Source organism: Triticum aestivum, chromosome 6B (genome assembly GCF_018294505.1).
Source record: "Triticum aestivum cultivar Chinese Spring chromosome 6B, IWGSC CS RefSeq v2.1, whole genome shotgun sequence".
NCBI classification, from domain to species: Eukaryota; Viridiplantae; Streptophyta; class Magnoliopsida; order Poales; family Poaceae; genus Triticum; species Triticum aestivum.
Window position 1 is genome coordinate 516,130,988 of NC_057810.1, and position 72,089 is coordinate 516,203,076.

The following is a 72,089-nucleotide window of genomic DNA, read 5'->3' on the forward strand; positions in this document are numbered from 1 at the left end:
AAACATAACCATCTTTGATTAACGAGCTAGTCAAGTAGAGGCATATTAGGGACACTATGTTTTGTCTATGTATTCACACATGTACTAAGTTTCCGGTTAATACAATTCTTGCATGAATAATAAAAATTTATCATGAAATAAGGAAATAAATAATGACTTTATTATTGCCTCTAGGGCATATTTTCTTCAGTCTCCCACTTGCACTAGAGTCAATAATCTAGTTCACATCACCATGTGATTTAACACCAATAGTTCACATCCATATGTGATTAACATCCATAGTTCACATCACCATGTGACCAACACCCAAAGGGTTGTACTAGAGTCAATAATCTAGTTCACATCGCTACGTGATTAACACCCAAAGAGTACTAAGGTGCGATCATGTTTTGCTCGTGAGAGAAGTTTAGTCAACAGGTCTGACACATTCAGAGTCGTAACCGAGAAACATTTCCTTAGTCCTCACTAAGGATAATTTTGACCGCTGTACAGTGATCTACTTCTAGATCACTATTGTACCCCCTTGCCAAACTCATGGCAAGGTACACAATAGGTCTGGTACACAACATAGCATACTTTATAGAACCTATGACTGAAGCATAGGGAATGACTTTCATTCTCTTTCTATCTTCTGCCGTGGACAGGCTTTGAGTCTTACTCAACACCTTGTAATACAAACAAGAACTTCTTCTTTGACTGATCCATTTTGAACTCTTTCAAAAACTTGTCAAGGTATATACCCATTGAAAAATCTTATCAAGCGTCTTGATCTATATCTATAGATCTTGATGCCCAATATGTAAGCAGCTTAACCGAGGTCTTTCTTTGAAAAACTCTTATTCAAGTATCCCTTTATGCTCTCTAAAAATTCTGTATCATTTCCAATCAACAATATGTCATCCACATATAATATTAGAAATGCTACAGAGCTCCCACTCACTTTCTTGTAAATACATGCTTCTCCAAAAGTCTGTATAAAACCATATGCTTAGATCACACTATCAAAGCGTTTATTCCAACTCCGAGAGGCTTGCACCAGTCCATAAATGGATCGCTGGAGTATGTACACTTTGTTAGCACCCTTTCGATTGAAAAAACCTTCTAGTTGCATCGTATACAACTCTTCTTCCAGAAATCCATTCAGGAATGCAGTTTTGACATCCATTTGCCAGATTTCATAAAATATGGCAACTGCTAACATGATTCAGACGGATTTAAGCATCGCTACAGTTGAGAAAATCTCATTGTAGTCAACACCTTGAAACCTTTTGTGATAAGTCGAGCTTTGTAGATAGTAACACTACTATCAGCGTCCGTCTTCCTCTTGAAGATCCATTTATTTTCTATGGCTTGCCGATCATCGGGCAAGTCCACCAAACTCCACACTTTGTTCTCATACATTGATCCCATCTCAGATTTCATGGCCTTAAGCCATTTCGCGGAATCTGGGCTCATCATCGCTTCCTCATAGTTCGTAGGTTCATCATGGTCTAGTAACATGACTTCTAGAACAGGATTACCATACCACTCTGGTGCGGACCGTGCTCTGGAAGACCTATGAGGTTCTGTAGTAACTTGATTTGGAGTTTCATGATCATCATCATTAGCTTCCTCATAAATTGGTGTAGGAATCACTGGAACTGATTTCTGTGGTGAACTACTTTCCAATTCAGGAGAAGGTACAATTACCTCATCAAGCTCTACTTTCTTCCCACTCACTTCTTTTGAGAGAAACTCCTTCTCTAGAAAGGATCCATTCTTAGCAACGAATATATTGCCTTTCGGATCTGTGATAGAAGGTGTACCCAACAATTTCCTTTGGGTATCCTATGAAGACGCACTTCTTCGATTTGGGTTCGAGCTTATCAGGTTGAAGCTTTTTCACATAAGCATCGCGACCCCAAACTTTAAGAAACGACAACTTTGGTTTCTTGCCAAACCACAGTTCATAAGGCGTCATCTCAACGGATTTCGATGGTGCCCTATTTAACGTGAATGCAGCTATCTCTAATGCATAACCCCAAAACGATAGTGGTAAATCGGTAAGAGACATCATAGATCGCACCATATCCAATAAAGTGCGGTTACGACGTTCGGACACACCATTATGCTGTGGTGTTCCAGGTGAAGTGAGCTGTGAAACTATTCCACATTGTTTTAAATGAAGGCCAAACTCGTATCTCAAATATTCTCCTTCATGATCAGATCATATAAACTTTATTTTCTTGTTACGATGATTCTCCACTTCACTCTAAAATTCTTTGAACTTTTCAAATGTTTAAGACTTGTGTTTCATTAAGTAGATATACCCATGTCTGCTCAAATCATCTGTGAAGGTCAGAAAATAACGATACCCTCCACGAGCATCAACACTCATTGGACCGCATACATCGGTATGAATTATTTCTAATAAGTTGCTAGCTCGTTCCATTATTCCGGAGAACGGAGTTTTAGTCATCTTGCCCACAAGGCACGGTTCACAAGCATCAAATGATTCATAATCAAGTGATTCCAAAAGTCCATCTTTATGGAGTTTCTTTATGCGCTTTACATCAATATGACCCAAATGGCAGTGCCACAAATAAGTTGCACTATCATTATCAACTTTGCATATTTTGGCATCAATACTATCAATATGTGTATTACCACGATCGAGATTCAATAAACCATCAACATTGGGTGTATGACCATAGAAGGTTTTATTCATGTAAACAGAATAACAATTATTCTCTGTCTTAAATGAATAACTGTATTGCAATTAACATGATCTAATCATATTCATGCTCAACACAAACACAAAATAACATTTATTTAGGTTCAACACTAATCCTGAAAGTATAGGGAGTGCTCGATGATGATCATATCAATTTTGGAACCACTTCCAACACACATTGTCACTTCATCCTCAACGAGTCTCTATTTATTCTGCAACTCCTGTTTCGAGTAACTAACCTTAGCAACTGAACAAGTATAAAATACCCAGGGATTACTACGAGCACTAGTAAGATACACATCAATAATTTGTATATCAAATATACCTTTGTTCACTTTGCCATCCTTCTTATCTGCCAAATATTTGGGGCAGTTCCACTTCCAGTGACCATTTCTTTTGCAGTAGAAGCACTCAATTTCAGGCTTAGGTCCAGGTTTGGGCTTCTTCACGGGAGTGACAACTTGCTTGCCATTCTTCTTGAAGTTCCCTTTCTTTCCCTTTGCCCTTTTCTTGAAACTAGTAGTCTTGTTTAATCATCAACACTTGGTGCTCTTTCTTGATTTCTACCTTCGTCTATTTCAGCATCACGAAGAGCTCGAGAATCATTTTCGTCATCCCTTGCATATTATAGTTCATCACAAAGTTCCAGTAACTTGGTGATGGTGACTAGAGAACTCTGTCAACCACTATCTTATCTCGAAGATTAACCCCCACTTGATTCAAGTGATTGTAGTACCCAAACATTGTGAGCATATGCTCACTAGTTGAGCAATTCTCTTCCATCTTTTAGGCAAAGTACTTCTCAGAGGTCTCATACCTCTTGACACGGGCATGAGTCTGAAATTCCAATTTCAGCTCTTGGAACATCTCATATCCTCCGTGACATTTCAAAAAACATTTTTGAAGTCCCGGTTCTAAGCCGTAAAGCATGGTGCACTAAACTATCAAGTAGTCATCATATTGAGCTAGCCAAACATTCATAACATCTGCATCTGCTCCTGCAATAGGTCTGTCACCTAGCTGTGCATCAAGGATATAATTCTTCTGTGTAGCAATGAGGATACTGCTACGTCTTGAGCTTGCGCTGGTTTTCCCCGAAGAGGAGAGGGTGATGCAGCAAGTGTAGCATAAGTATTTCCCTCAGTTTTGAGAACCAAGGTATCAATCCAGTAGGAGGCTCCTCAAAAGTCCCACGCACCTACACAAACAAACTGAGAACTCGCAACCAACGCGATAAAGGGGTTGTCAATCCCTTCACGGCCACTTCCGAAAGTGACATCTGATAGAGATAGTATGATAAGATAAATATATTTTTGGTATTTTATAATATAGATGCAAAAAGTAAAGATGCAAATAAAAGTAGATTGGAAGCAAATATGATAGGAGATAGACCCGGGGGCCATAGGTTTCACTAGAGGCTTCTCTCGAGATAGCATAAGTATTACGGTGGGTGAACAAATTACTGTCGAGCAATTGACAGAAAAGTGAATAATTATGAGATTATCTAGGCATGATCATGTATATAGGCATCACGTCCATAACAAGTAGACCGACTCCTGCCTGCATCTACTACTATTACTCCACACATTAACCGACTCCTGCCTGCATCTAGAGTATTAAGTTCATAAGAACAGAGTAACGCCTTAAGTAAGATGACATGATGTAGAGGGATAAACTCATGCAATATGATATAAACCCCATCTTTTTATCCTCGATGGAAACAATACAATATGTGTCTTGCAACCCTTTCTGTCACTGGGAAAGAACACCGCAAGATTGAACCCCAAGCTAAGCACTTCTCCCATGGCAAGAAAGATCAATCTAGTAGGCCAAACCAAACCGTTAATTCAAAGAGACTTACAGAGATAACTCAATCATATAAAAGAATTCAGAGAAGATTCAATTATTATCCATAGATAAACTTGATCATAAACCCACAATTCATCAGATCTCGACAAACACACCACAAAAAGAGATTACATCGAATAGATCTCCACAAGAGAGGGGGAGAACATTGTATTAAGATACAAAAAGAGGGAAAAAGCCATCTAGATAATAACTATGGACTCGTAGGTCTGTGGTAAACTACTCACAACTCATCGGAGGGGCAAGGATGTTGATGTAGAGGCCCTCCATGGTCGATTCCCCCTCCGGCAGAACACCGGCGAAGGCTCCAAGATGGGATCTCGCGGATACAGAAGGTTACGGCGGTGGAAATTGTGTTTCAGGTGCTCCTTGGATGTTTTCGGGGTACGTAGGTATATATAGGAGGAAGAAGTACGTCGGTGGCCGCCCGAGGGGCCCACGAGACAGGGGGGCGCGCCCTACAGGGGGGGGGCCCTCCTATCTCGTGCCGCCTCGGCTGCTTCTTGGCTTGCACTCAAAGTCCTCTGGATCACGTTTGTTCCAAAAATCACGCTCCCGAAGGTTTCATTCCGTTTGGACTCCGTTTGATATTCCTTTTGTTTGAAATACTGAAATAGGCAAAAAAAACAGCAATACGGGCTGGGCCTCCGGTTAGTAGGTTAGTCCCAAAAATGATATAAATGTGTAAAATAAAGCCCATAGACATCCAAAATGGGTAATATAATAGCATGGAACAATCAAAAATTATAGATACGTTGGAGACGTATCAAGCATCCCCAAGCTTAATTCCTGCTCGTCCTCGAGTAGGTAAATGATTAAAAAGAAATTTTTGATGTGGAATGCTACCTAGCATAATTCTCAATATGATTTTATTTATTGTGGCATGAATGTTCAGATCCAAATGATTCAAAATAAAAGCTTATAAAACATAAAAATAATAATGCTTCAAAGCATACTAACAAATAATCATGTCCTGTCAAAATAGCATAGCCAAAGAAAGCTTATCCCTATAAAATCATATAGTTAGGTCATCATTACACAAAATACTCCCATCATGCACAACCCCGATGATGAGTCGAGCAATTGTTTCATACTTTTTAACGCGCTTCAGCTTTTTCAACTCTTACGCAATACAGGAGCGCAAGCCATGGACATAGCACTATGGTGGTATATGGTGGTTGTGAGGACAAAAAAGGAGAAGATAGTCTCACATCAACTAGGCGTATTAACGGGCTATATGGAGATGCCCATTAATAGATATCAATGTGATTGAGTAGGGATTGCTATGCAACGGATGCACTAGAGCTATAAATATATGAAATCTCAACAAAAAGAAACTAAGTGGGTGTGCATCCAACTTGCTTGCTCACGAAGACCTAGGGCATTTTGAGGAAGCCCATCATTGGAATATACAAGCCAAGTTCTATAATGAAAAATTCCCACTTAGTATATGAAAGTGAAAACATATGAGACTCTCTATCATGAAGATCATGGTGCTATTTTGAAGCACAAGTATGGAAAAAGAGATAGTAGCATTGTCCCTTCTCTCTTTTTCTCTCATTTTTTTCTTTTCTTTTTTCCTTTTTTTTCTTTGGCCTCTTTTTTTTCTTTTTGGCCTTTCTCTTTTTCTTTCTTTTCTCATTTTTTTCTTTTTGTAAAGTCCGAAGTCTCATCCCGACTTGTGGGGGAATCATAGCCTTCATCATCCTTTCCTCACTAGGACAATGCTCTAATACTGAAGATCATCACACTTATATGGATTTACAACTCAAGAATTACAACACAAAGCTAGAACAAGATATGACTATATGAATGCCTCCGGCGGTGTACCGGGATATGCAATGAATCAAGAGCGACATGTATGAAAATTATGAAGGTGGCCTTGCCACAAATATGATGTCAACTACATGATCATGCAAAAGAGCAATATGACAATGATGGAATGTGTCATAATAAATGGAACGGTGGAAAGTTGCATGGCAATATATCTCGGAATGGCTATGGAAATGCCATAATAGGTAGGTATGATGGCTTTTTTGAGGAAGGTAAATAAAGGGTTTATGCTACCAGCGAAAGTTGCGCGGTAATAATAAAGGCTAACAAAGTAAAAGGATGAGTGTGCATATGTCCATGGACTCACATTAATTAAAAAAGAACTCATATACTTATTGCAAAAGTCTACTTCGACCTCGAAGCAAAGTACTACTACGCATGCCCCAAGAGGGATAGATTGGTAGGAAAAGACCATCGCTCGTCCCCGACTGCCACTCATAAGGAAGACAATCAAAAGAGCACCTCATGCAACAAATTTGTCACACAACTTTTACCATACGTGCATGCTACGGGACTTGCCAACTTCAACAAAAGTATTTCTCAATTTCATAATTACCCACTAGCATGACCCTAACATTACTACCTTTATATCTCAAAACAATTATCAAGCATCAAGTTGATCATAGCATCCAATTCTTTTTCTATGATAGTTTTTATTATACCCAATCTTGGATGCTCATCATTCTAGGACCAAATTATAACCATAGAAAATACCATGCTGTTCTAAAAGACTCTCAAAATAATATAAGTGAAGCAAGAGAGTCTAGAGATTTCTTCAAAATTAAGACACCACCGTGCTCTAAAAGATATAAGTGAAGTACTAGAGCGAAAACTATCAAGCTCAAAAGATATAAGTGAAGCACATAGAGTATTCTAGCAAATTCTAATCGAGTAGGCTTCTCCCAAAAGGTGTGTACAGCAAGGATGACTGTGGTAAACTAAAAAGAAAAGACTAATATAATACACGACGCTCCAAGCAAAACACATATCATGTGGCGAATAAAAATATAGCTCCAAGTAAAGTTACCAATGAACGAAGACGAAAGAGGAGATGCCTTCCCGGGGCATCCCCAAGCTTAGGCTTTTGGCTATCCTTGAATATCTTGGGGTGCCATGGGCATCCCCAAGCTTAGGCTCTTGCCACTCCTTATTTCATAGTCCATAAAAGCTTTACCCAAAACTTGAAAACTTCACAACACAAAACTCAACAGGAAATCTTATAAGCTCCGTTAGTGAAAGAAAACAAAACCACCACATAAGGTACTGCAATGAACTCATTCTTTATTTATTTTGGTGTTAAACCTACTGTATTCCAACTTCTCTATGGTTTATAAACTATTTTACTAGCCATAGATGCATCAAAATAAGCAACCAACACACGAAAAACAGAATTTGTCAAAAACAGAATAGTCTGTAGCAATCTGTAACTAATGCAAACTTCTGGAACTCTAAAAATCCTAGAAAAATAGGACGTACTGGAAAATTTGGCGATTGATCAGCAACAAAAAGAATCAATGCAAAATCACGTTTCTGTGATTTATTGATTTTTTTCTCGTGAGCATAAAGTTTCTGTTTTTCAGCAGAATCAAATCAACTATCATCATAGTTTATCCTATAGGTTCTACTTGGCACAAACACTAATTAAAAGATAAAAACACATCTAAACAGAGAGTAGATGCAAGATTTATTACTAAACAGGAGCAAAAACAAAAAACATAAAGAAAAATTGGGTTGCCTCCCAACTAGCGCTATCGTTTAACGCCCCTAGCTAGGCATAAAAGTAAAGATAGATCTAACGAGTGCCTTCTTTGGCACTAAATTCATAATTAGCCCGCATGATAGATTCATAAGGTAATTTGACTTTATTTTTTGGAAAGTGCTCCATGCCTTTCTTTAATGGAAATTGGAATCTAATATTCCCTTCCTTCATATCAATAATTGCACTAATCATTCTAAGGAAAGGTCTACCAAGAATAATAGGGCAAGAAAGATTGCAATCTATATCAAGAACGATAAAATCTACTGGCACCAAATTTCTATTTGCAACAATAAGAACATCATTGATCCTTCCCATAGGCTTTATAATGGTGGAATCCGCAAGTTACAAATTTAACGAGCAATCATCAAGATCATGGAAATCTAGAATATCACATAAAGTTTTCGGAATCGTGGAAACACTAGCACCAAAATCACACAAAGCAAAACACTCATAATCTTTAATTCTAATCTTTATAATAGGTTCCCACTCATCATTAAGTTTTCTAGGTATAGACACTTCCAAATTGAGTTTTTCATCATAAGATTGCAACAAAGCATCAATGATATGTTTGCTAAAAGCTTTATTTTGACTATAAGCATGAGGAGAATTAACAACGGATTGCAACAAGGAAATACAACCTTTTAAAGAACAATTATCATAATTCAATTCCTTGAAATCCGAGATAGTAGGTTCAATGTTATTTGAGTTGTGACCTCTCTAATCTCACTTTTACCAAATTTAGCATCAAGATCTAAAGATTCCGAATTTTTGGGACGCCTTCTAGGCAAAGTTGATTCATCATCAGTCCCATAATAATAAAAATTCATATTGCAAAACATAGATCTAAGAGGATACGCATCAATATCTTTAAGATCTTCATCATTATTTTCATGGAAACTAGAAGAACACGCTTTTATAAAGTTATCTTTCTTAGCACGCAATCTAGCGGTTCTTTCCTTACACTCATCAATGGAAATTCTCATTACTTTGAGAGACTCATTGATATCATGCTTAGGAGAAGAAGATATAAGTTTAAGAGAATCAACATCAAGCGAAACTTTATCAATGTTCCTAGCCAAATCATCAACTTTGAGCAATTTTTCTTCAAGCAAAGCATTAAAATTCTTTTGAGAAATCATAAATTCTTTCACACTATTCTCAAAATCAGAGGGCATATTATTAAAATTTCCATAAGAATTATTTTAGGAATTTCCATAATTATTAGAGGAATTACTAGGGAACAGTCTAGCATTAAAATTTCCTCTATATGCATTGTTTCCATAATTATTCCTACCAACAAAATTCACATCCATAGATTCATTATTATTCTCAATCAAAGAAGACAAAGGCATATCATTGGGATCAAGAGGAGTATTTTTAGTAGCAAACGATTTCATAAGTTCATCCATCTTTCCACTCAAAACATTGATTTCTTCTATAGCATGCACTTTTTTACTAGAAGATCTTTCGGTGTGCCATTGAGAATAATTAGCCATAATATTATCAAGAAGTTTTGTAGCATCTCCTAATGTGATTTCCATAAACATGCCTCCCGTGACCGAATCTAGGAGATTTCTAGAAGCAAAGTTCAAACCACCATAATTTTTTTGTATGATCATCCATAAATTCAAACCATGAGTAGGGCAATTACGAAGCATCAATTTCATTCTTTCCCAAGATTGGGCAACATGCTCATGATCAAGTTGTTTAAAATTCATAATATCATTCCTAAGAGTGATAATCTTAGCGGGAGGAAAATACTTAGAGATAAAAGCATCTTTGCACTTGTTCCAAGAATCAATACTATTTTGAGGCAAAGATGAAAACCAAACTTTAGCATGGTCTCTAAGAGAAAACAGAAATAACTTCAATTTGACAATATTGTTATCCGTATCTTTCTTGTTTTGCATATCACACAAATCAACAAAGTTGTTTAGATGAGTAGCGGCATCTTCACTAGGAAGGCCGGCGAATTGATCTTTCATAACAAGATTCAGCAAAGCAGCAATGATTTCACAAGACTCAACATCATTAAGAGGAGCAATCGGAGTACTAAGGAAATCATTATTATTGGTATTCGAGAAATCACACAATTTGGTATTATCTTGCGCCATGGAAACAAGTAATCCACACATAAGCAAACGGAAAAAGGCAAGCGAAAAGAGAGGAGGAGATTGGGAAAGAGAGGGCGAATAAAATGGCAAAGGTGAAGTGGGGGATAGGAAAACGAGTGGCAAATGGCAAATAATGTAAATGCGAGGAAGATGGGTTTCTGATGGGTACTTGGTATGTCTTGACTTGAGCGAAGACCTCCCCAGCAACGGCGCCAGAAATCCTTCTTGCTACGTCTTGAGCTTGCGTTGGTTTTCCCTGAAGAGGAGAGGGTGATGCAGCAAGTGTAGCGTAAGTATTTCCCTCATTTTTGAGAACCAAGGTATCAATCCAGTAGGAGGCTCCTCAAAAGTCCCACGCACCTACACAAACAAACTGAGAACTCGCAACCAACGCGATAAAGGGATTGTCAATCCCTTCACGGCCACTTGCGAAAGTGACATCTGATAGAGATAGTATGATAAGATAAATATATTTTTGGTATTTTATATTATAGATGCAAAAAGTAAAGATGCAAATAAAAGTAGATTGGAAGCAAATATGATAGGAGATAGACCCGGGGGACATAGGTTTCACTAGAGGCTTCTCTCGAGATAGCATAAGTATTACGGTGGGTGAACAAATTACTGTCGAGCAATTAATAGAAAAGCGAATAATTATGAGATTATCTAGGCATGATCATGTATATAGGCATCACGTCCATAACAAGTAAACCGACTCCTGCCTGCATCTACTACTATTACTCCACACACTGACCGACTCCTGCCTGCATCTAGAGTATTAAGTTCATAAGAACAGAGTAACGCCTTAAGCAAGATGACATGATGTAAAGGGATAAACTCATGCAATATGATATAAACCCCATCTTTTTATCCTCGATGGCAACAATACAATACGTTTCTTGCAACCCTTTCTGTCACTGGGTAAGAACACTGCAAGATTGAACCCAAAGATAAGCACTTCTCCCATGGCAAGAAAGATCAATCTAGTAGGCCAAACCAAACCGATAATTCGAAGAGATTTGCAAAGACAACTCAATCATATAAAAGAATTCAGAGAAGATTCAATTATTATCCATAGATAAACTTGATCATAAACCCACAATTCATCGGATCTCGACAAACACACCGCAAAAAGAGATTACATCGAATAGATCTCCACAAGAGAGGGGGAGAACAGTGTATTAAGATCCAAAAAGAGAGAAGAAGCCATCTAGCTAATAACTATGGACCCGTAGGTCTGTGGCAAACTACTCACAACTCATCGGAGGGGCAAGGATGTTGATGTAGAGGCCCTCCATGGTCGATTCCCCCTCCGACAGAACGCCGACGAAGGCTCCAAGATGGGATCTCACGGATACAGAAGGTTACGGCGGTGGAAATTGTGTTTCGGGTGCTCCCTGGATGTTTTCGGGGTACGTAGGTATATATAGGAGGAAGAAGTACGTCGGTGGCCGCCCGAGGGGCCCACGAGACAGGGGGGCGCGCCGTACAGGGGGGGGGGCACCCTCCTATCTCGTGGCCGCCTCTGCTGCTTCTTGGCTTGCACTCCAAGTCCTCTGGATCACGTTCGTTCCAAAAATCATGCTCCCGAAGGTTTCATTCCGTTTGGACCCTGTTTGATATTCCTTTTCTTCGAAATACTGAAATAGGCAAAAAAAAAACAGCAATATGGGCTGGGTCTCTGGTTAGTAGGTTAGTCCCAAAATGATATAAATGTGTAAAATAAAGCCCATAGACATCCAAAAGGGGTAATATAATAGCATGGAACAATAAAAAACTATAGATATGTTGGAGACGTATCAGATACACCTCAGATCATGGACCCAGTCCGCATCATTGCTACTATCATCTTTCAACTTAGTTTTCTCTAGGAACATATAAAAAACATAAAGAAGCTATAACACGAGCTATTGATCTACAATATAATTTGCAAAATACTATTAGGACTAAGTTCATGATAAATTAAAGTTCAATTAATCATATTACTTAAGAACTCCCACTTAGATAGACATCTCTCTAGTCATCTAGATGATCATGTGATCCAAATCAACTAAACCATGTCTGATCATCACGTGAGATGGAGTAGTTTTCGATGGTGAACATCACTATGTTGATCATATCTACTATATGATTCACGCTCGACCTCTTGGTCTTAGTGTTTCGAGACCATATCTGCATATGCTAGGCTCGCCAAGTTTAACCCGAGTATTCTGCTTGTGCAAAACTGGCTTGCACCCATTATATGTGAACGTAGAGCTTATCACACCCGATCATCACGTGGTGTCTCAACACGAAGAACTATCGCAATGGTGCATACTCAGGGAGAACACTTATACCTTGAAATTTTAGTAAGGGATCATCTTATAATGCTACCGACGTACTAACAAAAAATAAGATGCATAAAAGATAAACATCACATGCAATCAAAATATGTGACATGATATGGCCATCATCATCTTGTGCTCATGATCTCCATCACCGAAGCATCGTCATGATCTCCATCATCACTGGCGCGACACCTTGATCTCCATCGTAGCATCGTTGTCGTCTCGCCAACTATTGTTACTACGACTATCGCTACCGCTTAGTGATAAAGTAAAACAATTACATGGCGATTGTATTGCATACAATAAAGCGACAACCATATGGCTCCTGCCAGTTGCCGATAACTTTGTTACAAAACATGATCATCTCATACAACAATTTATATCACATCATGCCTTGACCATATCACATCACAACAAGCCCTGCAAAAACAAGGTAGACGTCCTCTACTTTGTTGTTGCAAGTTTTACGTGGCTTCTACGGGCTTCTAGCAAGAACTGTTCTTACCTACGCATCAAAACCACAACGATTTTTCATCAATTGTGCTGTTTTAACCTTCAACAAGGACCGGTCGTAGTCAAACTTGATTCAACTAAAGTTGGAGAAACAGACACCCGCCAGCCACCTTTATGCAAAAGCACGTTTGTAGAACCAGTCTCATGAACGCGGTCATGTAATGTCGGTCCGGGCCGCTTCATCCAACAATGCCGCCGAATCAAAGTAAGATGCTGGTGGTAAGCAGTATGACTATTATCACCCACAACTCCTTGTGTTGTACTCGTGCATATAGAATCTACGCATAGACCTGGCTCGGATGCCACTGTTGGAGAATGCGGTAATTTCAAAAATTTCCTATGATCACGCAAGATCTATATGGGTGATGCATAGCAACGAGAGGGGAGAGTGTGTCCACGCACCCTCGCAGACCGAAAGCGGAAGCGTTAGTTAAGGTGGTTGATGTAGTCGAATGTCTTCGCGATCCAACCGATCCAAGTACTGAACGTACGACACCTCCGCATTCAGCACACGTTCAGCTCGATGACGTCCCTCGTACTCTTCATCCAGTTGAGTCTGAGGGAGAGTTTCTTCAGCATGACAGCGTGGTGACGGTGATGATGAAGTTACCGGCGCAGGGCTTCGCCTAAGCACTATGACGATATGACCGAGCTGTGTAACTGTGGAGGGGGCACCGCACACGGCTAAAAGATCAACTTGTGTGTCCTTGGGGTGCTCCCCTCCCCTGTATATAAAGGAGGGAGGGAGGAGGCGGCCGGCCTAGGGGGCGCGCCAAGCATAGGGAGTCCTACTAGGACTCCCAAGTCCTAGTAGGATTCAAATTCCTATTCGGAGTAGGAGAGAAGGAAAGAGAGGGAGAGGGAGAAGGGAAGGGGGCTGTGCCCCCACCCCCTGTCTAATTTGTTTTGGGCAGGGGGAGGTGAGGGAGTCTCGGATTAAGGGGTCCTTGGACATCCGGACTATATATGTCGTGGAATTAACACGTCAGATGTCCTTAGTGTGAGGACTTAGTCGCAAGGCCAACGCATCTATGTGATAGCTTGAGAGGGGTTGAGCGGAATCAAGAGACGCAACACAAGACAAGGGTTTAGACAGCTTCGGGCCCCGGGAAATATCATCCGGTAAAAACCCTACATGCTGTTTGAGGCTAGATCTCATTATCATCACGAGGGAGTCGCCGTAAACCGGCTCTCCTCTAGTTGTGTTTAGCCCTAGAGATTGTTTCTTGCTTGTCCCTCTTTGGGGAGCCCAGCCCCTCCTTATATATGTTGAAGGGGCGGGTTACATGTGGAGTCCAACTCGGACTTTAACTTAAACTATTTTGACTTCCTTTCCTGGGCTGTTCAACGTCTGCCGGTTTAACAATGTCTGCCGGTTTAACAATGTCTGCCGGTTTAACAATGTCTGCCATCTGTCTTAACTCTGTCGGTTTAACACTTGCCGGTTTACCGTCTGTCTTAGCCATCTGCCGGTTTAACACCCGTCGGTTTACTGTCTGACTCAGTCATCTGTCTTAACGGTCTGCCGGTTTACCATCCGTCGGTTTACCAAGTCCCAACCGGTTTACGACTCCGGTCGGGTCATACCGTGGGGTATATCCCCGACATTAGCCCCCAGTTTAATTTGGATTTATCCATGTTAAACTGATCCTGATCACCCTTAAGTCCTTGTCACTTCCTTTATAGAAAATCCGGTTTAATAGGCCAGCTTCATAATCAATTTGCTGACATTGGTTTGTCACAGAGAAATATTGTGAAGAATAACTTCTTTGACTCAGCTCCTAATGACTTAACAAAAATAATGGTCCTTGAAATCCTCATCTGATCTTTAGCCGGTTTAAGAATGTAGAACTTGCCGGTTTATAAATATTGATAACACCGGGTCATACTTGTAGTTAACATCCAGCTTGAAAATATACCTCTTTATATGACTTATCACTTGTAGCCCCCAAGTCTTAAGAAGGTAGCATAACAATAGCTTAAGACTTGCTTCAATATAAATATCACAATCTTGAAGAAATCTAGGTTGTTCATCTCAATCACTAGTCAGAATTGAGTATTACACATATGTAGCCCCCAAGTGCCGGGTCATTATGCAATAATGAGCAGGGACTTTGTAGATATAATCATGTAAACTTTGAACAGCAACGTGTATCCCCCAAGGGCCGGCTCAGTAAGATAATATTGAGCCGGGACTTTGATATATACTTCAATGAAAATTACATCATATGATAACCCCCATCATGGGACTTGAATCCACGTCCACAAGGTTAAGAGCCTTGTGCTTTACCAACTGAGCAGTGGACCCTTCAATATAATGAATAAAAAGCTTTGTACCTTGAATTGTTGACAGGAGCAATTGGTAGCCCCCAAGGGTCGCCTCATTATAATGTGATGAGTCGGGTCTTCAATAAGATGAGCAAAAAATGACTTTGCATTAGCCCCCAAGTGTCATGGTGCATGCTTGCAGCGACATGAGACTTGCATATTTGATGTAATCTCAACTTAAATAATGTAGCCCCCAAGTGCCGGGTTGTAAGCCTGCAGCAACTCGGGACTATTCCTTCAATTGTAGAATAAATCATATCCATTGATAATATGATAGGCATTGCGCTAAAGCGACTTTGAAAACCTTGATCATAATACTGGTTATTGATAACCATAATAGAAATCCAGCCATGTTGGCTATTTGAATAATATACCCAATGATTTATAAGCGCATAATTCCAATGGCGCAATCCAAATATATGCTGGCGACTTATAGTCCAAAGCCAGGCCGGGTCAATAAACACCAGATTATAAGTGATTATGTACTGACAACTTGTAGTTGAAAGTCAAGCCGGGTTAATGAACACCGGGTTAATTTGATGACTGATAGTCATGCCAAGTCAATAGACACCGGTTCAACATAAAATTTATCAAAAGAGAAAAATCTTGACAAAGGCAAATAAAACCGTGTAGTCGAGGCTTTTTGAGGGCTGCCAGGCCCAAATTCGAGGATTTTTGTGGGCTACCAGACCGCTGAGTTGAACCATTTAACAAAGCCTTTTAAGATGGACCTCCAACTAACCAATCACCGTTTTAACTTTGACAAGTGCAGGGTCTAAATGAGAGTAACTGTCAAACGTTCGGAGGGCCGTGCCAGGATGACCTGGATAGGAGTGTCTTACTTGATGAAGGCAGGTTAACCCAGGGTTTTAGGTAAATATACCAGGCTTCCAAGCCGTGGGTCGATACCCAGCTATAAGGGTCCGTTCAAACTCCTTGGTATTTGACACAAGGAGCCCCCAAGTAACGTGATGAGGTGTGCTCATTGGGTGCCTATGTTTGAGCTGTGCGTAGCAACAAGACTCTCTTTGGCCCCTTGGGTGTGAAGCTCCCAAGCTGTATTGTGGCGTGATAGCCGGATTAATGGACAGAACTCCGCTTTGTCAGCTGAAGCCCCCTTGTAACCAATAATATGATAAGCCAATAAGGCGGGATGCCCATGTTTGAACCGTGCATCATGGCAACATGTCCTCTTCGGCAACCTTTAACTTTTTGCAAGAGATAAATTCTTCTCGAATCTGGATTTTGAACCGGATATTGAGAGCTTCAAAGCTTTGTGGGAGATAACTTTCCCTTAAACCAGATATTTAACCGGAATCCTCTTTTTTAAGCCGGAAATTTTCTGACGGCCTTTAAATTTGCACCAATATGGCGGTTTAGGGTCCTGCATTAGACAACTTTGCAGCCGGAGTAATTGCTCTTTTAAAGAAGGCAATATGTATAAAATATATTGAATAGATTTCACCTGATATATTAGGCCCAAAATGATCCACCGCGTAGTTGGTGATCACCCCGGTAAAGGCGGGCGAGTCGGCGGTTGGCGCGGACAATGAGTTAATCACATATGTTGATGTAGCGGGGGCGGCGACTTGCTCACATATCCGTCCAACAGTACGGCACGGACAAGTACTAGTGCAAAAGCAATATTGGCTTACGCCCCTTTGCCACATCTTTGTAATAATTAATGGTCCTGCGAAATAAAAATACCACAGACCAGAATAATTGTTTTTCAAACAATGTAATATATACTGATAAGATTTATAGAAAAGATAGCACCTGGAGTTTGTAAACCACAGATGATCTGGACGTAGACACCCGTAGATAACCTTTCTATGCGGTTAGTGAATTCTGTTTGATGCTTATGTATGCATCCAAAGGATTTTCAACAACACCTGATCACTTTGACTTTTCGTCCAACAAGCGCCCTTTTTTGTTTTAATCAAGAGGCCTGATGCATATCTCTTCCCCTCAATTTTTTTCATCAATCTGCAAGGGAGCGTACGGGCGCAACCCGTGTGATAGGATGACCAGAGTGGGGACACAGCGGGGCGGCAAGCCAGCAGGGGCGATGCAAGAATCAGCCCTGGCGCGGTGCGGGAACAGCGTAGTGGCATGAGGAGGAGCAAGGCGGGAGGCTGCTCGCGGAGGCCGGCTGGAGTGGAGGCGCAGACCGGCGATGGCGGGGATGAGGCGGTTTATCCGTGGCGGGTCCAGCTTGGCGCGGACGCCGGGACGCGTGGCGGCGGATTCGGTTTGAAGCCTTGACAGAAACGGCCACGAGACCGGACGGCTTGAGGCGCCGTGGTATGGGTCAGGGCGGAGGTCCAACGGGTTGAATCCTGCGGCGGCGATTTACAGCCGACTGATGTCACAGTCTGGATCCGGCGTGGGTGGCCCGAGGCAGCAGAGGGGTACCGGCGAGCGTGCTCGCAGGCAGCAAACGAGACCGTGAGGGCGACTTGGCGGCGCAGGGCGGCTCACCGGCGGAGATGAGGTAGTAACTCGGTGGTGCAGGGCGACGACTTACAGATGCAAAGACGGCCGGAGAGGCCGTCGCCTTGCGAGGCGGACTGGTGCTGGCGAATGGGGAGCACCTGGCCACAGGGAGGGTCGCGACCCGGCGTGGCGCGCTTGGCGGCCCAGGTGTGCAGTCGCTCGAGGCGGCGCGACTTTGAAGTGGCACGGTGATTCAAGGTGGAGCATCTACAGTAAGAGCGGCGGGTCATGGCAGTTTGAGGTGGGAGGGTCCCGATGGCGACTCAGCGGAGGTCATGAAGTTGACTCGGCGCGGTGGCGGTTTAATACATCGGGCGGTTCGAGGTGCGGACGCGGCTGTAGCTGGATGCGAGCACTGAGCAGGGCCATGAGCGAGGCAGACCCGGCGGCGCGAGGCGGTTCGAGGGGAGCTGGAGGCCGCCTTGAGCGCGGGAGCTGATGCAGCCGAGCGCGGGGGCGGCCGGGCGCGGGAGCCGGCGCGGCTGGAGGCCGGGTCGACGGAACATGGCCGAGCGGTCATGGAGGAGCAGTCGGACGGTGCGGTGGTCCGCCGCGCTGTGGACACGCGGCCGTGGGAACGGCAGGAGGTGGCGGCCGAGGAGAGGTCCGGTCGCCGGAACACCGCGCAGAAGCGAGCGCTTGACCCGGCACCAGGAGCACCATGGAGATGACCCGGGAGCACATCGTAAGGGAAGCAGATGCCGTTGCCATCGGTCCCGTCCATCTGGTCGGCGGCCGGGCGGGCGCTGTTCGACTCGCAGAGGGCGCTGATCGATGGAGAACGACGAAGGCGCCGGTGGATCGATGGAGACGGGCAGCTCACGGCGGTTTGAAGCACAGGGCGGCTCAGGCGCGGTGAGAACGTGCTGGCGAAACATAGCAGCAGCCGAAGCGCTCGAGGTAGAAGAAACGAGCGAGGACCCAGAGGCGCTCGTGCGACCCATTGGAACGGCGATTTGGCAAAGGCGGCGACCCAAAGCCACGTCGGTGAAGGCGACCACAGCGGAGGGCGCGTCGGCGAAGGCTGGTAGCTCAGCGAGGCCGGATCGGGGCCGCAGGCGACTTACGACTCGCAGCGGCGCGGCACATCCCAGCGGGTTTGGAGAGGCGCGGCTGCGGCCGGTTCCGCGGGTACGAGCGCCGGCAGGCACGACGGATTAGAGCAGCGGCTGCGGGTCAATGATGACAACCCATAGGAGGCGAGGTGCGGCTGGACCGGCGACGGGTTGGAGAGGCACCGGCGGCTCAAGGCGGATGAAGAGGTGCAGTGACTGCCACAGCGAGGGCGACGATGTCTTGTAGCCATGGTGAACCAGCGGAGAAACAAATGCATCAGGCAAAGGTGAAACGGGGCGGTTTAAGGAAACTCCCCGGGGCGGCGATTCAACAATGGTACAAGCCGGCTTCTGAGGCTTCGAATCATGACAAAGCGGATTAGTGGCGACTTGGTAATGCGGCAATAGCAGCCTAACATAGAGATAGAACGCCAGAAGGTTGAACGCGCCTGTAGCCGAGCTCCGGCCAATGGCTTGTAAAGAGACGGCTTTTAGTAGCAATGGCCACGACGCCGTGGCGACTTTGCGGAGATCGGTGGTTTAGCCGGCCAGACGGTCTGGTGAAAACCGTAGGGAGGCGAGGCAAAGCGCGTTGAGACCACGGCGACGGCGACTCGTGGTAGAAACAGCGACTTGAAACCAAGGTAAACCGATCCGGCGCGGTCAAAGCGATTTTGGTTGACTTTGATCTCTGAAACACACACCGGCTGGGACCTCCATCGGGCTTGACTTTTGCGTGCAATAATCTTCACTTTTATGGAAAGTGCTGGCCTTGCAGCAGAACGGGTCACGGCTGTCCGAAAACCCCCTGATTGTCTCGAACAGTTTGGAAACATATGACTTGATGGCGGCGCACCAGAAAATTAATCTCAGACCATGAATTTACCGGTTCTGCTCAAGGATTACCACCGAGGCTACGAGGTGTACCCACGGCACTCCATGGTGGTTTAAGGAAACTCCCTGGGGTGGGCCAAACCGCAGTCACACGGATTGACGGCAGAAACGGCTCGGAGGCGCGTCGGCGGTTCACTAGCGAAGGACGGTCAGCGCCAACGACTCAACAAAGGACCGCAACGGATGAGTACTCCCGACTCATGATTTTTTTCCACTGCAATTGCCTGGGAACTTGAGTTGTAACTTGTGACGGGTGCTTCTTGATCCGACCACCAGATATGTATTAAAAAATCCTGCCAGCTCCGGTACAGACCGCTCCTTCTAGGATTGACACGGATTTGTCTGACGTAGCATACAATAGCTACCGCAAAACTCCTCTCGGCCTTGTCAACATGCCACTGTAGGCGGAAAGAAAAACTGATCTCATATTCGGACTCGACGGATTATGTTACCTCGGCGACGCATAAAACGCCAAACCCTCATGCTGCTAGTTTCAAAACCAACAATTCTGATCACAGACATTGAATATTCCGGCTCCACCAAAGACTATCTCATGTCGGCGGTTTATCACGGCGCGTGTATCTGATGCCGAACATGTAACCCTATAATCTTTGTCTCAATTTGCAAGCTGATGACGTAAATCTCCTTCGCCGGCTCTCTTCCATCCGGCACCTTGCAAACTTCTTGATCCCTGAAGAGCTCCCTCCAAGAACTCAACACCACTGTGCGCAAGCCCCACGGTGGGCGCCAACTGTCGTGGAATTAACACGTCAGATGTCCTTAGTGTGAGGACTTAGTCGTGAGGCCAACGCATCTATGTGGTAGCTTGAGAGGGGTTGAGAGGAATCGAGAGACGCAAAACAAGACAAGGGTTTAGACAGCTTCGGGCCCCGGGAAACATCATCCGGTAAAAACCCTACATGCTGTTTGAGGCTAGATCTCATTATCATCACGAGGGAGTCTCCGTAAACCAGCTCTCCTCTAGTTGTGTCTAGCCCTAGAGATTGTTTCTTGCTTGTCCCTCTTTGGGGAGCCCTGCCCCTCCTTATATATGTTGAAGGGGCGGGTTACATGTGGAGTCCAACTCAGACTTTAACTTAAACTATTTTGACTTCCTTTCCTAGGCTGTTCAACGTCTGCCGGTTTAACGATGTCTGCCGGTTTAACAATGTCTGCCGGTTTAACAATGTCTGCCATCTGTCTTAACTCTGCCGGTTTAACACTTGCCGGTTTACCGTCTGTCTTAGCCATCTGCCGGTTTACCGTCTGACTCAGTCATCTGTCTTAATGGTCTGCCGGTTTACCATCCACCAGTTTACCAGGTCCCGGCCGGTTTACGACTCCGACCGGGTCATACCGTGGGGTATATCCCCGACAATATACATGGGCTAGACTGATGGGCTATGAAGATACAAGATAGAAGACTTCTTCCCGTGTCCGGATGGGACTCTCCTTTGCGTGGAAGGCAAGCTTGGCGATTCAGATATGTAGATTCCTTTCTTTGTAACCAACTTTGTGTAACCCTAGCCCCCTCTGGTGTCTATATAAACCGGAGGGTTTAGTCCGTAGAGAGGACAAAAATCATAATCATAGGCTAGACTTCTAGGGTTTAGCTATTACAATCTCGTGGTAGATCTACTCTTGTAATACTCATATTCATCAAGATCAATCAAGCAGAAAGTAGGGTATTACCTCCATATAGAGGGCCCGAACCTGGGTAAACATTGTGTCCCCCGCCTCCTGTTACGATTAGCCTTAGACGCACAGTTCGGGACCCCCTACCTGTTGGGGATATAACTATTAGGTATGACCCGCCCAGGAGGGGCCGGGTTATACCTATGGCGACTCAAAGATATGAAACCCAAGACAACACTTGAAGATGGCGGTTCAGTTAAGGGCCCAAAGCCCAAAGGCAACTTCAGGCCCATTGAGATAAACCGCCATATGTATGTAACTTGTATTGTAAGGCAGGAATAGAGGGAGACCGAGCCGGACACTGTTTATGAGCCAGCCGGGACTCTGAGAGTCGCGGGGCGTCGACCTCTGTATATAAAGGGACGACCTGGCGGTGGTTCAAGGCGAGGAAGATTAGATCGAGAACTAGGTCAAGCGGATTTGCTTCCTGGTAATCGAGACATAAGCAATCCCACTCAAAACTGGATCGTAGGCTTTTACCTTCACTGTAAGGGGCCGAACCAGTATAAACCCCATGTCCTTTGTCCCGATTAACCGCTTTGAGCTTCCTAGTTGCGATGGCTCCACGACTAAGTCCTTTCACTAGGACATCTGACGTGACAATTCGATGACAGTTGGCGCCCACCATGGGGCCAGCGCACGGTGGATTTGAGTTCTTGAAGGGCAACTTCGAAGGGCTCAAAGGATACGCTGTGGGCCGGATGACCAAGAGTCATCGCGGAAAGCTCTACATCGACGATGTAGGCTGGCGCCCCGATGCCGGCTCAGTTGAGTACGGGTACCGGGTCCCCTTCGGCGGAATCCACGTCTTCATCGGCAAGATCGGTGAGCCGGGCCCTGAGCCAGACATTTGCACCGACATGTCGAGACGACTCAGCGTGCGAGACCCGCCCAGGCTCAGCCTGCCGTGAAGCGTGCCATCGTGGTATGCATCCATGGAGGGGAACTCTCCGAAGGATCTGTGTCTGGCGGTGAGACGACCATCTACTCTAATGGTGAGTCATCCATGGGTGAGGCAGATTTGTTGTATTGACTGCAAGACAGCGGGCTTGGGGGCTGTTCCGATGGCAGCAGTATTCCGTACCTCTTTGAGCCGCCGAGCAGAGTTGGGATCTTCATGGCTGGCATGCAACCCGTTCAAAACTCTACGGCTGCGGCAACAATAACCTCCGGGTCAGCGGCAGCCGGGGCAGGAGGCCCTGCGCGCCCGCCGGCTCAGGTGCTGATGGATCTCATGGATAAGATGACAGCTCTATTAACCGCCGTGGTCAACTCGGCAGATCAAGCACATCATGATGCGGAAGTGGCACAGTTAAAACATGATATAGTGCAGGCTAAGGAAGGCCTGGCGGCGGAAGACGTCAGGATGACCGCAGAGCGGGCGGCTCTGGACGCTGAAGCTCAGCGGATTCAGTCGCATGCTTTCCAGCTCACGATGGATCAGAACGGGTCTAATGAGGTCATGAGGAGAAGGCACCAGAAGACTCAATCCCGTCTGCCTCCGGTTTATGATCCGCGAAACCTCTTCCATACACCCGGTGCAGGGCCCAATAACCCGCCGGAGGTAAACCAGGTCGCAACGCCCGGGGCTGGGATGCCGGTTCAGCCGTGGGTAATGGAACCTCCTCGTCTGAATACTACTCCACCTCACTATGTACCGACACCACCGGGTCATTATTCTAACCCGTTGGAGAACATGATTTCCGCGATGGCACTATTGGCGGCTCTCCCGGTGGATGGCGACTCTCCGATGGCGGTTGAAACACGAAGGGTTTGAGAGGTTCTTCAGATGGCTTTGGCGCAGCAGGAGGCATACTCTTACAACCGAGACATGATTCATTCGACCCCTCGCCCAAGCCGGAGCCCGAGTAATAGTAGACACATGGACTCAGCGGCCGTTTCAAGCAACGCGCGGCGCTGCGACCAGCCGGGCGGGCATGACCCGGCGCGCGATGGAGCTCCTAACTTGGTTGGTCAAGACAGGATATGCCAAGAGGCTGAGCGGGCGGCTTAGCAGGCAGCTGAGCAGGCAGCTCAGCGGGCGGCTTACCAGGCTTTTCTGGTTTATCCGACGACTTCTATTGAGGAAGGTGTAGCCACTAGGACTGGAGGTGTCCCTTGTCTGGTGTCGGCTCTGCGTAATGAGCGTTTTCCCAAGGATTTCAAGGAGCCTCGGAAGGTGCCTAATTACACTGCCAACTTACAGCCAGGGGCATGGATTGAAAGATATGAGATGGCCACGGAACTACTAGAAGTCAGTGATGCTGTAATGGCCAAGTACTTCACCATGATGTTGGATGGAACAACCCGCACTTGGTTGAAGGGGCTGACACCTAATTCCATCGGTTCATGGGCGGAGTTAAAAGTCTGGTTCATTAAGAACTTCAAAGATACATGCAAGCAGCCCATGTCAATTGTGGATTTGACTAATTGCAAGCAAGAGGAGGGCGAGTCCACGACCCATTGGGTACGCCGGGTCAAGGCCATAATACATTCGTTTGATAAGATGGATGCCGGCTGTGCAGTCTTCATGTTGGAGTAAAATTGCCATTTTATGCCTCTGAAGATGAAGCTAGGGTGGCTCAAGCGCGATTATAATGACATGGGCCAGCTGATGGCGGCTCTAGTCAAGTATGCCGACTCTGATAGTACCAAGGATCCTGAGTCTAGCGATGAGAAGGCAGGGAAGGGAAAAAAGAACGGCAACGGCAAGGGTCCTCAGCATAACCCGGCGAATCAAGGAGGCAATAATACGTAAGGCTGACGGTAGCTCAGAGTTTGTGGCTAATACCAATGCGCAAGGCAACAATCAACAACGTAAGGGAAGACCACCTCCTTGGTCCAGCGGGTCAAGTCCCACTCTTGAGCAGTTGCTAAATGAGCCATGTCCAAGGCACTTTACTCAGCAGAAGTCGGCCACTCACTTATGGAAGGACTGTACGATCATGAAGGCTTTCAAGAACTCCAACATGTTTGATGGCAATCATGGGCCAGGTGGCGGCTCAGGTGGTGGCGGTTTTCATGGCCCAGGCAGAGGTTCAAATTCCAATTTTCAAGGCTCTCAAGGTAATGAAGGTGGTTATAATCAGAAATCTGGCCAGGGAGGTCAGCAATAGCAGCAATCTGGATATCAAAGTAATCCAAAGCAGCTGACTAGTAGACAGTATCATGTGTTTACCACCAGTTTGTGCAAACGGGACCATAAGCTTCATAGGAGGGTTGTGAACGATGTTGAGCCAGCAGTTCCTCGTTATTTGAGATGGTCTGAGCAGCCTATCCTATGGAGTAGGGAAGATCACCCTCCCCGGGTTGACAATCCGGGTCACTTGGCCTTGTTGGTGGCACCTCAGGTTGGTGGATATAAATTCACTAAGGTACTTATGGATGGAGGAAGCAGCATCAATATCCTCTATTATGAGACTTTCCGTCACATGGGGTTGACTGATAAAAATCTTAAGACGTCCAACACTGTTTTCCATGGAGTGGTGCCTGGTAAGTCGGAGTACCCAGTGGGCATGATTGAGATGGAAGTGGCCTTTGGTGATGAGCATGATTCTAGGGCCGAGAAGTTAACTTTTGAGGTGGTTAAAATTAAGAGCCCGTATCACGCCATGTTTGGGCGGCCGGCTTATGCCAAGTTCATGGCACGACCGTGTTATGTTTATCTGTAGCTCAAGATGTTGGGTCATAAGGGCACCATCACTGTGCATGGGAGTCGGAAGATAGCCTTGGAATGTGAGGAAGGCGATGCTGCTTACGCGGAATCTGTTTGTGCAACAGAGGAGTTAAAGTTTACAAGGACAACATTGACCCAGCGGACATGACGTCTTTGAAGAAGCCAACCACAGAACATAAGCTGGTGGTGAAGTTTAAGTCGGCCGATGATACCAAGCTTGTTGATTTTGTTCCAGGCGACTCATCTAAGCAGTTCAGTATCAGTGCTAATCTCGATCCCAAATAGGAAAGCGCACTCATCGAGTTCATCCGTGAGAATCGGGACATCTTTGCATGGAAGCCTTCTGACATGCCGGGTGTACCAAGAGAACTCGCTGAGCACACTCTCAATATTGATCCAATTTTTAAGCCGGTCAAGCAGTTTCTTCGGCGGTTCAATGAAGAAAGGCGTAAGGCCATTGGTGAGGAAGTGGCCCGGCTCTTGGCGGCCGGGTTCATTGTTGAAGTTTTTCATCCAGAGTGGTTGGCTAACCCGCTGCTTGTGCTTAAGAAGAACAGGACCTGGCGTATGTGTGTAGATTACACGGATTTAAACAAGGCTTGTCCGATTGATCCCTTTGCTCTCCCTCGTATTGATCAAATCATTGGTTCTATGGCGGGTTGTGAGGGTTTGAGTTTTTTGGATGCTTATTCTGGTTATCATCGGATCAAGATGGCAGTTAAGGACCAGGAGAAGATGGCTTTTATTACTCCATTTGGAGCCTTCTGCTATGTGTCTATGCCTTTTGGGCTTAAGAGTGCCCAGGCGACTTATCAGCAATGTGTGCAGAATTGTCTTCACAATCAGATTGGGCGCAATGTTCATGCTTATGTGGACGACATTGTGGTAAAGTCCAGAGAGAAGGAGACCTTGATAGATGATTTGAAGGAAACCTTTGATAATCTCCGGGTCTACAAGATGATGCTTAACCCGGCCAAGTGCGTTTTTGGTGTGCCAGCACGCAAGCTTTTGGGTTTTCTGGTTTCTAACAGAGGCATTGAGGCTAACTCGGAGAAGATCAAGGCAATCACTTCTTTGGCTAAGCCGACATGTATCAATGATGTTCAGCGTTTGGCGGGTTGTATTGCCGCTTTAAGCCGGTTCATTAGCCGGTTAGGTGAGAAGTCCATACCGCTGTATCAGATGATGAAGAAGACAGACAACTTTGTCTGGAGTGATGCTGCTAATGCTTCCTTTGAAGATTTGAAGAGACAGCTGGCTGAGCCGCCAGTCCTTGCTGCTCCCATTGATTAGGAGCCATTATTGTTATATGTGGCTGCTAACACACGTGTCGCCAGTGTGGCCATTATGGTGGAGCGCAAGGAGGCTGGCAAGGAACATCCGATTCAACGGCCAGTTTACTACATCAGTGATGTACTTATTGAGTCCAAGCAAAGGTATCCACATTGGCAGAAGCTCGTTTATGGGGTGTTCATGGCAAGCCGGAAGCTTAAGCAATATTTCCTGGGTCATCCCATCACTGTGGTCAGTTCTGCTCCTTTTGGAGATATCATTCAAAATAGAGAAGCCACAGGACGAGTCACCAAGTGGGCCATTGAACTTGGGCCTCACGGTATAAAGTATGTGCCACGCACTGCTATGAAGTATCAAGCACTGATGGACTTTATCAATGATTGGACAGAGCTGCAGATGCTTGAAGAGAAGCCGTACAGCACATATTGGACTATTCATTTTGATGGGTCCAGGCAGTTGGAGGGCTCGGGGGCTGGAGTTGTGTTAGCTTCCCCTCGAGGTGACAAATTTTGTTATGTGCTATGGTTGATGTTTCCCTGTACTAACAATGCAGCTGAGTATGAGGCCTTGCTCCATGGTCTTCGGATGGCTAAGGAGATGAGCTTAAGCCGGGTAAGGTGCTTTGGAGACTCAGATTTGGTGGCTCAACAAGTATCAGGCAAGTGGGATTCCAAAGATCCTCTCATGGCGGCTTATCGCCGTGAAGGTGATGCCATTGCTGGACACTTCAAGGGTTACCAAGTGGAGCACATGTTGATCGCAGAAAGAATGAGGCGAATGATGCTTTAAGCCGGCTGGGGTCTCAGTGTAAGCCGGTGCCACCTAATACCTTCTTGGATATTCTGCATAACCTTTCTGTCAAGTTGCCTATAGAGGAAGACTTGGTCGTTCCTGACCCAGAAGCGCAATTGGTAGCGGCTCTTCACGTCATCCCAGATTGGACAGTGCCATATTTGGCTTACATGACCCGAGGCAAGTTACCTAAGGATGAAACATTGGCCAGGCAGATAAACCGGCGGTCTAAGTCAATGACAATTGCCAATGGCGAGTTGCATCATCAGAGTGTCACTAGAGCGTTTCAGCATTGTGTATCTCCTGAGGAAGGTCAAGAAATTCTTCGTGAGATTCATGAAGGAGATTGTGGCCATCATGCCGGTTCAAAGTCGCTTGTGTCCAAGGTTTTCGTCATGGGTTTTATTGGCTGACGACTCACGCTTATGCGGAGGATCTGGTCAGTAAATGTGACGGTTGTCAGAAGTTCTCAAGACGTGCTCATGTGCCGGCCCAAGAGTTGAGGATGATTCCAATTACTTGGTCATTTGCAGTCTGGGGGCTCGACATGGTCGGGCCTTTCAAATGGTCCAAATATAAAAAGACCCACCTCTTGGTGGCGGTTAACAAATTCACAAAGTGGGTTGAGGCAGAGCCAGTTAGTAAGTGTGATGCAACCACGGTGGTTCAATTCATGAAAAAGGTGATCTTTCGATTTGGCTTTCCACACAGCATTATAACTGACAATGGTACTAATCTGTCCAAAGGAGCCATGGAGGAGGTTTGTCAACGTGAGCATATCCGGCTTGATGTTTCATCAGTAGCTCACCCCCAATCCAATGGTCAAGCTGAAAGAGCCAATCAGGAAATCTTGAAAGGCATCAAGCCCCGACTTTTGGTTCCTTTGCAACGAACGCCAGGTTGTTGGGTCGAGGAGTTACCTTTTGTGATATGGAGCACCAAATACTACCCCCAACAGGTCTACGGATTACACGCCTTTCTTCATGGTCTACGGTGCAGAGGCGGTTCTACCTAGTGACATCTGTCATGACTCGCCCCTTGTGGCGGCTTACGTTGAAGCTGATAACAAAAAAGCTCGTCAGGATGCACTTGACCTGTTAGATGAAAAGCGTGACTTGGCAGCAGCCCCCTCGGCGATTTACCAACAGGACCTGCGCCGCTATCGTAGCCGCCGGGTTAAGTCTAGAACCTTTCAGGAAGGTGATTTGGTGCTCCGGCTCATCCAGGATCAAACTGATGCACACAAGTTATCCCCACCTTGGGAAGGGCCCTTTGTGGTCAGCAAGAACTTGAACAACGGGTCATACTACCTTATCGATGTTCGAGAGCACAAAGACTCACGTAAGTCGGAGGAAGAGACCCGCCGGCCATGTAATATCGCTCATCTTCGGCCTTACTACACTTGAGCCACCGGCTCTCATGATGTACATATTTTGACGATGTATATATTATGATAAGTAATAAAGCACGACCTCTATCCTTTTCATCCTCAATGATCATATGTCTTCATCATCATCATTTCAAACGACCAATTGGGGACTGGTTGTATTCGAATCTAGCTTAAACCTCTTGGTCTGGCTCATGATCATATTCGAATCTAGCCGTTCAACCTCATGATCACTAGGGGGCTTCCTGTTCAAACATAGGTCGTATTCGAACCAAAGAGAACATAGCTGTCGGTACTCTCTTGATCAGCACACTGCCAAACTCACTAGGGGGCTTCCTGATCGTATTCGAATCATAGCTTAACCCCTTTTGGGTCCGACTTAGATCGTAATCAAATCAGAGTCGTTAAAAAACTCTCAAGGTCATTTGGGGGATTCCTGTTCAAACATAGGTTGTATTCGAACCAAAGAGAACATAGCTGTCGGTACCCTCTTGATCGGTGCAATGCCAAAGCCGCTGGGGGCTACATGATCGTATTTGAATCCTAGCTTAACCCCTTTGGATCGGTTTACTGATCGTATTCGAATCAGAAGCCTCGATTTTTTCTTTCTATTTGGCTTAAGTTTTGTTTGAAAGCAACCTTTGTTTTGTCTTGAGACTTTTTTGTTCAAAGATCTAAGTGTAAGTGTGGTTTAAATTTAACCCAGCTTGGTTTTGGATGATAAGTCGCCGACATATGACAATCATCATATATTTGGAAGTGTTGGTTTCCAAAGATTAGGTTATCACCCTTACTGTTTGGGTTACATAAACTGGCAGTACAAGTTCAAAGATCACAGGTATGATATTATAGTTGTGTTTCAAAGCTATATTTCACAACAGGCTTATCTGTGACTCTTTGTTCCATATTAGAGGTTATATGTAAAGATATTATGACCCGCCCTACGGTAAGGTGCCAAGGGTTTTCTTATGATCTATTTCTGTGTGCAGGGCAGGTCAAAGACTTTCTTAAGCATAAGGAAAATAGATGATATGTATAAAAAGGGGCGAACATGAGATGGCGGCTTATCAGTGTTGAGCACCAAAACGTGCACGACGGCACGACAAAGCAAAGTCATTTCTACCCTATTACATGACTCCCCGAGTCCAAATGATTAAGTTGTTTTTCAGCAGGCTACAAATATGAGCCGCCCGGCGGATCAATTCTCTTGTTGACCTGAAGCTTCCGGGTCAGCCCTCTCCGATTCTTCGCCATGTTCCCTGTCCTGGAAGGTTGATGATGACTAGTCAATGCCATTCAAAGCTTTAAATTCAGCTTCATCATCAATTAGTCTGGCCGGGTCAACGTCAGGGGCGAAGGTATGCTTACGGATTGGTGGGATCAGGATGCTCACTTCATAATGTGGCGCTGGAATCCTCCGGTTCTCCGCGTCATAACCCGGCTGGTACCTGGTGAGATCCGCCTCAGTAGCAATCAGTGTGGCCACATGGCGTATTTCCTTCACACAAGTTGTGAAGTCCTCCTATTCAAATGGCGTGCCATCCTCCTTAAGGCTTGGATAGCCAATGGAAATATCGGCCGGGTCTAATTCTGGAAGCCAAGCTTTGGCCCGGCTTAAGGCAGCCACGACTCCGGCTCTTGTAGACGACCGCCTAAATTCATTGAATCACTGGGGTAGCACAAAAAGTTTCCTTAGCACATCCACCAGGAGTGTGGGAACTTCATTTGACAGGCCACTGTGGCTAAGGCACACTGAGATCTGGTGTAGAGTTGTTCCACCGGCGTGTAAACCGCTTTCAACTTTATCAGCATGTCTTGATTAAGATTTTAACTCCTGGGGCCTGCATAACAATGTCAAGTGAGTTAATGACAATATGATCTCTAGAATGATTCAAGTATTTGACACTTGTAGGGCGACTTACCAAAGATTCCTGAGACCATCTGAGATACATGGCGTTTTAAGCCGGATAATTCAGTTGTCACCTCTTCAAGACCCACCTCTGCTTTCTCAGCCCGATTGGTCAAGGCGATTTTCTCTTCAGCCCAGGCCTTTTTCTCTGCTTCAATGTCTTTTTTAGTTGCTCTTTTTCAGATACACTGAATTCAAATTTGGAGTTGTCTCTTTGGGTTTCAGTCTCCTATGTTTCCAGGCGGGTCTTCAAGTCAGACACTTCTGATTGAAGTTGAGTGGTGGTGGTCTATACAAATACCGGGTCAAAATCATGGCTGTTAGCATACAATGTTAAGTCCCAAGCCATTTGCAAGCAATAACACTTGGCACTTTGGGGCTAATGTCTACCAAAGAATTCCATCTAGGTGGCGGTTCATGAGAGTAAGTCCCAAGCACCTTGCAAGCAAGAGTACTTGGCACTTGGGGGCTAATGCATATTGCTGTTCAATCTACACAAGTACTATATTCTATACCAGCAGGCAAAGGACCGGTTATTCATGTTGATTAAACCGGCCCTTGGGGACTACGGATTAAGCCGGATTTTTACAGGTTTGACCAATGGATATTACTAATGCTTACGTGTATGTTCTAAGTCTACAACATATTCCTCATAAGAAATAGACTTGGGGGATAGCATAGTAAGGATAATTCAATGAAGGGAAGAGATTATACCTCAAACTTCTGGTGCATTTGCTTCACCATATCAATTTCGACGTCACGGCTGTTGTGTACTTGGCTAACATAGCCAGAAAAAACTTCCGCAATACTCATGTGAGTATAATCAGCAACATCAAACCTGACCTTGCGGCGTTCCAGGTGCTCCTCCTTTGCAGAACACTTGGCCAGCATAGTAGGTCTCCACGGCTCATTGTAGCCGGTCTTGGTAATCTCAACATCAGTGCCTTGGGGATCGTCTGTCTTGGCCGGGTTAGAGACTTCCGGGTTTTCAGAGCCATCGGCGGCTTGCTCGGCAGGCGGGTCAGCGGTTGGCGTTGGCGTGTCATGAGCTGGTTCAGGTGGCGGCTCATGAACAGAGGCCTCAGGAGCGGTCGTCCCAAGTTCCGGCTCTTTGAAGATCGGCTCTTCGACCGGCTTGTTTTTCTTCGACATTTTGCTGGGCTTTGCTTTTCTGCTACATAAGATCAAAAGATCAGTACAAATATAATGAATTGAAATGAATACAGGATAAGTCATCATTATCCTGGAGCGGTCTTGAAAGCCGGCAAGTTGGACTGGATTGAGTTACTGGAGGAAGGTGAAGTTTCCTGATAATTCGAGTCAGAAGAATTGAGTGGTTGATGAGTGAGACCCACCAAAGGATAAAAAGGACTTAAATCGGAGGTGACCTTGTTCCGGCGCTTCTTTGGTGTGTTTGGTAAGCCGGAGGAGAGTTCCCAATTTTTGCTGGTCCGGGTCTGCCTCTGGCTCTCATGAATCTGTCGCTTCAAAAGAAATTGAGGATCTTGATAAGCTAAGGGATGCGAAAATCTTACTTTCCGGGTTACTCTTCAGACTTTTTGCCTTGGCAAAGGCTCTGGGTCGGAGGAAATAATAGTTACCTCTTCATCTACCCCATAACTCATTCCCATGTCATCCTGATTATAATCGGTATCAATAAGGTGATTAAAAAAATGAGCCAAGAGAGTCAAGGGCTACCTCTGACTCAGAAAAGTCCTCCAGTTGAAACAGCTTAGAAGTGCTAGACTTTTTTCCTCTTTTCTTCGCGACCTCTTTCCTGGCGGCTCTCTTGGCCTTCCTGGCTCTCTTCGCAGCCTCATGATCATACTTAGCCTTCCAGAATTTATCATCAGCCTACGAAAATCAGCAATGGTTGGGGTAGATACAAAACATCAAAGGATGAAGGTAATTTATTTAGATTGGCGGCTTACCGCTGGAGCCGGGTTAGCTTTGCAGAAGGGGCTTAAGCCCACCTTACTGCAAGCTGCTAGGCTTTCACTCAGGAGTGACTTTGTCATGTCATCAATAATGTGGTCAGGTAAATCGTCAGACTTGTGCCGCAGAGGGTCATTCTTCTTGCCCGTGTAGGTACACATCAGACCGGGGCGGCGGCTCAATGGAATGATCCGCCAGGCAAGCCAAACCCGGACCAAGTCGATACCATTTAGCCCATTCCCCAAAAGAACCTTGATTTTAGCCATGGTGGGGGCGAGCGTCTAATGTTCGGCGGCTGTCACTTTATGAGGAAGCGGATGATTGGAGTCAAGACGTAGAGCACGAAACCAGGCAGAGGGTTCTCATCGGCCGAAGAAGTGTCTTGGAAATAGAACCATGTCTGGTTCCAGTCTTTGGGGTGACTTGGTGGATTCGCATACGGAAAAATGACGCCTCTTTGTCGTTGAATTGAGACCCCGCCAAGCTCCAAGCTAGGTCCATTGGCACATTCATTCTGGCGGTTCAAATAAAATAACTCTCTGAAGAGTAGTAGGTTGGGCTCTTCTTCAAGATACACCTCACTAAACACTTGAAAGTTGCAAATATTGGACACGGAGTTGGGTCTGATGTCTTGAGGACAGAGGTCAAAAAAGTGCAAGATGTCTCTGAAGAATTTTGAGCCAGGTGGTGAAAAGCCCCGGTTCATATGGTCAGTGAAGACGATGACCTCCCCCTCTTTGGGCTGAGGTTTTTCTTCTGTGGGGTCAGGAGCATGATATGACATGACTTCCTTCTTTGGTAGATAGCCAGTCTTCACAAAGTCCTGAAGCGTACTATCTATGACAATGGACTTGACCCAATTGCATGAAGTAGGTTGTTTGGGCGGCATTGTGAAGGAAGCCTAACGAAGAGTAAAGTTTCCAGTTCAAATTTAAGTCGGAGAAAAACATTACAGTGCATATTCAAGATGGCGGCTTATAAAGGGTCCTAATGGTATGTGGCTAATTATGTCAAGTTATTTAAGCCGCCATGAGTGCCATGAGCAGTCAAGTTATCTAAACCGCCATGAGTGGTTAAGATTATCAATTGAAGCATTGCAGATTTTAAGCCGATGATAAGAGTCGCCATGGCTAGGTGGATCTAACAAAATACGGTTTTTTGCCTAAGTGTTACACAAACAAGTTTTACAGGCTGCAGCTATTATTTTTGATCAATGACTGTTCAGGAAAAGAAAACCTAAAAAACTAGTACAGATGAGTTCGTGAGTTCTAACGAGGCCTCTTTACAGAAAAAAGGGATCCACTAGTATAAAAAATGGACACAAAACAACTACCACATGAGTTTTATATTACTTTTGGATCAAAAGAGGCTGCAGTGGAGGAACTACGAAGAAACAGAGAAGAACACGAAGAACAAACAGAAACCTTAATGCAGATCTAAGGTGCGGGAAAGCAAGAACTTACAGTTGCAGATCTACTGCGGAGGGTCACCGCCATTTTCTGGATCGACTCAGGTTGATGCAGCGGCCTGGACGAGGATGCCGGTGCGCTCTGCGGTGGCGGCAGAGCTTGAGTGGCAGAAGGGTGCAAGAGGTGGAAGACGATGGAAAGGGGGAGAAAGAGGAAAGACCAGTCGGGCCTATTTATAAAGAAAGGCTTTTAAGTGGGCGCGAAAAATAATCAGGCCGAAAATATGGTTATCCATCTATTAGGACGCCTCGATTCTCGGGATGGTCATTATGATAAGGATCCGTTGAGATACTTTGGACAAAGTGTGAATTAATGGCAGATGACGTCATGGCGTGTTAACCCAAATCCAGAGGATGACATCATGGCGGGTTATAAAAGCCTCTGTACAAACGAAGAGCAGAATTTTTTTCTAAGTGTTGAAGATTGACATGAACCCATTCAAATCAATCTGGGGCCTAATGTTGGGGATATAACTATTAGGTATGACCCACCTAGGAGGGGGCGGGTTATACCTATGGTGACTCAAAGATATGAAGCCCAAGACGACACTTGAAGATGGCGGTTCAGTTAAGGGCCCAGAGCCCAAAGTTGACTTAAGGCCCGTAGAGATAAACCGCCATATGTATGTAACTTATATTGTAAGGCAGGAATAGAGGGAGACCGAGCTGGACACTATTTATGAGCCGACCGGGACTCTGAGAGCCGCGGGGCATTGACCTCTGTATATAAAGGGACGACCTACTGGCGGTTCAGGGCGAGGAAGATCAGATCGAGAACTAGGTCAAGCGGATTCGCTCCTTGGTAATCGAGACATAAGGAATCCCACTCAAAACTGGATCGTAGGCTTTTACCTTCACCGTAAGGGGCCGAACCAGTATAAACCTTGTGTCCTTTGTCCCAATAAACCCCTTTGATCTTCCTAGTTGCGATGGCTCCACGACTAAGTCCTTTCACTAGGACATCTGACGTGACAATTCCACGACACTACCCGAGATCCGCCGGTTTTGACACCGACATTGGTGCTTTCATTGAGAGTTCCGCTGCGTTGTCACCAAAAGGCTTGATGGCTCCATCAATCATCCACCACAACATAGTCCAAGGGGAGATCTTCTTCCCCGAACAGATCGTCGTATTCGGCGGCTTCGCACTGCGGGCCAACTCGCTTGGCCATCTAGAGAAGATCGATAGCTATGCCCCTGGCCATCAGGTCAGATTTGGAAGCCTGAATTATGTGGCCGATATCCATGGAGACTTGATCTTCAATGGATTCGAGCCCATGACGGCTGCCCCCTGCCACCACGATGAACATGACCTAAATCTGTCATCTGGCCGTGCTCATCTGGCCGGAGCGGACTGCGTCGTCCGAAGACGGGAAGCTTAACCTCACCACGGAAGCCGCAGTCTCAGCGGCGCTCAAGCCGCACACAGGCCCAACATCGAGCTGGGCTTGTGTCACCGGAACCTCGGACTCATCTCCGGCCATAGGTTCCGGACCGCGTGCATCCGCGTCCATCGAACCCGATTGGGCGCCGATCTTGAAGTTCAGCTCCGCGGACATCTTCCAGCACTCACCTTTGGGCGATGTGTTAAACTCATTGAAATCCCTCTCCTTGTCGGGGGACACTCGGCCGAACTATGTCCGACCCGAATGGGTAACGAACAACGAAGAACTTCGTTTCCCACCCACCACCCACTTTATAGCCAGTGTCAACGACTTAACCGACAGGCTTGATTACAACTCCGAAGACATCGACGGTATGGAAGACGATGCTGGAGAGGAGGATGAACCACCGCCTACAGGGCGTTGGACAGCCACCTCCTCATACAACATATACATGGTGGACACACCCAAAGCGAAGGAGGCCGGCGATGATAACGGTATGCTTGTCGATGAACCTCCTATTGGGGATATAACTACTGAGTGTAAACCGCCCAGGAGGGGCCGGTTTATACTCACAAGGAGTCATCTGTATAGAAGCCCATGAAGATGAAGATTATGGCGCTTTACTATAGAAGCTTAGAGGCCTAGAGCCCAATGGCAGATTGGGGCCCATATATGTAAACCGACTTGAGATGTGTAACTTGTATTGTAAGTTAGGGAAAGGAAGAAACCGAGCCGGACTCTTGTACGAGCCGGCCTCGGGATTTTGTAGACCGGCCGGGCGTCAACCTATGTATATAAAGGGACAACCCGGCGGCGGTTCAGGGACAAGAAACAACAACTCGAGAGATAGGTAAACGGATTCGCTCCCTGCTCATCGAGACCTATCAATTCCACCACAACTAGATTGTAGGCTTTTACCTTCACTGCAAGGTGCCGAACTAGTATAAACTCCCCATGTCCTTTGTCCGGTTTAACCCCATTTTGCTAATCTCGTTGCGATGGCTCCACGACTAAGTCCTCTCACTAGGACATCTGACGTGTTAATTCCACGATAGTTGGTGCCCACCGTGGGGCTATCACACGATGGTTTCGAGTTCTTAAAGGGCAACTTTGAAGGACTCAAGGGATACGCGGTTGGACGGATGACCAAGAGTCATCACGGAAAGCTCTACATCAACGACGCAGGCTGGGGCCCTGAGGCCGGCTCAATCGAGTATGGGTACCGGGTCCCCTTCAGCGGAATTCACGTTTTCATCGGCAAGATCGATGAATCGGGCCCTAAGCCGGACATCTGCATCGACCTCGTCGAGATGGCTCAGCGTGCGAGTCCTGCCTGGGTTAAGCCTGCCATGAAGCGTGCTTTTGTAGGATTCATTCATGGCGTAGAGTCTGAACCGGTGTCCGACGGTGAGACGGCCGTTTACTCTGATGGCGAATCATCCACCGGCGAAACCGAGTCGCTGTACCAGATGCAAGACGGCCGGTTCAGGGGCTATTCCAATGGCAACAGTATTCCAGACCCTCTTGGACCGCCAACCCGGGTTGCCGTCTTCATGGCCGGTACATAGCCCACATTGTAATCTTCAACTGCAGCAGCAATGATTTCCGAATCGGCAGCCGGGGCAGGAGCCCCCGCGCGCCGGCTGGCTCAACTTCTTTCCGGTTTGTTGGACGCCTGGACGACATTGTTGACCACGGCAGTTACCCCGGAGACTCAGGATCGGCATAACATGGAGGTCACAAAGCTGCATGATCAGATAACTCAGGCCAAGGAGGACTTGGCGGCTGAGGAAACCAGGATGGCTGATGAACGGGCCGCTTTAGATGCCCAGTCACAACGGATTCAGGCAGAGAATTACCGGCTTATGCTGGATCAGAATGCTTCGAACGAGGTGTTGAGGAGGAGCCATCGGTCTCGTCTACCGCCGGTTTATGAGCCAATGAATCTCTTCAACACACCAGGAGCAGGACCCAGTAACTTGGCAGCAGTAAACCGGACGAAAGCGCGTGGGACTGGAGGGCCGGATCAGCCACGGGTGATGGACCCGCCCCGACACATAGATAATCCACCGCAATACATACCACCCTCGTCGGGTCACTTCTCCACCCCTTTGGATAACATGATTGCTGCGGCGTCTCGGTTGGCAGCTATTCCGATGGAGGGAGAATCTCCGGTGATGGTTGAGACGCGGCGGGCCAGGGATCTTCTTCAAACCGCGATGGTGCAGCAGCAAGCTTACTCGTATAGCTGGGACAGAATTCATTCGCCCCCTCACCCAAGAAAGAGTTACAATAGGCACATTGAGGAATCGGCTGTGTCAAGCAGTGTGTGAAACCGCGACGCTCCTCGGGGACCTAATCCGGCGCGCGATGGTGCAAATGCCCAGGACGTGGTGGATAATGGCAGAGCGTGTCGTGCGGCCGAGTTAGCAGCACAGTACGCGAATCTTCAACCAACACCGGTTCAACCTATGACGTCAGTACAACGAGGACCGGCTTTCAGCTCTTGGGGAGTACCGTGTCTCATCCCGGCTCTGCGTAATGTGCGACTGCCTAAGGATTTCAAGGGCCCGCGTAAAGTGCCTAACTACACCACCGATTTACCCCCCGAGACATGGGTCGAGAGTTATGAAATGACAATGGAGATGCTAGATGTGGATGAAGCAGCGTGTGCGAAATACTTCACCATGATGCTGGACGGAACGGCTCGTACTTGGTTAAAGAGCCTGCCCATTAACTCCATCATTTCATGGGACGAGTTGAAGGCCCGGTTTATAGCGAACTTCAAAGATACGTGCAAGCAACCCAAGTCGATCGTGGATCTAGCTGCTTGTGTCCAAGGAGAGGGCGAATCAACGACTCATTGGGTGCGTTGGGTTTTAGAAATCCTGCATTCGTCGGACCGCATCAATGCTGATACGGCAATCATAACATTGGAGGGCAATTGCCGGTTTAAGTCACTGAAGCAGAAATTGGGACGGCTCAAGCGTCACTGCAATGACATGGGAATGCTTATGGCCACTTTGGTTAAATACGCCAATTCTGATAATACCAAGGATCCCGAGTTCGACAAAGAGAAGCCGGAGAAGGGAAAGAAGCACGGCGGTGCAAAGGGACAGCAGCATAACCAAGCGGGCCATGGGAACAATGGTAAGCGTAAAGCAGACAATTCGGATTTTGTGGCTAACACCAATGTGCAGGGCAATGCGCAGCGTCATAACAGTAAACCGCCCCAGCACGGTGGAGGCATGAATCTGGTGCGCCTGTTAAACCAGCCCTGCCCAAAGCACGGGACGAAGGAGGTTCCGGCCACGCACCTCTAGAAGGATTGCTTCATTATGAGGGAGTTCAAAAACTCTGATCTCTTCCAGTATGATCAGGGTCCGTCTGGCGGTTCAGGCCTAGGGTCTCACAGGCCGGGTTATGGCGGAGGCGGTTCAAACTCAGGATTTCAGGGTAATCAGGGCAACCAGAATAACCAAAGCGGTCAAAACCAGCAGAACAATCAGGGGAATCAGCAGCAGTCGGGTTATCATAGTCAGCCGAAGCAGTTGAACAGTGGGCAGTGTCATGTTTTTACGACTAGCATGTGCAAGCACGATCAAAAGCTTCACAAGAGGGCAGTTAACACTGTTGAGCCTACAGTACCCTGTTACTTACGTTGGTCCGAGCAGCCCATCGTGTGGAGCAGAGAAGAACATCCGTCCCGGGTTGATAATCCGGGTCATCTGGCTTTAGTGGTGGCACCTCAGGTGGGGGTTTATAAGTTCACCAAGGTACTCATGGATGGACGGAGCAGCATCAACATCCTGTATTATGAAACCTTCCGTTGCATGGGATTGACAGATAAGAATCTTAAACCGTCAAACACTGTTTTTCACGGTGTGGTACCAGGTAAATCGGCGTATTCGGTTGGCAAGATAGCTGTGGAAGTTGTCTTTGGTGATCATGAGCATGATTCTAGGTCAGAAACTTTGACCTTTGAGGTGGTGAAAATCCAGAGCCCATATCACGCCCTGTTTGGACGGCCGACTTACGCAAAGTTCATGTCAAGGCCCTGTTATATTTATTTAAAACTCAAAATGCCGGGTCATAAGTGGACCATCACGGTGCACGGGAGTCGTAAGATCGCTTTGGACTGTGAAGATGGTGATGCAGCCTATGCTGAGTCGGTTTGCGCAGCAGAAGAGTTGAAGTTCTACAAAGACAATGTTGATCCGGCAGATATGACTCCTCTGAAGAAGCCCACCACAGAGCATGACCTGACCCTGAAGTTTAAGCCGGTTGATGAGACTAAATTGGTTGATTTTGTTCCTGGCGATTCATCCAAACAGTTTAGTATCAGTACTACTCTGGATCCAAAATAGGAAAGCGCGCTCATCGAGTTCATCCGTGAGAACCGGGACATCTTTGCATGGAAACCTTCTGACATGCCAGGTGTACCAAGGGAACTCGCTGAGCACAATTTCAATATTGATCCTAAGTTTAAACCGGTCAAGTAGTTTCTCCGCCGCTTCAATGAAGAAAGGCGCAAGGCTATTGGTGAGGAGGTAGCCCAGCTCTTAGCAGCAGGGTTTGTAATTGAGGTTTTTCATCTGGAGTGGCTGGCTAATCCGATGCTAGTGCTTAAGAAGAATGGCACTTGGCGAATGTGTGTGGATTACATGTACTTGAATAAGGCTTGTCCGACTGATCCTTTTGCTCTCCCTCGTATTGATCAAATCATTGATGCTACGGCGGGTTGTGAGCTTTTGAGTTTCTTGGATGCTTATTCTGGTTATCATCGGATCAAGATGGCAGTTAAGGACCAGGAGAAGACAACCTTCATCACTCCCTTTGGAGCCTTCTACTATGTGTCTATGCCCTTTGGGCTCAAGAGTGCCCAGGCAACTTATCAGCGATGTGTGCAGAATTGTCTTCATACTCAGATTGGGCGCAATGTTCATGCTTATGTGGACGATATTGTGGTAAAGTCCAGGAAGAAGGAGACAGTGATAGATGACCTAAAGGAGACCTTTGACAATCTTCGGGTTTATAAGATGATGCTCAATCCTGACAAGTGCGTTTTCGGTGTTCCGGCAGGCAAGATCTTAGGTTTTCTGGTATCTAACAGGGGCATTGAGGATAATCCAGAAAAGATCAAGGCTATTACGTCTCTGGCTAAACCGGTGTGTATCAATGATGTTCAACGTCTGGCGGGTCGTATTGTAGCTCTAAGCCGATTTATTAGCAGATTGGGAGAGAAGGCGATCCCTCTGTATCAGATGTTGAAGAAGACAAACAATTTTGTCTGGAGTGATGCTGCTAATACGGTGTTTGAGGACTTAAAGAAGCAGTTGGCTGAACCACCGGTTCTTGCTGCTCTAGTCGATAAGGAGCCGCTGTTGTTATACGTGGCTGCTAATGCCCGGGCTGTCAGCGTAGCTATTGTGGTGGAGCGCAAGGAGGCTAGGAAGGAATATCCGCTTCAAAGGCCGGTTTATTATATCAGCGATGTGCTCATTGAGTCAAAGCAAAGATATCCGCATTGGCAGAAGCTGGTGTATGGGGTTTTTTATGGAAAGTCGGAAGCTTAAACAGTACTTTCAGGGCCATCCCATCAAAGTGGTCAGTTCCGCTCCTTTGGGGGATATAATCCAGAACAGGGAGGCAACTGGCCGGGTTGCTAAGTGGGCTATTGAGCTCGGACCACACGGTTTGAAATATATGCCTCGAACAGTTATCAAGTCTCAGGCCCTTGTGTATTTCATCAATGACTGGACAGAGTTGCAGGCACCAGAAGACAAACCGGATAGCACATACTGGACTATCCACTTCGATGGATCCAGGCAATTGGAGGGCTCGGGGGCTGGAGTTGTCCTTACTTCCCCTCGAGGTGATAAAATTTGTTATGTTCTCCACTTAATGTTTCCTTGCACTAACAATGCAGCTGAGTACGAGGCCTTACTCCATGGTCTTCGAGTGGCTAAGGAAATGAACTTAAGCCGGGTACGATGCTTTGGGGATTCCGATCTGGTGGCTCAGCAAGTTTCAGGTACTTGGGATTCCAAGGATCCACTCATGGCGGCTTACCAACGAGAGGTGGATATTGTCGCTGGTCATTTCAAGGGTTATCAGGTTGAGCACATTGATCGGCGCAAAAATGAAGCAGCAAATGCTTTAAGCCGGCTGGGATCTCAACGTAAACCGGTGCCACCCAATACCTTTCTGGATGTCTTGCATAACCCGTCAGTTAAGTTGCCTACAGAGGAGGACCTGGCTGTTCCTGATCCGGAGGCACAATTGGTGGCCGCTTTACATATCATTCTGGATTGGACGGTTCCATATTTGGCGTATATGAACCGGGGCGAGTTACCATAAGATGCAGTTTTGGCCAGACAGATAATCCGGCGATCCAAGTCCATGGTTATTCACAACGGTGAGTTACACCACTGCAGTGTCTTAGGTGTGTTCCATCGCTGTGTTTCTCCTGAAGAAGGTCGTGAGATTTTACGTGAAATCCATGAAGGAGACTGTGGTCACCACGTCGGTTCAAAATCTTTGGTTGCTAAAGCTTTTCGTCATGGCTTCTATTGGCTGACGGCTCATGCTGATGTTGAAGACTTGGTGAGGCGGTGCGACGGTTGTCAGAAATTCTCATGACGAGCTCATGTTCCGGCTCAGGAGCTAAGGATGATTCCAATCACTTGGTCGTTTGCTACTTGGGGGCTTGATATGGTAGGGCCTTTTAAACGATCCAAAGATAAGAAGATCCACCTGTTGGTGGCGGTTGACAAGTTCACTAAATGGGTTGAAGCGGAGCCAGTTAGCGAGTGTGACACAGCCACGGCGGTTCAATTCATCAAGAAGGTGATCTTCCGCTTTGGTTTTCCACACATCAACATCACAGATAATGGCACGAACCTCTCCAAAGGCGAGATGGAGGATTTTTGTCAACGAGAGCACATCCGGCTTGATGTGTCGTCCGTGGCTCACCCCCAGTCTAATGGTCAAGCTGAGAGACCTAATCAAGAAATCTTGAAGGGTATCAAGCCCCAGCTTATGGTTCCTTTGAAGAGGACACCGGGTTGTTGGGTGGAGGAATTACCATCTGTGTTATGGAGGATAAACACCACCCCAAATCGGTCTACGGGTTATACACCTTTCTTCATGGTTTACGGGGCAGAGGCAGTACTCCCAAGTGATATTCGTCACGACTCGCCCCGGGTTGCATATTATGTTGAAGCGGACAACGAGCAAGCACGTCAAGAAGCACTGGATCTGTTAGATGAAAAACGGGACATGGCTTTGGCTCGCTTGGTGGTTTATCAGCAAGACGTGCGGCATTATCACAGCCGCCGGGTTAAAACAAGAACCTTTGAAGAAGGCAACTTGTGCTCCGGCTCATCCAGGATCAGACCGATATGCACAAGTTATCCCCACCTTGGGAAGGGCCCTTTGTGGTCAGCAAGAATCTGCACAATGGATCATACTACCTTATCGACATTCGAGAGCACAAAGACTCACGCAAATCGGAGGAGGAGACCTGTCGACCGTGGAACATCGCTCATCTCCGACCTTACTACACCTGAGCCATAGGCTCCCATTATGTACATATTTTGACAATGTATATATTATGATCAATATAATAAACCAGCATCCTTGCTAAAAGCTGGGCCTCTGCCGTTCTTCCAATATTTCTTGGTTACAAGGGGGCTTCTGCTTATAAAGCAACGTCCTATTTGTCCATTAAACTGGCTACCATGCCACAACAAAGCTTGGGAGCTTCATACCCAAGGGGCCAAAGAGTGTCTTGTTGCTAAGCACAACTCAAACATAGGCACCCATTGAGCACAACTCACAAACTTACTTGGGGGCTCTTTGTGCAAAGCAACAAAGAGTTTTAAAGGACCCTTGTAATAACTATTGAGCCAGGCTTGGAAGCCAGGTTTATTCACCTAAAACCCCGGGTTAACCTGCCTTCATGAAGTAAGCCACTCCGTCGAGGTAATCCTGGTATGACCCGCCGAACGTTTGACAAGTCAATCTTATACAGACCCTGAACTTGTCAAAGTTAAAACGACGATTGGTTAATTGGAGGCCCATCTTAAAAGGCTTTGTCAAATGGTTTAACTCAGCGGCCTGGCAGCCCATGAAAAGCCTCGAATTTGGACCTGGCAGCCCTTGAAAAGCCTCGACTACACGTGTTCATTTGATTTTTGTTTTTGCAAAGTTTTCTCTCCTTTGATAAGGTTTTGAGTTAAACCGGCATCTATTGACCCGGACTGACTATAAGTCATTACATCAACCCGGTGTTTCTTAAACCCGGCGTAGCTTTCAACTATCAGTTGTTAGCACATAATCACTTGTAAACCAGTGTTTTCTCGCCCGGTCTGGCATTGGCTATAAGTCGCCAGGATGATCATCCGATGTTTATCATAACCCGACATGGCTTATTATGCACCAACACAGCATGGTAGAAGTGATCAACATTCAAGATTTGAGTTATCACTCTCACTATAAAAGTTGGTAACCTAACGATGTGGTTCAATATCACAGGTATGATGTATCTCATATTTTGTTGTTTTACAGCCTTGTTTATAAAACTCTGGCTCTATATTGGGTATCATAACCCGTCCGACGGTAAGCCGCCAGGGCACATTTCAGTTTCTCAAATGCAGACAACAGAATCTCCTGAAATTGCTAAGGCACATCAGCAAACATAGCAACAATCATGACAGATTAAACAGTGTCATGTTGCAGTGTACGATGGTAGCATATCAAAGTATTTCAACTAGCCTATTACAAGGCGCTTTGATGCCCACAAGAATAACTGTTTGTTGCACAAGATGTAATCTGCGAAGCTAAAGCCGGCTGCCGGATTATGATTCATCACCAGGCTGACGAGAAGTTGATGGACCGTATTGCACCGGTTCAACCTCCTCCTCCCCACCCAGTGGCTGGAAGTCAATGGTTGCCCAGTCAATCCCGGTTAAAGCTTGGAAGACAACTTCATCGCTTATAAGATTGGACGGTTCAACGTCAGGTGCATAAGTGTGCTTACGGATTGGCGGGATAAGATTCTGCACTTCTTTCACAGATGCATCAATCCGTTTGTTGTCTACATCATAGTTAGACCGTTGGACAGACAAGTCAGCTTCCTTGGCCAATCTTCTTGCAAGAGGGCGCATCTCCTTTGTCAAGGCTTTGAGGGCTTCATTGTCCAATTCTGACCCGTCTTCTTGTTGGCTAGGATAGCCCTTTCCAATATCTTACGGATCAAGATCAACTATCCAAGCTTTGGCCCGAGTCAGTGCAGATAAAGCGCCAGCCCTTGCAGCAGATCTCTTTACCTCTTCTAGCTGGGCAGGAGTCATAGATAATTTGGCCAAGGTATCCTTGATTAAGGTTGGCGTCGGTTTATTGTATGAGGCTGCGTAGATGACTCGTTGAGCACCGGTATACAGTTGTTCTATCAAGGTATAAGCGGCTTTCAACTTCTTGTGCATATCCGAGCCTAGATGAGCAACACGACTACCTGCAACGATTTAAGAACTTGCTGTTAAACTGACAGTTTTAACGATGTTTAAGAAAGGCTCTAGAAAAGAGTACTTACCAAAGACAACAGAAGTCATAGCATTGATTTGCTACTTTAAGCCAGTCAGCTCTTCCGCTACCGGTTTAAGTGCCGCTTCAGCATCCTCCACCCGTTTCAGCAAAGTGGCTTTTTCAGTCTCCCAGCTTGCCCGTTCGTTTTTGAAGCCATCCTTCAATTGTTCCATGGATGTTAAAGCGCTCTTCAATTCATCCTTGGCTTTAGATGTTTCGACTTGCTGGGACTTGATGTTTTCCTCGAGGTCGGCAATTTGAGAATCTTTGTTGATTAAATCAGCCTGCAAAAGACAGATCATAAGTTGGTAATACTTTTTCAAAGTCCCAAGCACATAACAAGTTATGCATTTAGCACTTGGGGGCTAATGCGGATTGCTTCTTCTTAACTGATATTTTAAGTCCCAAGGCTCAATACAAGTATTAATCTTGGCACTTGGGGGCTAATGCTTAATTGATCAGATAAACCGGATGTGAAGGAATTCAACAAGGATAAGCTTGGCAACAGGAAGTACTGGTTCATCTTGAAGTGATAAACCGGCCCTTGGGGGCTACACAGTTGAAGTCTTTTTTTATCAAAAGTCCCAGTTCATCTTGAAGAGATAAACAAGCCCTTGGGGGCTACACTGGAGTTGATATAAAGCACAAGGAAGAAAAAATTATGAAATGTTTGAACAGAAATTACCTCATAGCGCTCCTTCATCAAGTTGACTAAACCGGCCTCATAATCACGACTTGTATATAGGCGGTTTAGATATCCAGAGTAGAGTTCCTGAGCGTTGAGGTTAGCACAGCTGGACAAATTTGTTTTCCATTTGCCCTTGTCCACAGCAGAGAATTCTTCTTTGGCACTGTGCTTTGATAAAGCGACAGGATTGCCTGGAGGAGTGTGACCAAAACCGGTGATCACAACATCGTCCATAGTATCAACAGTCTTTGGTGGGCTGGGCGGCTTATCAGATGGTCTGGTCGGGCTTGGTGGATTCACAGTTGGGCCTGGCGGATCAGCATGATGACTGGTTGGATTAACTTCTGGCGGATCAACGAAAGTATCCTGACCCTGTGGAACCGGATCATCTAGAGCAATGTCGTCATCTTGATCAACAGCTTCTGAGGTCCTCTCCAGTTCAGCAGTCGGATTATCGTCAGTTGGAGTAACCAGCTTGGCTTTTTTACTAAGCCTGGCTTTGGCACTGAAAAGAACAAGGTACAGAGATCAGTACAGTAAACCGGAGCAAGGCATAAAAATAAAGTCTACTATGCTTACCCAGGAACGGTCTTGAGTGGAGGCATCTGTGTGGTTGATGAATCACCAGAGGATGAATTGGAAGTTCCTTGATAATTTGAATCAGACGGATTAAGCGGATATCGGAAGTAACCCACCTTAGGATAAGATGTATTAAAAGTGCAAGAGACCTCTGGACGGTGTTTTCGAACCGGGTTATCCGGTAAACTAGAGGAAGTGACCTGTTGGCCACTATGCCGGGTTGTGCGATGACCTTCATGTTGCCGTGTATTCAAAGAAAAGTGTGGATCCAAATGAGCAAGAGGATGTGAACGTTTTACTTTCCGGACTGCGCGACGTAGTTTTTGTACTGGAACATGATCTGAATTGGAGGAAAGGGAAATTACCTCTACATGATCAGCACAACTGGCTTCCGCATCATCCTGATAATGATCATTGTCAATAAGGTGCATGAAAAGAGAACCAAGGGAATCAAGGTCTACCTCTGGTTCCAAGTCATCAACATCTTCGGCTGGATCAGAGGACTCGGCGGTTCTCTTCTTTGATGGCCTCTTTGTGACCTTGGTCTTGTTACGAGGTGCTCTCACCGGTTTGTCTTGTGGCTTTGCCGATTTGTCTTGAGGTTTCCTCTTCCAGAACGGATCATTGTCCTGTAAGGATAAACAGAAGGCCATCAGAAAGTGTCAAAAGGAGGGCGAATTAAAGCAGAAAGATAAAATTCTTACAGCTGGCGGTTTGTTGGAGGCATAAAAGGGAAGCAGCCCATTCTTGCTGCACTCAGATATCGGTTCATCCAACATCTTCTTGACAGCTTCAGTAATCTTATCATCAGTTAACTATATGGCAGTGTGCCGTTGAGGATCTTTGACATTCCCAGAGTATTCACACATCAACCCGGTGCGACGGCTTAAGGGAAAAATACTCCATGAAACCCAGCAACGGACAAGGTCAATACCAGTCAAACCATTTGCCATAAAAGCCCGGATCTTAGAAATCTGCGGTGCATATTTTGATCGCTCTTTGGCAGTAAGCCGTTGAGGCAATGGATGATCGTTGCTAAGCCGGTGAGCACGATAACCCGGCAGAGGATTTTCATCATTAGGAGCAGTGTTCCGGCAGTAAAACCACGTCTGGTTCCAGTCCTTAGGGTGGCTATGATGTTTGGCATGAGGGAAATTGACTTCTTTCCTCTTTTGAATCGACACCCTGCCAAGTTCAGTGTTGGGGCCGTCGGTAAATTCAGTACAACGGTTCAAGTGAAAGAAGTCTCTGAAAAATTCAACGGTCGGTTCTTCTTGCAGATAAGCCTCACAAAATACTTGGAAGTTGCAAATATTGGACACAGAGTTCGGTCCAATATCTTGAGGGTGGAGTTGGAAGCTGGCAAGTACATCACGGAAATTTTTTGATCCGGGAGGGCTAAACCCTCGGTCTAGATGATGTACAAATACAACTACTTCACCATCTTGAGGTTCAGGAGGATTCTCATCACCAGGGACTCTCCAATGGATGACTTCTGGCTTTGCTAAAGCGCCAGTCACAACATACCCAGTAAGTTGTTCTTCTATAACCCGGGAGGGAGCCCAATTGCAAGAAAAGAAATGTTTGCCCATTTTTTGATGGTAAGCTGTAAAAGAAGTTCAAACGCCAGATCACGGTTTAAGACTGATATGCATAAACCGGCGTCAGGCCGGGGGAAGGAGTCAATCAGAGCATATGTGCACGTTAAACCGGATATTGATGTCCAGGTAAAGTTGGCGGTTTAAGTGAGGGATAATGGTACCTGGCGGACTATCATTTCCTAAAGTTTAAACCGCCTACAGTGGTATAGAAGAAACAGATCTGAAAATTTCTAAGTGCTTCAGAAACAGGTTTCATAGCTAAAGTTATAATTATGGATCTAGCTCAGTCCAGGAAGAGGAAAAAACTCAAAGCATTGAAGTGGCGACAATAGAACAACAAAGATCCAGATGGGATCTGTTCATAGGCGAAAGGACGCCATGGTGAGGAAAAGTAAACTATAGTTTCGGCCGCACAAGAAAGATGTTAAGTTCGCAAGGATACAATGGGGCAGTAAGAGAAAGCAGTAAGCACTGACGAACACTAATGAACACCGATGAAGGCATGAAACCCTAATGCAGATCTAGGGTTGAAGAAAGAAGGTTTACCGGTTTCGCAGGATCGGCGGAGAAGTGCCGCAGTTCTCTAGTACGTTCAGGTCAATGTAGCGGCCAGGGATGATGTAGCGCTTGAAGGTCAAGGGCGGCGGTGGATCTTTCGGGCTTGAGCGTCGCGAGGATGAAGAAGAGGCACAGAAGGGGAAAAGAAAAAGACCCCTGGGCCTATTTATAAGGAGAATGGACAAGTAGGCAAGCGCGAGAATCGAGGAGCTCGAAACGGAGAATGGGGCACAGCCGCCGCCTCGCTCTTCGGAGATTAATTAATAAAGGGAAGTATTATGAGTTTTTACGCAGATGATGTCATGGCGCTTTACGGCAATTTCAGAAGATGACGTCATGGCGGTTTATAAGGTCAACACGAAGATGTTCAAATCAGAATTTCTCTAAGTTGAAGATTGACATGAACAAGTTCAAACCAATCTGGGGCCTAATGTTGGGGATATAACTACTGAGTGTAAACCGCCCAGGAGGGGCCGGATTATACTCACAAGGAGTCATCTATATAGAAGCCCATGAAGATGAAGATTATGGCGCTTTACTACAGAAGCTTAGAGGCCTAGAGCCCAATGGCGGATTAGGGCCCATATATGTAAACCGACTTGAGATGTGTAACTTGTATTGTAAGTTAGGGAAAGGAAGAAACCGAGCCGGACTCTTGTACGAGCCAGCCTTGGGATTCTGTAGACCGGCCGGGCGTCAACCTATGTATATAAAGGGACGACCCAGCGGCGGTTCAGGGACAAGAAACAACAACACGAGAGATAGGTAAAGCGGATTCGCTCCCTGCTCATCGAGACCCATCAATTCCACCACAACTGGATCGTAGGCTTTTACCTTCACCGCAAGGGGCCAAACCAGTATAAACTCCCCGTGTCCTTTGTTCGGTTTAACCACTTTTTGCTAATCTCATTGCGATGGCTCCACGACTAAGTCCTCTCACGAGGACATCTAACGTGTTAATTCCACGACACCTCCCAAGCGTCGGCGTCATAAGCACCGACCTCGATCCGGCAAAAGTAAAAACAACAACATTTTCACGGACAACGATGATAATCCAGACCAAGCTGAGGACCCTGCAGACCCAGCGTTGGAGCAGAACATGCGAGAGGACGGGGAACATAGTCTGAGGATGTTATCTGACCACAACGATGTCGAAGATAGCAACTATCAACCTGTCTCTGAAGAGGAGATTAGCTTGAGCGACGAAGAATTCGTCGTCCCAGAAGAACCATTAGAATAAGAACGCCTCCATCAAAGGCTTATCGCCACTGCAAGGAGCCTGAAGAAGCAGAAGCAGCGGCTTAAAGCTGCGCAGGATACGCTCAATGACAGATGGAACGAAGTGCTAGACGCTGAGGAAAAAATACGGCAGCAATCGCCAAACAAAGAGCTATCCTAAGCGTAAGCTGCTACCCGAATTCGACGACGAAGCTGTTGAGCCTATACCACCGAATAACAATATGGCCGACAAACCGGACCGACCACCTCGTGGTCAAGACAGAGAGGCTAACAATGTCGCACACAAAACCGCCCCTCCCGTAAAGGAAGGGAGGTTGCAGCTCAGGACCAGAAACATGATCTACGTGAAGACCCAAAAAAAAGGCTGGCAAAACCAGGTCCATCTGTGGATCCAGGGAACATGCTCCTACACGGGACCATGATTATCAAACCAAATATGCCGGTCATTTACCAGTTCGGAACCAATACCGAACATTACAACTGTCGAACTAACATCATGACACAACCAAATATAGGGGTGCCGCACACCCCCTGTGCTTCACCGATGAGGTGTTGTAACCTGATTTTTCCAGAAGGGTTTAAACCCGTAAACATCGAGGCATATGATGGAATGATGGACCCTGTGGTTTGGATATAAGACTTTATTCTTCACATCCACATGGCTCGCGGAGATGATCTCCATGCCATCAAATACTTACCCCTCAAGCTAAAAGGACCAGCTCAGCACCGGCTGAAAAGCCTCCCCGAAAACTCCATCAAAAGTTGGGAAGAACTTGAGGACGCTTTCCGATTTCCAGGGGACCTATGTCCGGGCCCCGGATGCAGACGATCTAAGTCACATAATCCAACAACCCGGAGAATCAGCCTGTAAGCTTTGGAACCGTTTTATCACTAAGAAGAACCAAATCGTTGATTCTCCGGACGCCGAAGCCTTAGCGGCCTTCAAACACAGTGTCCGGGACGAATGTCTAGCCAGACACCTCGGCCAGGAAAAGCCAAGGACAATGGCATCCCTAACTACACTCATGACTCGCTTTTGCGCGGGTGAGGACAGCTGGTTAGCCCATAGCAGCACCAGTGATCCCGGCACATCTGAGGTCAGGGATGGCAATGAAAAACCACGACGCAACAAAAACAAATGTCAGAACAATGAAGAAAGCCCAGAAAATACAGCGGTAAACGCGGGATTCAGGGGCTCCAGACCCGGTCAATGGAAGAATCCATTTAAAGACAATAAAGATGGTTCATCCATCCTGGATAAAATTCTAGACAGGCCCTGCCAGATCCATGGCAACCCAGCTAAACCTGCGAACCATACCAACCATAGTTGTTGGGTCTTCAAGCAGGCCGGCAAACTCAACGCCGAACACAACGGGAAGGGACCTCAGAGCAAAGACGAGGACGAACCTCGCCAGCCGAACACGGGGGGACAGAAGAAATTTCCACCGGAGATCAAAACAGTGAACATGATCTATGTCACTCATATCCCAAAGAGGGAGCGCAAATGCGCACTCCGAGATGTCTATGACGTCGAGCCTGTCGCCCCCAAATTCAACCCATGGTCGGCCTGTCCGATCACTTTTGATCGCAGGGATCATCCGACTGGTATCCGTCATGGGGGTTCGGCTGCCTTAGTGCTCGACCCAATAATCGACGGATACCATCTCACTCGAGTCCTTATGGACGGCGGCAACAGTCTCAATCTAATATATCAGGACACTATCCGCAAGAGGGGATAGACCCGTCAAGAATCAAGTCAAGCAGCACTACCTTTAAAGGAGTTATATCGGGCGTAGAAGCCCGCTGCACGGGCTCTTTAACATTGGAAGTCGTATTCGGCTCTCCTGATAACTTTCGATGCGAAGAGCCAATCTTTGACATAACTCTGTTCCGAAGTGGCTATCATGCACTACTCAGAAGAATGGCCTTCGCTCGTTTCAATGCAGTCCCGCATTATGTTTATCTAAAACTCAAAATGCCTGGACCACATGGCATTATTACGGCCAGCGGAAATACGGAGCGCTCTCTTCATACAGAAGAATACACGGCGGATCTAGCAGTCGAAGCACAAAACGGCCTATTCAAGTCGAGCAGCTCGTCGGTCATTAAAGACCGCGGACACAACTAAACATATCCGGCGCACACCTCAGTGCGGCAGCTCAGATAAACCCGAGCTCGAGTAGCAGCTACGCCCCCATCGACTGCCCCATAAGGAGATAGCACACGTGCCACGTATACATAAATATACACTCAAAATTCCTTGGGTGGCACCAGGGGCACACTGCACATAAAAGGTCCATAGTTCGGCTCGACCCTATTTAGACTCCAGAAGTTATCTTTCATGGTTCATTAAAATGAACAAGCTTTACCTACGACCACACCAGATTCTTTTACCTGGGTTTTTCCCCTTTTACTGATGGCCATCACATTATACCCTCCAAGGACACTTTACAATGGAGAAAACTGCGCAGACGTGCAGCAGGGCCCCGCATTAAGGTTTCTTTTTTTAGATTAAAACCCTGTGTAAACCTTTTTATCTCTTTTTCTTTTATACTTTCCTGGCATGTAAAATGTCCAAGAAAGATATTGGCATTAGCTCTAAATATATGGCTCACCGTACTAAAGTGGATGTTATAGAGGCAGCTTGGTACATATTGTGTTTTGAGATTTATGCTCTCACCTACTGCGTTCTTTCCCCATGTTAGATTGCCACACATGCCTTGATACCAGGGTCTATCACCAAGGGCTGTATTCAGCCCGGTGTATATTGAAAAGTCCGAATACCTATAGGGAGTGTTCGGTGTCGCGAGTTTGGCCTTATATACATCAGCTCCGAATCATGTCTTTGGTCAATAGTTGGGTTGCCCGACTCCTGTGCTTACTACCTTATGTTCCGCTATATCGGCTAGGGTAGTAAAGGGAGAACTACTGCGATTGTGTCCTGGTTCATCCGGATGAGCACCTCAGTAGAGAAAGCTGAAAACTGACTGTCATGAAGCGGCGAGAGCTGGTCAACCACTCTATGACTAAGCGGAATCTTCTCGATTCCTTCCGCATTAATGAAGGACCGTTTTTCTGGTCAAGTATGTAAACGCACCATATTAAACGCGAACATACCAGGGGCTATATCGTAGACCCACCATCAAACTCCTATGGCTAAGTGAAAGTGTTAAAGCCCTATAGTGCGATTACCTGGTTCGCCGCACTGACACCTCCTTAAGGGACCAAGACGTTGGGTCAAGTGTGATGAAGTGCTTTTCTGAACACCCCCGCGTTATACGCGAGGGGGCTGAAGCCGACGACTGGCAAACTTTCAGATTATATATATATATATATATATATATATATAGGCGCACAGGAGGCACCAAAACTTTTCGGGATAAAGTAAAAACATAGCCTTAAAACATATCATTGTTTTTACAATTTCATTACACTTCACTCGAACATAATATCTTTCGAGCACTGACACTCTATCAAGCGGGCACCTTCTAGGACATCCTCAAAGTAATGTTCTGGCATGTTAGGGTCCTTGCCTTCAGATGGACTCTGCACTGCAATATCGGTGGACTTCATCTTCGCCCAATACATCTTGACACGGGCAAGGGCCATCCGTGCACCTTCTATGCATGTTGACCACTTAACAGTGTCGATACGCGGCGCCGCATTAACAAGTTGCCGCACCAAATCGAAATAACTATTCGGAATTGGCTCGGTCGGCCACAGCCTGGCTATGACGTCCTTCATGGCAGTTTTGGACATCTGTGGAGCTCGGCCCACTGTGCCATCCGTTCGTTCAACAGTGGACGCTTTGGCGTGTCAAATTGCGACCAAAATAACTTTTCCATCGCATTTCCTTCTTGCACATGGAAAAATTGATTCGCATCGGCAACACTCTTTGGCAGGTCCAAAAAGGCAACTGGAGATCTCCATAGTTGATTAAGCGGGGCATACTTCGGATAGCCAAACTTAGTTTGCAATAAAAAGGGCTTACCAGCCGCGATCTCCCCAGCTTGCCGGATCTCCTCCCGAGCTGCTCTAGACTCGGACCGGGCTTCCCTCGCCTCTTGTAAGGCCTTATCAAGATCGGCCACTTTGGATTTGTTATCTCTCTCAAGAACTTGGCATCGGCTAGTGGCGTCCTTCAGCTCAAGTGCCATAGTAGATATTCTATCCTCGCACTGAAGCCGAGTAGTCTGCTCAGCTTTTAATTCAGAGGCTACCTTTTCGGTAGCAACATTACTCACCCTAGCTTACTCCTTGGCCCGGGAAAGTTCAACCCGAAGGGTCTCAATTGCGGCGGCACTATCTACAGTTATGCATATACAAATTCTCAATATCATGCTCATTTCATAATACTAGCATGTACTGAGTGCCCCTAAGACATACCTTGCGCCTCGTTGAGCCGCCTGTTAATAAGTGTGATGTCATCATCCACTACATCAACTTTCTGATTCAGTGCTACCTCGGTAGCTTGGGCAGTTGCCACGAATGTAATAGCCTGTGTTTCAATTAGTCAATTCATTTCCTGGACATATATTTTTGATCCTCTAATCGCCTCCCTTTGGATGGCAATCAGAGTCTCAGGGGCTACTATCTATATACAGGTGTAATTTGCATTTATAACATAAATGAAATTACACTACGTACATGTAAACCTCTTAGTAGTCTTGTATAGGCTTCATTCAATCTGCTTTTCACGGACCAAACTCTTTCGACCATCGTACCCATCAAGGTACGATGTTCCTCTGGGACGGACGCATGTTGCAACATGTCCATCAATGTATCTGGCGCCTCCAGATCCGGAACAGGTGGTGGTGTCTCTCAGAACTTTGGTAGTCCGGGACTTTTGTTGCTGGTCCCCGTGTGGGCCGCACACCCCGGACCCTGGGCGGCCGAAGAATTACCTTCGGGCCCGGTCTTCACTGCCCCTCATGCCACTAGCTGATCAGGAAAGATCCTCCGGGACGACACCTCGGCGTCGTCTGCCTTATCAGGCAGGGACATCTGTGGAGGCGTTTCGCTCTCCATCATTTTCAGAAGAAGATCCCCCGAAGAGGAGGTCTGTTGAGGAGGGCTGCGTACCGGACTGCAAACATATATTTTAAAATGTTACCCTCACAGCCAGGAAAGAATGGGATATGTTTAAAACACCCTGGTTCACTTACGATTTGGCTAAGGGCCTATCTTTGCAGAGTGAATCCATGTCAATGTCGCCCCCTGACTGGGATACCTTCCCCCGCTTACAAGCTTCTCTCTTCGAGTCTTCGGAGGCGGTCCTCTTCTTCCAATGAGGAGAAGGGATGTCAGTTCGCCCTTTGAGGGAGTCCTAGATTAGGGGGTCCTCGGACAGCCGGACTGTATACTTTGGTCGGACTGTTGAACTATGAATATACAAGATTGAAGACTTCGTCCCGTGTCCGGGTGGGACTCTCCTTTCCGTGGAAGGCAAGCTTGGCAATTAGGATATGTAGATGTACTTCTCTGTAACCGACTCTGTGTAACCCTAGCCCCCTCCGGTGTCTATATAAACCGGAGGGTTTAGTCCGTAGGACAACAACAATCATAATCATAGGCTAGCTTCTAGGGTTTAGCCTCTACGATCTCGTGGTAGATCACCTCTTGTAATACTCATATCATCAAGATCAATCAAGAAGGAACTAGGGTATTACCTCCATCGAGAGGGCTCGAACCTGGGTAAACATTGTGTCCCCCGCCTCCTGTTACCATTAGCCTTAGACGCACAGTTCGGGACCCCCTACCCGAGATCCGCCGGTTTTGACACCGACATTGGTGCTTTCATTGAGAGTTCCACTGTGTCGTCATGGTAAAGGCTTGATGGCTCCTTCAATCAGCGACAACGAGGCAATCCAGGGTAAGGTTTTCCTCCCTGGACAAATCTTCGTATTCGGCGGCTTCGTACTGTGGGCCAACTCGGTTGGCCACCTGGAGCAGATCGATAGCTACGTCCCTGGCCATCAGGTCAGGTTTGGAAGCTTGAACTACACGCCGACATCCGCGGAGACTTGATCTTTGAAGGATTCGAGCCCATGTTAGGTGCGCCGAACAGTCACGACGAGCATGACTTAGACCTACAATCGGACGGTGTTCGAGAAATCACACCTGCGCCTGTCCCGACCGTTAATCCGGAGCAGATCGTGCCATCCGAGGACGGGTGGATGGACCCCGCCACGGAGGCCACACACCCATCGGCGATAGAGCCGAACACAGACTTCGCCTCCGATGAAGCATGTGTCATCGGACCCTCGGACTTGTCTCCGACCATAGGATCCGAATCATATGCATCCGTAGCTATCAAATCTGATCGGGCACCGATCATGGAGTTTACCTCCGCTGATATCTTTCAGCACTCACCCTTGGGCGACGTGCTAAATTCACTGAAATCTCTCTCCCTATCTGGAGACTCTTGGCCGAACTATGTCCAGCTTGAGTGGGAAGCGGACGATGAAGAAATTCGTTCCCCACCCACCACCCACTTAATAGCCACTGTCGACGACTTAACCGACATGCTTGATTTCGACTCCGAGAACATCGACGGTATGGACGACGATGCCCAAGAGGAGCAAGAACCACCGCCCGCAGGGCGCTGGATAGCAACCTCATCATATGATATATATATGGTGGACACCCCCAAAGAAAGCGATGGCGATGAGGCAACGGAGGATAATCCCCTTGAGAAGCAATCTAAGCACCGGCGTCATCGGCGCCGCTCTAAGCCCCGCCATAGCAAAAATAGTGATACCGGCACAAGAGACAATAACACTCCGGATGATGCCGAAGACGAAAACAATCCCGCCCAGCCAGACTTCGAGCAGGCCGAACGGGAGGATGGGCAAGTTAGCCCTCATGAACAAGCAATGGATGGAGACTTGGAGGATGATAATTACATGCCCCTCTCCGAAGATGAGGTGAGCCTCGGCGACAAAGAATTCATCGTGCCTGAGGATCCTGTAGAGCAGGAGCGCTTCAAGCGCCGGCTTATAGCCACTACAAAAAGCCTGAAGAAAAAGCAGCAGCAGCTTCAAGTTGATCAAGATCTGCTAACTGATAGATGGACTGAGGTCCTTGCAGCCGAGGAATACAGACTTGAGCGCCCAACCAAAAGTTATCCAAAGCACAGGTTGCTACCTGAACTCGAGGAGGAGGCATTAAAGCCTACACTACCAGCACAGGATATGGTTGACCGGCCACCTCGTGGCCGAGACAAAGCGGCGTATCAGCTCGAACACCAGCCCGCACTCCGTCGCCAATCAAACAATAATACCAAGGCCCAGGGCTACACGCAGGACCTGCGAGATGTATTGGAAAATAAAGCAGGACAGTCAAGATCGATCTACGGATCACGGGGGCACGCCCCAATGCGAGGCGACAACCGTCATGCCGGATATACCAAAAACAAATCCGGCCGGTCCGAATACAACAGATCAGACTCATTTGAACTGTCTTGTGATGTAACCCGACACAGAGGCGCCGCACACCCCCTATGCTTCCCTGTCGAAGTAATGGATCATGAATTCCGAGAAGGGTTTAAACCCGTGAATATTGAATCATACGATGGTACAACAGACCCCGCGGTATGGAATTGAAGATTTCCTTCTCCACATTCACATGGCCCGCGGCAATTATCTACACGCCATCAGGTACCTCCCACTAAAACTCAAGGGACCGGCTTGGCATTGGCTGAATAGCCTGCCGGCAAACTCCATTGGCAGTTGGGAGAACCTGGAAGATGCATTCCTTGACAACTTCCAGGGCACCTATGTGCGACCGCCGGATGCTGATCACTTAACTCACATAACCCAACAGCCCGGAGAGTCAGCCAGGAAATTCTGGACTCGGTTCCTAACTAAAAAGAACCAAATTGTCGACTATCCGGACGCAGAAGCCCTAGCGGCCTTTAAGCATAACATCCGCGACGAGTGGCTCGCCCGACACCTCGGCCAAGAGAAGCCGAAGTCCATGGCAGCCCTCACGACACTCATGACCCGCTTTTGTGTGTGCGAGGACAGCTAGCTGGCTCACGGCAACAGCACATCAAGAAATCCTGGCACTACAGATGCCAGAGACAACAACGGCAAGCCCCAACGCAACAGACACAAGCGTCGCAACAATGGTGACAATGCCAAAGACACAACAGTCAATGCCGAATTCAGCGACTCTAAGTCCAGTCAGCGGAGTAAGCCATTCAAAAGAAACAATCTGAGCCCGTCCAGTCTGGACCGCATACTCAATCGCTCGTGTCAAATTCATGGCACCCCCGATAAACCAGCCAACCACACCAACAGAGAATGTTGGGTGTTTAAACAGGTCATCAAGTTGAATGCCGAACACACGGAAAAGGGGCTGCATAGTGATGACGATGAGCGGCCCCGGCTGCCGAACACAGGAGGACAGAAGAAATTTCCTCCCCACGTGAAAACGGTAAACATGATATATGCCACCCATATTCCCAAGCGGGAGAGGAAGCGCGCACTAAGGGACATCTACGCGATGGAGCCAGTTGCCCCAAAGTTCAATCCATGGTCTTCTTGTCCGATCACTTTTGATTGCAGGGACCATCCTACCAGTATCCGTCATGGCAGTTCGGCCGCATTGGTCCTCAATCCCATCATTGACGGATTCCACCTCACATGAGTCCTTATGGACGGTGGCAGCAGCCTGAACCTGCTCTATCAGGATACAGTGCGCAAAATGGGCATCGATCCCTCCAGGATCAAACCCACCAAAACCACCTTTAAAGGTGTCATACCAGGTGTAGAGGCCTGTTGCACGGGCTCAATCACACTGGAAGTAGTCTTCGGATCTCTGGACAACTTCCGAAGCAAGGAGTTAATCTTTGATATCGTCCCTTTCCGCAGTGGCTATCACACACTGCTCGGACGAACCCCATTTGCTAGATTCAATGCGGTACCGCATTATGCCTACCTCAAGCTCAACATGCCAGGACCTCGTGGGGTTATAACAGTCAATGGAAACACAGAGCGCTCCCTCCGCACAGAGGAGCACACTGTGGCCCTCGCAGCAGAAGTACGGAGAAGCCATCTTAGACAGATCTCCAATTCGGCAACAAAGCCCCCGGACACTGCCAAGCGAGTCTGAAGTACTCAGCAACAGGATCGTCCGGCACATCCAGAGCTCACCTAGCAATGCGGCCTCCGTCCTAGTCCCGGTCAAGCGGTGAAATTTGTGCCATGCGTACATAATTACGCACATAAAATACCATGGGCATAGGTGGAGGAATAGCCACAACACGGTCCAAAATATGGCTCAACCGTCACAAGACCCGTACACCTTCACCCCTTTCATTCTTTCAGGTCATGTTTTCGAGGCTCTTCCGATAATTTGAGTATCGGACCCATTACGGGATGGAAACACCAAGGAGGCAAGAAGCTTTGACGTACAAGGGAATCCCCAGGTGGTCTCCGATAACGATCGCTAAACCTGTTTTACATACCCACACACAGCTCGCTCTTGGTTAGGACATGTCAAATAGTCCTATTTTGCTTATCGCACTACTTGTATACATACGCCTCGACTTATTATTATAACAATGGAAAATAATGTACAACGTCAGCTTATTATTACATTTCTCTATATTTTCCTTGACTATTTATTTATTACAAATAGCTCCCGTACATTTTGGTACGATCAGCTCACCAGGGGCTTCAGTGTACCCCATAACACGGCAAGAAAAGTCCGAACACTTTTGATAGTGCGGCACCCCAAACTTATAGCACTATATGCATCAGCTCCGAATCATGTCTTGGGTCAATAGTTGGGTTTGCCCGGCTCCCATGTTTTGGTACATTACGTTTCACTATATCGGCTAAGGTAGCACAGGGAGAACTACTGTGATTGTGTCCTGGTTCTTCCGGACGAGCACCTCAGTAGAGAAAGCCGAAAACTGACTGTCATGATGCGACGAGAGCTGGTCGCTGTTCGAGAGGTCTCAAATCCTTAAAGATCTTTTCCGCTTTGGGCGAGGAATCGGCATTGTCCAATTTAGGCGTGTATAGCGCCCCAAGTTCGGCTTTCCGAACACCAAGGGCTACACCAAAATTTAAAATTATAGACTTCTATGGCTAAGTGAGAGTGACTGTCAGGACCCCGACTCAATGCCACATCGATCTAGCATGTAACACCTCATATCACTTTGCGGCCTCACGCACGGTATTCCCACGGGTGTCGCCTTACCTTGGCCCGGGACCGTTTGCGCCTTTTGGCACACGTATATGATAGTGTCGCTAGCATCCATATGATAAGGAGCCCGGGCTGACATGGCTAGTCGTAAACCCAAAGTGGCACAAACTTATAGGGACAGGCATCCATGACCCAGCATCGAACGTGTCGGTCATCAGCGAGTGAATTCCAGGCTGTAGCACTGGGCTAGCAGGACTCCGGTGAACCGGGCTGTAGCGGGCTAACAGGACTCCGGTATTCATCGCGTGACATTTCCCCGAAGGGACAGACACAGGAACGAAGAAGGACACATGCCGGCCAGCCTAAGTGTTCCGGAGCAGTAGCAAGCTACCATGGCTCAATGGAAACACTAGGAGACATTTCCCGGTAAGAGAGGCTACTAAAGATAAACAACTAGATAGTCAGATCCCACACATACCAAGCATTTCAATAACATACACACAATATGCTCGATATGTGCAAATACAACATGGCATCACAACATGACTCTACAACTTAAGTATTTATTCAATAGGCTCCGAGGAGCGAGATATTACAAACATGAGTCTCATGACCCAACATTCAGAGCATACAAATCAAAACACAAGCGGAAGCTATCATGTCTGAGTACATACATCTATAAATGAAAAAGGCTGAGAAGCCTGATAATCTACCAGATCCTGCCGAGGGCACAAGATCGTAGCTGAGGTAACAAGCTAAACGTCGAAGTCCACGCGGAACTACTAGCGAGACTGAAGTCTCTCTGCAAAACATAAATTAAGCAAACATGAGTACAAATGTACCCAGCAAGACTTACATCAGAACTAACTACATATGCATCATTATCAACAAAGGGGATGGTGGGGTTTAACTGCAGCAAGCCAGCTTTGACTCGGTGGCTATCCTAAACTACGACTGCAAGCAACTCTTTTGAGGTGGCGCACACGAGTCCAATTATTCACCATATCAATACACCACTATGGAACCGCTCCCGTCTCCCTACGAGAACGCCTTCCATAGCACTCACGCTTATCTTGCGTATTTTAGGGTATCCACTTTCACTTGTCTATGAACTGATATAAGCAACCCAGAAGTCCTTTTCCGCGGACACGGCTATTCGAATAGATGATGTTAACCCTGCAGGGGTGTACTTCTTCATACATGTTTCCACCACTTAGCGTCTGCACACGACATGTGCTCGGCAGACTTCAAGCGAAAGCCGACGTGGGTGTAGACCACGACCTACCTAAACACTCAAGTCTCTAGTCCAGGTTTATCGCCTATTCGGGTTCCATCCATGAGGAGATCCGGCCGGAGTTTCGCTCACAGCCCCAAACGATGTGAACAGGGTTCCCGAGATACCTAACGGGTATTCGGTACACCGTGCCACGTACCTACCGCATCACAACCCACCCCTACGGTCAGCGCTGTCCACGGCCTCCAGTAATCTACAAACACCAGAAACTACTTGCAACTCCTGGACAGAGGACTAGGGTGAATAAGAAGTCGAGCGGGGTCATATTTCAGGGCCCAATGCATGGTAGTAGCTGAATCATGGATCACAAACACAGAACTCAGTTCCTAAGGACGGCTTCAATGAGACAACCCACCATGTACTCCTACATGGCCTCTCACCGCTACCTTTACCAAATCATGTTCACACACTTAGCTCATACCCAGTAGGACATGTTCACACACCTCTGATTCATTTCCGATGAATCAGACCTGACTCAACTCTAAGCAGTAGCAGGCATGACAAACAAGCATGAATGAGTAGGCACAATAGGGCTCAAACAACTCCTACTCATGCTAGTGGGTTTCATCTATTTACTGTGGCAATGACAGGTCATGCAAAGGATAAAGGGGTTCAGCTACCGCAACAAGTAACAGATGAATCGGTGTTGTCCTAATGCAGTAAAAGAGAGCAGGAGCGAGAGAGTAGGGTTGTATCGGAATGAACAAGGGGGTTTTGCTTGCCTGGCACTTCTGAAGATAATATTCAGTCTTCATCAGTGTCAACGATCACATCATCGGTACAGTGTCTACCGAGGGGGAACAACACCGGCAAACACAGAAGAAACACGATCAATGCAATGCACAATATGATGCATGCTATGACATGGCAATATGAATGTGTTTTGGGCTAATGCACCTAGCTATGATTTAAATGAAGTTGGTTTGAATACATGATTCAAATTCCAACTCCATATATGGTTATTTAAATGCCATTTGTTTGTTTTGTCCAAAACAGAGGACAAACATTGTTCAAACATGCATGAAAATGGTACAAATGGATTACTTGAATTTTTCTGATAATTTTTCATATATAATTTATTTAATTTGGAGTTATGGTTGAATTTCTATGATTTTTAGAAGTTTAGGACATTTTCTGAAAATAATAAATCATTTAAGATTTATTTAAATTCCAGAAAACATTTACTGCGTCAGCAGTGCGTCACCGTGACGTCAGCAGTCGGCTGACAAGGTCAAACCTGACCAGTGGGGTCCACTGGTCAGTGACCCAGTGATGTTTAGTGTCACAGACAGGTGGGCCTGGTCAACGGCCATGTTAGCGTGGTCAAAACTGACGCGTGGGCCCAGTCCGATTAGATTAAACCTAACTAATTCCGTTAGTTTCTTAGTTAAACTGGTGGGGCACGCCTGTCAGTGGCTCAGGGCTGGTTAGTTAGCTGGTCATTAGCGGCTAATGACAGCGCCACGTCAGCTCACCGGAGGCTAACCGGCGACGACCACGGCCGACGGCGGAGGTGCACCGTACGCTCGCTACGAAGCACCATTCGACACGCGGTTTTCTCCTACGGGTTCCTGGGAGAGAGGCGCATCCAGAGAGACAAGCGGCAGCAGCTGGGGTGGCTGGAGCTGACGGCGGCAAGCTGTTTTGCGGCCGCCGGAGTTCGGTTGCGCGCGGGATCGCGTTTCAGTGCGTAGAAGAGCGGGGCAAGGGGCTAGAAGAGCGCTACGCATCGTGAGGAGTAGGTTGGACACTCCAGGGTGACCATTTGGTCACCGGAGCATCGTCGACGGCGAGCTCAGGCGGCGGTGCATCTCGGTCATCAAGGGGGCGACGGCTACGGCAATCAAACAAAGAGGGGAAGAGGGGGAAACGGTGGCGGAGCTCACATGGGTCGCGTAGAGATGGTCAGCGAGCTCGGGGAAGCAATGATGGTGGCGAATCGACGGTGAAGATCCTCGACGGCCGGCGATGGAAACGGCGATGCCGGCGACGTTGTGGCACGTCCGTAGTTCCATGGCTTGGTGGAGAGGATGAGGAAGACGTCCCGGAGCTCTTGGACAGGTCAGGGGAGCAAGGGGGTGGCTGTGGCCGCGGTAACGGCGTCGGCGGCGATGAGCTCCGCTCGGTGGGGAAGAGAGAGGGATCCAGGGGGAAAGTGAGGGTGAGGGAGCGAGCGAGGAGGGTCCAGGAGATGTCGTGGCATTGAGGAGACGTCCACGGGAGGAGGAGGCAGCCAGGCAGGGAGGAGGTGGCCGGGGCGCGTGGCCGCGCGCGCCGGGCGCGTGCCCGTCCTCCTGGCAGGGAGGAAGACGACAGGGGAGGAGGCGGTGATGGGCTGGGCCGTTGGAGCTGGGCCGGTTGGTGGGCGCCAGGTAAGTCCAGGTGGGCTCCCTCTCTCTTTCTTTCTCTTTTCTATTTCTGCAATTGGTTTTGATTTGATTTAAAATATCAAATCATTTTTCTAAAACTTTCTGTAAATTGTATGTGAGCTCAGGAACTAGTTCAAGGTCATAGGCAACTTACAAAAATATTTGAACTTTATTTCTTATATAATAGAAATAAATTCAACTCAAATATGTCATTGGTTTAAGTCAAAGGCCCAAAAATAAATAATTCTGTGATTCCAAAAATATTGGTTTGAATTTTACCTCTTACCAATATTTTCACAGAGTAACAGGAACATTTCTTTGGACTCATTTGATGAGATTTAAATGTTGGTTATTTTTAGAGGTCTTCTGAGGCTTTTGAAAATTCCTCAATTCAAATTTCATTTGAATTTAAACATGATGCTCACATGAGGGTCTAGCCTAGTGCATAACAGGACCAGGGATGTGACAACTCACCCCCACTAAACAAAAATCTCGTCCCGAGATTCAAGCGTGAGGTAAGAAGACAAGGGGTCACTAATTAACACAAACTTCATGATCCAACTGCCTTCTCGAGGTTGTTGATTTGCCGACTCAAATTGATATTGATGTCTTGCCTTCGAAGTCTTCATCCAACATGACGATGACAGAAGGAAACTCTACAGAATCGATCTTCTCAAAGATTGAACAACTCAGGATTAACTCACGGAATGAGACATAGCAACATCTCTTGAGCTGAGAGACGAAGCACACCTCTAGCGGAAAGGAGTGGAACAAATGACGGAGGTTTACCAGGTAGACTACAATTCCACACTTAAAAAGGTGGTAAACGATTGTCAATGTAGCGAGGAGTTGAGTTGCCATGATACCACAACGAGGCACCTTAGGGATGGTGACTCGTAGATATATCCCCTTAAGTGGCAAAAAGAATTACCTTTGATTCAGAGATCATTGAAACTCTTTAAACCAGCCTAAGGCAATTCTCGAGCAATCGTTTGGAGGGGGTCGGTAGAATGGCATACTCGGACTTGGATGATGTGGATTACCTTGTTGAAGACAATGTAATGGATGAATTTGCTTACCACCGGAAATGGAAGAGACCCATGGTAGAATGGCACATTGGCGGTGCAAGCTGGGAACAAAATGCAAATGCTGGGAATGATTCTGGTAACTGGGGAAGAACCCAACAATAGAGGGTGAATTCACTGTTTGAAAAGGTCATAGCATTGCCGAGGAAACTGAGAGCACTATACAGTTAATGCCGACGATCAAACCTAGCACGTGCACGTGCTCTCAAGAACTTGAGCATTTCCATAATCATCAAGATTTTACCCATATCCGTGTCAAGGATCCTGGCAACACAACTTGCTACCATGATGAATGATGATGGATGATGCAGATGCAAAGGAAGATAACACTTTCTCAGATTTCACCTTAGCGAGGCCAAGGAACCAAAATCTGGATGATCGACCGAGAGACATTTAGCACTCCGCTTCTAATGTTCTCCTTGATGTGCTAGTGTATCCCATTCATAGATATGGTTTGATAACTAGAACATCAAGTAAAAGGTCGGACTTCGGGAGCTCAAGAATCCATAAGGAGTAACTTATTGGAGTAAAACCCTACGAAATCCTTATGGGGAGGTGGCCAACTTCCTCAAATCAAGATACTACAACAGGAGGTCTTCCGGCTGGGTGTGTTGGCCACGACATCCACTTTACCGGTTATCGCGAGACCAATATTATAGTTCTTGGGAAATGTTCCAACCATCACATCTACCTGAGATTCAGATCTGGTTGGTGTCAGAATATTCCAGACTCATCAAGCCTAGAAACAAAAATGAAAGTTTACAACACAAATCGACGAGACGGCGTTGTGAGATTCTTGGGGAATGAACTACGGCAGTAAGCTCCAAGACATGAGCTGGTTCTGCTACAACATGTGAACACGTTCTCCCAGACAAACATGATCCCATGGTAGTCTTACAATAAAACACTACCGAGTTCCGGTGGGGAACCATCATCGAGGATATCGAAGTCCTCGCATAAGTCTTGCTCTTAAGAAGAGACTTCTTCTCCTTGAACAAATCAATCAGTGGCTTGGTGTGCTAGGACTACATATGGAATGAAGGTTGCAAGTCTTCGAACCACAGAATACTTCGCACGTATGCATGAATGATTTGAGACGATTCCAAAGGAAGCAACATTGACTTTCTCAAATCCACGGCGGCAACTTGCATCAAATGCACATGAACTGGAGGAAGTCACTTCTTACATCCGAACATATGCTTCATGCACGGGACATGAAGATAATGCTTATAAAAGTTTCCAACACTAGCTGGATGTTCAACACGAATCATGGATGAGACAAAATGCTGCTGATGGGCTCAACAACAAGTTATCAGGATTTCCATGGAGATGGAATTCCATAACTATGTGAACAAGGTGATAGTATTGGTCAGACCCAAAAGATATAATGGTGTATGCTCGAGGAAAATCCACGAGTAAGACAACATTACGAACATTGTTGGTTCTGATTTGATTTGAGAATAGCCCACACTCAAATCAAAGTTTTGGCAAGACAATAGCTCCAGCAACTGGTCTCAAGGATCAATTGATGAAGATATCATCTTTCTTCAACACACACAAAAAGATATCTCTTAACATGAACTATATCGGACAAGCTTCTATCTTCAAACTCTCCAAGTTGATGCATAGCTTAACCAACTAGCTCAGGGGTATCCAACACGGATTCTTGGAGAAAGGGTGGTTTACAGGATAAACCAACTTGATCACGAGCTCAACATAACAGTCAGGTGACAACCTGGTGATACTTTCGAGAAGATATTCGGAAAATCACGAACCACCGATATGTTACTAAGATCGAGAACAATCTTGCTTTTCAGGGCAAGACGATATGATCAAATGAGCGAGGACTTGACAAAATCCTAACTCATCAATCGAAATGTGCACCAGGAAGATGGACAAGATAGCACGATCAATCTTAGAATGATGATTCAAGAACCAACACGTTAAGAATGAGGTTATTGTCCATTTAACTACCAAGCAACGGAGTTGCTAGCAGTATTGATTTCACACACCACGATTCACTTGTCGGCATTCCGGTTACAAAAACACGGAAACCGAGGAATGAACAATGATGGCAAGAAGTATCACTGTACCAAGAGTTCATAGGATGGTGTGCAGTTCCTATAATAATCCTGATATAAAAGATGGTAATACTCCAAGGTAGAACAGAACAAAAGCTGGACTAGCAATTTGATCTGCGGAGCACAACTTCTTTGACCCAACCCTGGATATGGGTCAGGTTCTGGAGTTTGTTTCTCCTAGTCATTCCAGAATAGAATGGCTTGACGGACCACAAGAATAATAGGCATCGATGAACGAATGCATACATACTCTTGACTATCAATTGATAGACGACGGTCAGAAGACAACTAAAGGGGGACAACTCAAAGGAACATATGTTTTTCTGAGTTGTGGATGCATGGACTAGCATGTCGAACCAAGTTCAACATGTTTCTTTCGGATAACCCATGCAGAAAGGTAGAACTGGCAGAGTCACGATTTATGAATGGAGAACTCCTCAAGAGTACTGTGATTGTGATCTTTTGGTTCAAATAACTTCTGCCTAAATGGTTCATGGTATTTGGAAGAAGGAAATACCATGGACCTCGAGGACTATCGCAAGGTTACCATTAACCTAAAGGAACTAGCAAACACTATCAACATGAAGTAAGTAGAGTGAATCTCGGGTTCAAGAACCCAGGAATAGAATACCTACTACTAAGTAGCATCACGGGATGCTTCCGAGAATAAAGGCCAGAGGCATCACAGTGGGACGCAAATCATGGCTAGATTACTAGATGATCCCCTAGGACACCTAGGGTCATAATAATAATTCCAACATATATGTCGAGGCAATAAATTACCTCAACGCACCGGTTAGTGTGCTTATTCTGACCATAAAGGACATCAGAAACGGAAAGAAAGGATTTGCAAATGCATCAGACTATTTAGAAACCTGGGATGACTCGGACGGCATAACGGCTATAAATGCTCAAAAAGATTTGAGACATGCTACAAAAATGGTGGCATAGCCACTCAGAAGCACAATTCCAAGGTTTCGAGATCAACAGTTAACATACAGAAGTCGTAGGAACTGAACTCAAGCTTAAATCCAACAATCTTATAAGTCTACGGATTAGTAACACGTGATCCTGATAGAAAGAAGAGAAAGCCTAGTTCCTTAACCCCGTAGAAAAGATAAGATGACTCAGATCAGAAGGGCATGAGGTATAAGGAGTAAAAAGAGCCTTACGTTCCATCCCACAATCAATTCCCTTACATAACTAAAGAATTTCTAGACTCAACTTCGACCAGTTTGGCTTGGTAATCCTACAGGCAGTCAAGCTCTGATACCAAAGCTGTCAGGACCCCGACTCAATGCCACATCGATCTAGCATGTAACACCTCATATCACTTTGCGGCCTCACGCACGGTATTCCCACGGGTGTCGCCTTACCTTGGCCCGGGACCGTTTGCGCCTTTTGGCACACATATATGATAGTGTCGCTAGCATCCATATGATAAGGAGCCCGGGCTGACATGGCTAGTCGTAAACCCAAAGTGGCACAAACTTACAGGGACAGGCATCCATGACCCAGCATCGAACGTGTCGGTCATCAGCGAGTGAATTCCAGGCTGTAGCACTGGGCTAGCAGGACTCCGGTGAACCGGGCTGTAGCGGGCTAACAGGACTCTGGTATTCATCGCGTGACATTTCCCCGAAGGGACAGACACAGGAACGAAGAAGGACACATGCCGACCAGCCTAAGTGTTCCGGAGCAGTAGCAAGCTACCATGGCTCAATGGAAACACTAGGAGACATTTCCCGGTAAGAGAGGCTACTAAAGATAAACAACTAGATAGTCAGATCCCACACATACCAAGCATTTCAATAACATACACACAATATGCTCGATATGTGCAAATACAACATGGCATCACAACATGACTCTACAACTTAAGTATTTATTCAATAGGCTCCGAGGAGCGAGATATTACAAACATGAGTCTCATGACCCAACATTCAGAGCATACAAATCAAAACACAAGCGGAAGCTATCATGTCTGAGTACAGACATCTATAAATGAAAAAGGCTGAGAAGCCTGATAATCTACCAGATCCTGCCGAGGGCACAAGATCGTAGCTGAGGTAACAAGCTAAACATCGAAGTCCATGCGGAACTACTAGCGAGACTGAAGTCTCTCTGCAAAACATAAATTAAGCAAACGTGAGTACAAATGTACCCAGCAAGACTTACATCAGAACTAACTACATATGCATCATTATCAACAAAGGGGATGGTGGGGTTTAACTGCAGAAAGCCAGCTTTGACTCGGTGGCTATCCTAAACTACGACTGCAAGCAACTCTTTTGAGGTGGCGCACACGAGTCCACATATTCACCATATCAATACACCACTATGGAACCGCTCTTGTCTCCCTACGAGAACGCCATCCATAGCACTCACGCTTATCTTGCGTATTTTAGGGTATCCACTTTCACTTGTCTATGAACTGATATAAGCAACCCAGAAGTCCTTTTCCATGGACACGGCTATTCGAATAGATGATGTTAACCCTGCAGGGGTGTACTTCTTCATACATGTTTCCACCACTTAGCGTCTGCACACGACATGTGCTCGGCAGACTTCAAGCGAAAGCCGACGTGGGTGTAGACCACGACCTACCTAAACACTCAAGTCTCTAGTCCAGGTTTATCGCCTATTCGGGTTCCATCCATGAGGAGATCCGGCCGGAGTTTCGCTCACAGCCCCAAACGATGTGAACAGGGTTCCCGAGATACCTAACGGGTATTCGGTACACCGTGCCACATACCTACCGCATCACAACCCACCCCTACGGTCAGCGCTGTCCACGGCCTCCAGTAATCTACAAACACCAGAAACTACTTGCAACTCCTGGACAGAGGACTAGGGTGAATAAGAAGTCGAGCGGGGTCATATTTCAGGGCCCAATGCATGGTAGTAGCTGAATCATGGATCACAAACACAGAACTCAGTTCCTAAGGACGGCTTCAATGAGACAACCCACCATGTACTCCTACATGGCCTCTCACCGCTACCTTTACCAAATCGTGTTCACACACTTAGCTCATACCCAGTAGGACATGTTCACACACCTCTGATTCATTTCCGATGAATCAGACCTGACTCAACTCTAAGCAGTAGCAGGCATGACAAACAAGCATGAATGAGTAGGCACAATAGGGCTCAAACAACTCCTACTCATGCTAGTGGGTTTCATCTATTTACTGTGGCAATGACAGGTCATGCAAAGGATAAAGGGGTTCAGCTACCGCAACAAGTAACAGATGAATCGGTGTTGTCCTAATGCAGTAAAAGAGAGCAGGAGCGAGAGAGTAGGGTTGTATCAGAATGAACAAGGGGGTTTTGCTTGCCTGGCACTTCTGAAGATAATATTCAGTCTTCATCAGTGTCAACGATCACATCATCGGTACAGCGTCTACCGAGGGGGAACAACACCGGCAAACACAGAAGAAACACGATCAATGCAATGCACAATATGATGCATGCTATGACATGGCAATATGAATTTGTTTTGGGCTAATGCACCTAGCTATGATTTAAATGAAGTTGGTTTGAATACATGATTCAAATTCCAACTCCATATATGGTTATTTAAATGCCCTTTATTTGTTTTGTCCAAAACAGAGGACAAACATTGTTCAAACATGCATGAAAATGGTACAGATGGATTCCTTGAATTTTTCTGATAATTTTTCATATATAATTTATTTAATTTGGAGTTACGATTGAATTTCTATGATTTTTAGAAGTTTAGGACATTTTCTGAAAATAATAAATCATTTAAGATTTATTTAAATTCCAGAAAACATTTACTGCGTCAGCAGTGCGTCACCGTGACGTCAGCAGTCGGCTGACCAGGTCAAACCTGACCAGTGGGGTCCACTGGTCAGTGACCCAGTGATGTTTAGTGTCACAGACAGGTGGGCCTGGTCAACGGCCATGTCAGTGTGGTCAAAACTGACGCGTGGGCCCAGTCCGATTAGATTAAACCTAACTAATTCCGTTAGTTGCTTAGTTAAACTGGTGGGGCACGTCTGTTAGTGGCTCAGGGCTGGTTAGTTAGCTGGTCATTAGCGGCTAATGACAGCGCCACGTCAGCTCACCGGAGGCTAACCGGCGACGACCACGGCCGACGGCGGAGGTGCACCGTACGCTCGCTACGAAGCACCATTCGACACGCGGTTTTCTCCTACGGGTTCCTGGGAGAGAGGCGCATCCAGAGAGACAAGCGGCAGCAGCTGGGGTGGCCGGAGCTGACGGCGGCGAGCTGTTTTGCGGCCGCCGGAGTTCGGTTGCGCACGGGATCGCGTTTGAGTGCGTAGAAGAGCGGGGCAAATGGCTAGAAGGGTGCTACGCATCGCGAGGAGTAGGTTGGACACTCCAGGGTGACCATTTGGTCACCGGAGCATCGTCGACGGTGAGCTCAGGCGGCGGTGCATCTCGGTCATCAAGGGGGCGACGGCTACGGCAATCAAACGAAGAGGGGAAGAGGGGGAAATGGTGGCGGAGCTCACATGGGTCGCGTAGAGATGGTCAGCGAGCTCGGGGAAGCGACGATGGTGGTGAATCGACGGTGAAGATCCTCGGCGGCCGGCGTTGGAAACGGTGATGCCCGTGACGTTGTGGCGCGTCCGTAGTTCCATGGCTTGGTGGAGAGGATGAGGAAGACGTCCCGGAGCTCTTGGACAGGTCAGGGGAGCAAGGGGGTGGCTGTGGCCGCGGTAACGGCGTCGGCGGCGATGAGCTCCGCTCAGTGGGGAAGAGAGAGGGATCCAGGGGGAAAGTGAGGGTGAGGGAGCGAGCGAGGAGGGTCCAGGAGATGTCATGGCGTTGCGGGAGACGTCCAGGGGAGGAGGAGGCAGCCAGGCAGGGAGGAGGTGGCCGGGGCGCGTGGCCGCGCGCGCCGGGCGCGTGCCCGTCCTCCTGGCAGGGAGGAAGACGACAGGGGAGGAGGCAGTGATGGGCTGGGCCGTTGGAGCTGGGCCGGTTGGTGGGCGCCAGGTAAGTCCAGGTGGGCTCTCTCTCTCTTTCTTTCTCTTTTCTATTTCTGCAATTGGTTTTGATTTGATTTAAAATATCAAATCATTTTTCTAAAACTTTCTGTAAACTGTATGTGAGCTCAGGAACTAGTCCAAGGTCATAGGCAACTTACAAAAATATTTGAACTTTATTTCTTATATAATAGAAATAAATTCAACTCAAATATGTCATTGGTTTAAGTCAAAGGCCCAAAAATAAATAATTCTGTGATTCCAAAAATATTGGTTTGAATTTTACCTCTTACCAATATTTTCACAGAGTAACAGGAACATTTCTTTGGACTCATTTGATGAGATTTAAATGTTGGTTATTTTTAGAGGTCTTCTGAGGCTTTTGAAAATTCCTCAATTAAAATTTCATTTGAATTTAAACATGATGCTCAC